Source organism: Melozone crissalis, unplaced genomic scaffold (genome assembly GCF_028551555.1).
Source record: "Melozone crissalis strain CALT ecotype California unplaced genomic scaffold, PUWL_Pcris_2 ptg000016l_1, whole genome shotgun sequence".
Classification (NCBI taxonomy): domain Eukaryota; kingdom Metazoa; phylum Chordata; class Aves; order Passeriformes; family Passerellidae; genus Melozone; species Melozone crissalis.
Genome location: NW_026535794.1, coordinates 6,492,912 through 6,565,000, shown reverse-complemented (window position 1 = coordinate 6,565,000; position 72,089 = coordinate 6,492,912).

Here is a 72,089-nt window from a genome sequence, read left to right as displayed (position 1 = left end):
GTCAGGCCAGATGTTTAGCAACTATTTTTCCTAGTAGGAAATTAGTCCCTATCAGGTAGCAGGTGGCATTTTCTCCCCTTGCTGTACAGTCAGAGGCTTTGGAGAGTGAACATCTTCATCCTCTCTCACCTACATCTATTTTCAAGGGGCAGCAGCATGGAATCGGCACCAGCAAAGCCAATTATTTGGAAGAACAGAGAGGAAATGAAGGTAAGAAAAAGAAGTGTCTCTAATGGACTCAGACCAACAGCAGAACATCCATGAAATTATTATTTACAGAGACTTTGACTTTTATGACTATAGTCTCAAACAATGAGGGGTATCTATTTTCTGTTGGAGGCACTGGAGCATCTCTCTTTAATGTTAAAAAAAGCTGTGCACACCTGGAGAAAGGGCAAACGTGCCAGACAGGCAATGCAGCTTTGTTCTCCCAGCTGCTGCTGCAGAGATGGGTGGGGAGTGGGAGGGCGCATCTTGCAGAGAGGGTTTTGGTTGCAGCTCCAGCGAGCACATGTGAGATCCCGAGGTGCAGCTCCCCACTGATGTGCACCTGGCATCTGCTTTACCTGTGCCAAGCACAGCCCTGCCAGGGCTGGCTCCTGGAGCAGCAGAGGTGTGGCTGAGCAGGGACTAAACCTGCTGCCTCCCACAGGTTTAGGGTGTGAAGGAGAAGAAAACAAGCTTTGAAAGTCTCCCCAGGGAGCAGACTTAGTAGCTGAGGTCTCTGGGGGATGCTAGAGCCTGGATACCTACTTATCCATAGGAGTCTGTGTGCAGGAGGGCTTGCAGTTTTCCCTGGAGATTTGCAACTTCTGCTGGTTTTCCTCAGCATATAATATTGACTTGACAACTGTAGCTAACTTCTGGTTCCACTTGCTTTTCCTGTTAGCTGGGAGTGTTGTGTGCAAAGAGGAGCAGAGCTTGTTTATATCTGCAGAGCTGAGGGAGGTCAAATGCAAGCCAGGAATGGCCCCAGTTGCCACTCAGAGCTTGAGGAGGGAGATTTGGGGAAAGCTCTGTGTGAGTAACCCTCAGTTGGAGAGTGCTGTGGGGATTTCTGTATATGTCACATGTGTATTTATGCCCAGAGCTGCTGTGTTTGCCTGGTGGGAGCGTGGACACATGCATGTATTTGCATAACCCAGCAGGTTATCATGGTAGCTTGCTGATCAGTTCTGCCTTTTAGTGGTTAAATACTTCCCAGATCAGGTCAGACTGTGCAGAAGTGAGCTGTGTTTGAGAGGGTTTTGGGATAGACCAAAGTGTTTGGATGCTCTGGTGGCAGGGACTCTGATGAAAGACAAGCTGAAAGCCTGGCCCCTCATGGTACCCAAATGTCAGGACCCTCACTGGGCTCTCCAGGCACTGCTCCATCTTTATGTCAGATGTCTCCTACCTTCCCTGCAGGGTCAGCATGCAGTCAGTGACTCTACATGATCTTTGGCTCTGCCACAAAATGCCCCCATGGGTCAGAGGGCAACCTCTGAGGCTGCTGGCAGAGCACAGCCCTTGAGGGACCGGGGAGCCCTGGTGTGTCCAGTGATGCTGCAAACCACAGAGACACCCTGGCCCTCACGTGAACTCAAGGGTCTGGTTTCCAGGGGGATGCAGAAACAGATTTTTTAAAGGCATCGATCAGGATATCTCTGTTCTCACAGACTGCCACTCCATGGCTTGTACTGACTGACTCTGGTCACAGCTCTCCTGAAAAATCTTTGGGGTCCCTGAAACCAATTGTGAACTCCTACTGGCTGCACCAATTTGAAGGATTTTGGTAGGGCATTGACAGAAGCACAGTGGAGGTGACAATATGTGGGAGCAGCCCTGGCCCCATGTCTGATTGTCATGTTCTTGTTTTGGGCTGCTGTGGGGGAAGGATGGGGAATGTGCCTGCTGTTGACTTAGGCTGTCAGGTGTGGCTGAGGGCTGTCTTCAGCCTGGGAATCAGCAGAGACCCACAGCACGGCAGCAAGGCCAGGAGAAATGGAGTCTGAAACTCTCTGCTGTGAGACAGCGGCATCAGGACCCACAAGGAGCTAAAACCTTGTGCTTGCATGCTGCCTGCTGGAGGTATAAAATGCAAAACAAGACAAAAAACCCAGCCAAATCCTCACCTGGTGCCAACAGCATCCTGATGTCAGCTGAGGCTCAGCCCAGTGCTGGCACTAGTCTTTGCAGGCAGCTGTGGAAGGGGAGCAGTGCTGGGCAGCAGAGCCGCTCCTCTCTCTCCTTCCTCCCCATCCTTCCCAGCCTCCTTCTTTACGGGGTTAATTTTATTTTTTCCTCCAGGGGTTTAGGAACAGCCAGCTGAAATGCGCAGGCCAGCTGCCTGCCGGTGGCAGCAGGAAAACAGGCAGACAAAGCAGATGGACACAGCAGGGGTGAGGGAAGGAGCGCTGTCTTCAGCGGGCCATGGGCACCACCAAAGAGTAAACAGCTCTCCAAAGGGAGCCGGGAGCCAGCTCCAAACCCCATCCTCTCCCAAGTACTCAATCACAGCACATTAACAAGAACGCCTGGACTGCTGGGGGAGAGTAAACAATAAGAGGCCATGCTGGCAGGAGAGTGGGAAAAAGCAGAGCCCCCTCCAGCTAATATTTATTGAAAAGGGTGTAAAAAGTGGCTTGCGGCTCAGCGTGCTGTCAGCGAGCCGCAGTCTGTGCTGCTGCTCATCTCCTCTCGGGACGACTGCCCTTTCCCTATCTCCGTCCCTATCCCCACATATTCAGAGGATTTATTTGAGAGGAGGAGCAAAGGAAATCCAGAAGCTGGAGGTGAATCCACTGCCCCCTCCTCTTGAACTGGCTGCTGCTCCATGGACGCGGCCTCGATTCCCAAACCCGGGCTGGCATTTGAGGCCTTGACTCCAACACCGCGGCCGTGCTGCCACCCAAGAGCTCTGCTCCCGTGAGGGAAAGGGAATCGTGTTTGGGGGACCAGGGCTATTGTTCAGCAGCAGGAGGGGGTGATTCTTCTCCTGCTTGTGCCAGCGTGACTTCCTTGGTTTTGCTGGAGCAGCTCCTGATTTATGCCTGGGAGCTGGATCCCGCTCGCCAGGCGCTGCTCTTTCATCTGCAACATTGCAGCGAAGTTTGTTTACAAAGCTTTTGGCACGGCCACAGATTCCTTCTCCCCTTCCCCCCCTTCCCCCTAATCAGCTGCAGTTTTCGCTCTCCTTTGAGTCCCACTGAAAAACTGATTGACCTTTGCGAGCCGTGGCTGACACATGAACCGTGCAAAATCCTTTCTGCTCCCTCAGCCCCGTGCTTGTTTGGGAACCCGGCCGCCTGCAGCAGCCCGAATGGGTGGCCTCAGGCAAACGAGCTTGGTGCCTTTTGGGAGCTGCTTTGCTTTTAGTCTTGGGCATCCTTGACATTGGGTGAATGTGTGTTTTGTGGCTGAGCCTCCCCAGTGCTCTTTGCAAATGATGACATTGCTAAAAATGTGCCTCTGACATGCACTCAGTCCCAGGTTGCCTCTGAAATGGATCCATTTAAGCAAAATTGTATTTCAAGGCAGAATAGGAAAACTTCTGGCCCAGTGTCTCCCTTTACCCCAGCAGGGTGTAGCCACATGGAACATGCACAAAGGCAATTTAATCCTTTTCGGGACCAAACTCAGAAAATTCTTCCATGAGAAGCCAGCCTGACCTGCAGCAGCTCTCTGTTTCAGCCATGGGATATGAATTGCCCATGTTTGGCCTGTTGAGCTACTGAAAATCTCCAACTCAGCAAACTCTTCCATGAGAAGCCAGCCTGACCTGCAGCAGCTCTCTGTTTCAGCCATGGGATATGAATTGCCCATGTTTGGCCTGTTGAGCTACTGAAAATCTCCAACTCAGCAAACTCTTCCATGAGAAGCCAGCCTGACCTGCAGCAGCTTTCTGTTTCAGCCATGGGGTATGAATTGCCCATGTTTGGCCTGTTGAGCTACTGAAAATCTAACGAGAGCCATGAATTTGCCATAAACATGCCTAAACTGTTTTTTCTTTCTATATTTCTTGGGGGTAAAGAAGCATGGGAGAAGAGGTGTCCTGGTGGTTTGGCTAAATTATCTTTGCAGTTGTTCCCACAGATTCAATGTCCAGTGATATTGGGACCTAAACACTCTTTTACACCTTCTTGAGCACATGTTGGTCCTTATCCCTTTTATCATATTTCAGTGGTGGTTCAGCTTTCTGTTGTGTTACTTGTCTGTATTGCAAAAGCAAGGTTCAGAAGCAAGGTTCAGAAGCAGCTTTCCACTGCTGGTAGAAATTGAGTTGTTTTTGAGGCAGGCCAGCCTCTGCTAGGGGCCTTTTGCTATCTGCCTTGTGTTTGAAAGGCTGGAATAGGAGGCAGGTGAAAATATAATAGAGATGTTTTCTTGCGGTTGTCTAAAGCAGTTTTTTTGCGCTAGCCCCGGTGTGTTACACACCTTGGTGAAATCTGAGTGTTGCTTACCTTGCCCAACACAAATCAGAAGAAATATAAACAGTAATTTGTAGCACACACAAGGACAGAACTCTGAGAAAAGTGCCAAGGCAACCGGGAATGTGTCAAAGGGTGAAGGCTGCTCTGGCTCTGGAAGCAAGACATAAAGTTTCCATTTCCACAGAAAGACAACAAATTGTCCAAAACCACTCTGCACAGCAATCACACAGGCTGAGCCTCCTCAGACTCCAAATGTAAAGCACAAGGGTCCCATGGGGCACCCAAATGTGTCTGGCCTGTACCCAGCCAGGGGAGCTCTGCTGGGCTGTGATGCATCCCAAATGACCCATACTCAGGTCAGGGGTGCCAGCAGAAGGCTTTTACTGGGCCCCAGGAGAGCACTGGTGTAACTTAACAACACAATCTCCCTTCTTTTTCCAGGGAAAGACATGTCCTCAAATCAAGTAAAAAAAATAAAAGTGTTCTCTTATCACTCCTACAATCAAATTCCTCTGGTGCTGATGGTGGGCTTCTCCTCTCCCTGGGAAATACATCAATTTGATTTTCTCCCTCAAAGGATAAATCAGTGAAATTTGGAACTCCAATTCCAATGGGAATACCATTGTAAGGAGCTCTGCTTTGTTTCAGTCCTTCTATGCATGCTTATTTTATTTCTCACGCTTCCTTCCTCTCTGATATTTTTTGGGGTTTTTAATTGTGTTTTTTTTTCCTCAAAACATCCTTTTCTTCAGCAAGAGCTGGTGCTGCCTAGGCTGTGCCTTAGCAGCTGAGCACACCTCAGTGTCAGTCCTGGGCAATCTGTCCCTGCCTCTCCTCTACCATGCTGATTCCCCCATCAAAATAAAATTATTGAAAGCAGCAGCAGAACCTATGTGCTTAGAGCAGTTGCACTGCATGTAAGTGTCAAAAAATTTGACATCTGCAATTGATGGTGGCAAAGCCCTGACATGGTGAACAGGACCAGTCAGCAATGGGAAGCTTTTATCAAAGGGCAGTAAATATTTAGCCTTCCATCTTCTCTGGGCAGCAATTGAACAAGGTGGGCTCCAAAAATGTCCTGAAGCTTTCAGCACAATGTTCTGGTTTTCATGTGGTACCACTCCATCTCAGCCTGGGGTTTAACCCTTATTATGATGCTTTCTCTTTTACCCTATGACCAAATAAAAGCTCCCAAATTTTGGGGTTTTATCAGACAGAGTCATGTGAGATATGCTGCTCCTTCCCTGCGGGTGTGCAGAAGAAGAGAGGATTCATTATGAAGACACTTCAAGCTTACTTTTCTTTTTTCCTCATGCCAGTGCCTCACCACTTGGATAACTTGGCTGGAAAATCCAAGTGGAGCAATGATCTCAGCCTCTTGAGCTCTGGTCATGGTCTGCAGTCCCCTCCTGAAGCCCTCCATGCTCTCCAGGAACATATTTACCCCAGCCCAAGGGCTGAAGGTGACTTTTGTGTTGCTGACCCTGGGACCTGTGGCTGCTGATGCAGATCCCAGTTGAGGGGAGGAGCTCATGGAAGGGCTTCTAGAAGTGAACTGAGACTCAGTCTGATGCTGCACAGTGCTGCTGCTGTGGAGGCTTTGGCAACTTCCACATGGGACAATGGGGTCCCTTGGAGGACATCAAGGGAGATTTACCTTTGGCCTTAGTGATTTAAGAATGCCTTGTCTCTGTGGCTCTTAATTTCATAGGATTGGATGTTTTATGGATTTAGGGTGTGTCTGTGCCCTCCAGAGGTCTGCCAGGAAGCACCCAAGGCAGATGCACCTTGCTTTTGGGAAAGGGTCTGCTCGCTTCTCTGGGATACAGCCAGTGCTGGATGCCACAGTGGCCCCAAAGAGTTCCAGAGGGCTGAGGATCACACTGTGCCAGTGGTTGTCTTGTTTGTCTGTCAGCCCAAAATAAGCATGGCATCATTTTAAGAGCAAGAGCTTTGCAGCCAGTAGTGAGGGGTATTATGAAGTTTCCTTACTTAAGGGCTGTGCAGTGTTTTGGGGTCCTGGGAAGAGAGACTTTTTCTGCAGTGAGTCCTATACCCCAATGTTTTTCTCAAATGCTGTTTCCAACAAATTACCTGGATTTGAAATTCAGGTGAGATGCTGGAGGAAAAAAATATTCTTCCCCACGTTCTCTGACCTCTGAGGTGGCTGATTTATTTTTTAAAGACATCACTGCTCCCCTTGGGAATGGTGTCTTGTTCTGTTTTTTGCTCTAAGGAGATAGCTCTTTTCATGTTTATCTTTGATTCAAGCATTGTAAGGAGCAATCCCCCTCACTTATGCGCTTCATTGTATTCTGGCCACGAGAGATTCTCCCCTACTGTTTGTAGCTCTCTTTTCAGTGTAGCCAGTAAAATATTTGAACAGAAAATAAAAAAAGGAAAAGTAAAAAAAAAAAAAAAAAGACACTAAACAGCCTCCAGCATTTAGAGGATAAAACAAGATGTAAGTGGAAGGCTTACTGTGGTTAATGCACAGGGCTGGGAGGCCTCAGATGGACCATGGCCTCTCTGTGCTGCTCTTCTTCTGACTTCTTCTGTGACTTTGTCTCATTTATTTGGCCACCTCCTGCTGCAGCTCTGGGGTCTTTAACATACCCCATGTTTTCTGCCGGGAAAACCCATGGAAAAACAGAAGGAAAAGCAGAGATTTGGGTCTGAGGTGGGAGGGAAGATGCTTTTTGTTAGTCCAGCTGATGACAGGTGAAGTATTGGTGGAAGAGCTCAGACAGCATTTTGACAGAGTGTTGGAGCATGTGAGAGGCTGTGCACAAGCAGATGCAGCCTCCAAGGCCAAACAAATGGGGAATTTCCCCCACTTCAGTCTTTTTCCCCCTTCCTGGCCAAGGGAAGACTTGGGAAGCAGTTAGCCTACAGGTAGACATTTTGAAGCATGAGCTGTTGTCAATGTCAGGATCCACACTTGCTGCAAACATTTATGGGAATTGTTTCAATGTGGTAACACATCCATGCATCTGTTGAAGCCCCAGCTAGGCTGAGGTCTCTTCCCCTGCTGATTATTTGGGGCAAAGGCAGTTTTTAAGACATCTCTCTGCCAGGTCTAATGCTGCAGGGAAGCTGTTTTGCACAAGAGGGTTGCAAGCCAATGGCTCATCCACTGAAAAATAAGTTAAATCCCAATGGGCTGTAACAGGCAAACCTGTGTTAAAGGATCTTAAAGTTAATTTTGTCCTTCAAAGACCTGCTGTGAATTCAAAACTGAGACAAAGTGGCATGAAGAGCTGAGTGTTTGGAAAAGTAGAAACTCACTGTGATGGTGATCATGGTGGGGTTTGAGGGAGGCCTCCAGCAGGAGCTGGAGAAGTCCAGGTAATTCCAAGTAATTAAAAAATCCCCAGATTTTGGAGGGTTTTTTTTTAACTTCTGGGGTGTAATGGCATGTTGGAAGACGGAGCAAAAAAAGGGAATATTTAAATAAATAAGCAAGTGTTTCCATGTGGGAGAGAGATCAAGTGAGCCTGGGAATTAATGATCAGTTTTTAATTTGTCCTTTCATTGGTATCAGTGAAAATGACAGAATGACTGAGGGATATGTGCTCACAGGAAAGATGTGAGCCCAAGAGAATGACATCAGGACTATTTTTAATATTTTTTTTCCTTGAAGAAGATACTTCCCTTCACCTCTAACAGCAAAAATGTGATAAGAGAAAACAAAAGAGCAACCTGAAATTTACCCCTCTGTGAGAGCTGCTCTGAAGACATTGATCCCCTGAGAGTAAAGTGATTTATCCTGCACTGCTGTGTTTGCCATGAGTAGATTTCTCAGGAAGCCTGGACAATGCTCATGTCCCATCAGAGTCTTGAAGTCCACCATCCCAGGGCTGGCAGCTGCCCTTGGCAGAGGATTCAGCCTCCTTGGTGCTGTAAGGTGCCATTTTGCTGGCTGCAGACCTGTGCTGATTGCCAGTGTTGGGTGGTTCAGGGGTGGGTGTGTTTCAGGACACCAGGGGGACAATGAGACACTCATGTTTCTGAAGATCCTGATTTGAAAAGGCTGGTGAATGTGAAAAGTTGGAATTAATGTGTTGGAGGCAAAACCAGCCTCCATGGCCAGATTTGAGTTCTGATTATTGGGAGTATTGATGTTTGGTCCCCACAGCCACATCTAGCTGTGGAGTACAGCATTAACCTTGGCTCTGCACAGGGTTGTCACATTTCCCACTGTGAAATCAAAAGGACTAATGAAGTTTTCAGTGTAATGAAGCTTCTTGAGAGTTTTCTTCAAGAGCAAGCAGTTTACCCAACTTCATACTTACAGCCATACATTCACACCTATAACAGGCACCTTGTTTCAGCCAAAATAAAAAAGGTATTTCTGAGTCTTGGCAGGGCTTAGGCTTAAGGAAGCTCTCTTTTTGGGTGCTCACTTGTATTTATTATCTGTAAGTCAGGTTTTTAAGGGAGTGGTCAAGGGTTTAGCTGCCTGGAGGAGTGACCTTGGTGGAAGCAGTGGCCTGAGGTTGCAGATTCCTTTGTGCATCCCTCATTTCCATGGAGGCTCTGGAGCAGCAAGAATGTGTCTGCAAACTGCCAGCCATGCCTTGGCCTAATTAAATATTCATTGTGACAAAATACCACAAACACAGGAGACTTTCCAGCAATTGCTTCACCCCAGGTAATGAACTACTCTGGCTCACTCCATGGGGCTCTCATGAATTTCCTTCCTCCCTCCACCCTCACTGCTCACCTTGCTCAGCCTCCTGTTCCTTGTAATGAACATGGAAAGATCGAGCTGGGCTCTTTTATTTCATGGCTGCCTTGTCTTAGTGCATCCATCCCCAGAAATGCTTCTGTTTTTGTCTCTTGTGGGCCTGATTATTACCTTCCACACTCCCTTCTGTGGCCTCTGGCTTTGAGTTGAGGTCTTTACCTGGTGGGTCAGCTGCTGGATTGGACCTATAGCCTCTCTCTTCCTCCTGCACCTTGGCTCAGGCTGGGTTTTTGTTACAGAAAATTTCTCATTCTCAACACTCCCAGACATGAGCAATGCAACTGTGCTGCTGCCAGCAAACACAGCCCCCAGCAGGAGCTTTTATGACAATATCACCTCAGCTCTTGCCCCGTGGTGCTGTCTCAGGAACTGACCTCATCCTTTCCTGATTCTGAGCTCAAAATTTGGGGCACGGGGCACAAACGTGCACAGCACTGACTTCTGTGAAACCTTGGGAGCCTGGTGAGCTCATCCTGTGTGAAACCTTTCCTCAGCCTGTCCCTGCACTCCCAAACCAAAGTTCTGTGTCAGGGACCATGAGCTTCCCAGCTGGTCTCAGCAATCACAGGTTTTAGCCAAAATAAGGGTCACTCTTACACATACCTGAAAATAGAAATGGAAGGACTGAGGGTCAGGCTCCTGGCTTCAAGCTGCATTTCTTTTCTCTTTTGAGATGAATAGGCTTCTTGTGGAAGGCATCAGGCTGGACTGTCCTCCAGTCCAGCTTAATTCCCATCCCACATCCTGACCAGCTCTTCTTATCCAGGGCAGATGCAAAAAAACCCTGCTGTTACAGAACAACTTAATCACAGAGAAACTTTTCTACAAAATCCTTGTTTTGATTTTTTTGTCATTCCCCCATCCCTCCAAGCAAGGAGTTTTATATCTCTGATGACCTGCTAGGGCTTTTTTGACTCCTTGCTTTTATTACTCCTGTGGCACATAGATCATAGAAGAGTTTGGGCTGTAAGGGACTTTTAAAGGTCATCTGGTCCAACCCCCCTGCAATGAGCAGGGACATCTTCACCTAGATCATTCTTATTATTGGAATGTCCATACCTGCCCTGAGTGTGTGGCTTGTAGAGATGTGCTAGTGCAGTGAAATGCACAGGAAAATTATGCTTTATGTCAATTTGGGGCAGAAATCCTTCAGTGAGCTGATTTTTAGTGACTTTATTTCTTTGGTTTTCCAGATGATTATTTAGCCATTTTCACCAGAAAGTTGTTTCAGTGAAATGAGAACTCACCCACATTCAGGATAAACTCACATTTTATTTTGGTTTTTTTTTTAGGTTTGAAAATGTCGGGTTGTCTCTGGTGGAGGATGTGTGTGCTAGTTTTATTTTGTGTGTGTGGCATCCCTGCATATGTTTTGGATTGGTTCAGGAGATGAAGTAGCAAAACAAGGTTTGCTATATTCAAAAATGGAAATGAAAAGATCAAACAGCTGAGACAAGAGCTATGTGTAAATGCTTTATGTTTTACTGATTATTTAGTAGATATCAATAACAGTAATTATTATTACTGTGACTCTTTCTGCTGTTACTTTCCCCATCACTCCTGAGTTTTTCTAAGTTTGTGAAACATTTTGATAGCTCATTCCTGTTTGTTTTCCACCCATTGAGGGTGTTTTAAACTCTGCTGCAATGTGCCTAAGAGGCTGTGGCAGGCCAAAGACAGTGGTTTGTGCAGTGCACTGGCAAAGCAGGAGTTCCCTGCACAGAGGTGGCACTGGGTATGTTGATTTCTCTTACCGTGCTTCTGTACAAGTGTGCATTTGACTGATGATTAGCTTCCAGGGAGCACCTGAAAGTCCTTTAGGTGAATATCTGGTCACAGAGATGCTCTGATTTTTGGGCTAAGGATGCCATGATTCAGGAATGCAGCCAAGCTTGATTGGCAGGCTCTAGCAGGGGGAAACTGAGGATTGGTTGTTGACCACAGAGGGAAACTTCAGAAAAAGTCCTGCAGGAAAGAAGGTGTGGGTACATAAGGAAAGGGACCTGCACAAATCCATGTCCTTTTGCCTAATTTCAGCCATTAGAAGCTGGGGAAATGCAGGGTGGAAATCATTTTAGGCCACTGGGTTTGTTGCAGCTACACAGCTGAGTGAGTTATGAAAAGGGAAAAAAATGCCAAATCAAAAGTTTTCAGGCTGTATATTTTTGGATGGGGCTTTGCTGAGCTTTTTAGTAGATTTTTTTTCCCCCTGAATTTGGCACAGTTAGCATGACAGAAGCTAAGATGATACATATGTTTTATAACTGTAGCTCACATTGTGAGTTTAAAATCAGTTTGTCAATGTCTCTTCTCCTTTCTCTCTTTTCTTTTTCTCTGTATTTGCTGTTTCTCTTCATGAAGAAGTTCAGCAGCCTCAGCTGAGGAACTGGATGTCATTTTGTTGAGGGAACAGCAATGACATTTTGTTTGGATGGGACTGACAATCTTGCAGTTCGGATGGCCAAGAGAAAATGACAATCAGAGAAGGTTTTTTCCCTCCACATTATTTCTCATATCCTCTCTGTGGTTGTAAGAGTATTTTTAAGAAGAAAATTAAGAGAGAAATTTCTATAGGTAAGTCTAATTAGGCAGAGCAAAATTTCTAGGGTGGCTCATGGCACATTTGGGTGTAACAGAGACTCTGAAAAATAACTTCAGTTTCCCCAGACATGCTGGCCACTGCAGATGTGTTGACTTTATATATCACAGGGCAGAAAAGCCACATGCATTCTAATCTTCCAACATCCCATACCTAAAGGTCCACAATATCCTGTATTTCTGCATTGGACAGCAGTATATATCAGGGTAAAGTCTAACACTGCAGATGTGGGAAGGTTGCCTCACATGTAGGTCTTGTTTATCTTCTCAAAAGTGAACATTTTCCCAGTGAATCCAATGTCTGTACATGAGTTATAAACTTGGGAGTGCACCTCTCTGTTTGGCATACTGGCATGGTCAGGAACAGGACTAAAAAGGGTACAGCCCTGGTTTAGGTGTTTGGTTCATGCTTGCTTTGTGTTGTTCTACTGCCTTCCATGAAGCTAAGCTGAATTACATCTACTGAAACCAAATCCATCTAATTTTCTCCCCTTGCTTCTTACCTTCAGGCTTGATGTATTATGTCTGGAAGCAAACAGTTAGAATAAGATGCATTTGTTAGATTGTGTCTTTTCATTATCCAGACAGAAGGAAGAGGCAGTTGACAAAGTTTCAGCAGACGGTGCATAGTTGTTGTTTATGTTAAACAAAACGAGAATGTGCAGCATTCAGGGGTATAAACAGCATGACAGCAATAAGCATAAAACATAAGATTGGAAGCAGATTTCACTTTCAGGCCTTGGGGAGCAGATGGATCTGAGATCATTGTGCATTTGTGTACAACTCCAAGACCTATATAAGCTCATTTATTCCCCATGTCTATGTGTTTTACAAGAGTCAAATGTAGCACGGCTACAAATGGATGCAGCTTCATTGAACATAATGGGCTGGACCCAAGCACCCAGATCTGTCTCCTAAACTGCTCCAACAACACTAAAAGGATGGAGAGATGCTTTAGTCTTGCAATCAGAGATTGCCTTGTCATCTTAATGTTCAGGTGGCATAAAGATGAGGCAGCCCCTATTTGCATCTCCTCTGTGTGCAGGTTGGAGGGAGCTGAATGCGAGAGGAGTCACAGCTGGTGAGGTTTAGACTTGCTGAACTTGCACAGAAGCTGTTTTCCCCCCCATATCTTATATCTGTATGATATATAGATACAGAAGAAGCCCTAAACTTTTCCCTTGATTGCTGTTTCCTTAACTCTCAACCCCTGAGTTCCCATCCCAGATCTTGCAGCAGGATGAGCACAGCTGGAAGAGGAGATGCAGCTCAAACAATGGAGTTGCATCTGTTGGTACACGTGTGGCTCAGGACTGATGCTGTAAGTTAGAGAGGAAACAAAGCCCACCCTCTGTACATTGGTAGAGATAAAGTCTTAATTTCTCAATTTCAGTGGGCCAACTGGATCAGTTCAAAAGCTGTACTGATTTAGTACTTACAGAGGCAGGACCACACGGGACGCCTATTATTTATGGCCCTGATTCCACGGCAGATCCATGTCATTGAAGTGAAGGACATAATGAGGGATTTCAGGCCCAAGCAGAGACTATCCAAGCAGGTGGGAAAGTGACAGGCCAGCATCCAGCCTTCAGAGCACAGACCAAAGCAAAGCTATTTTAAATAGCAACAATGGCTCTAATCCCCCGGCAGGATGGAGAGATGCAGATTGGTAAAGGGAAGAAAGGGAAAAAAATAGCAACCACATCAAGTGTGTGCATGTGAGAATCCCTTTCAGGATGCATTAATAGGATGCGCTGAATAGGAAGAAGAGACCCTGGAGTGTGTTTAAAACTGATTCCTAGTATAATATGAACCACTGTAAATGAAGCGCTGTACAAAAGAAATAATAAAAATATATCACTGCAGTCAGTACCCCTGTCTGGGTCAGCGTTTAACCACGTCAGGGCTTGTCATTAGCTCAGAGGCAGAATTACACGGGCAAACAAGATGACAGCTGGGAGGGAGAACATGAGGACAGCCACAGGACCCCAGTGAGGTTCTTCTTGTTGCTCTCCAAGTGATGGGAGCCCAGGAGGGAGAGGAAGCACTCGCCAGGCACAGCTCTGCAGACACCTCCAACGGTGGTGTGTATTGGAATATTTACCAATATAGCCAGACAGGACGTGCCTGAGCTTGTCTGGCCCTTGCTGCTTGACCAAAAGTTGGCAACTGTGGTGTTTTACCCCATAGATACTTTTGGCTAGCTGGGTGCTGCAGCTGGGTGCTTGGAAACAAGTCCAGCCATGCAGGAGCTCCGGTGGCTGTGGAATGGAGCTTCCCCTGTAACAGGGTCTGCTCCTTGGGTTTACCTCTGGCAGAGAAGCTTTGAGGTGAAGGAAAGGAGTTGGTTCTGATGATGGCCCTTTTCTGTTTTGGCCTTTAACGGGGATCAATTTGGGCAAGCTTTGGTGCATGTCCCTTCACTTGATGTGGTATGCCATGCTTTTTCATGGCTTTCCCTTCACCAAAGATTTTTCTTTTTTTTTTTTTTTAAGTATGCATGCCATGTCCCTCATATCTTCCCCTCCAAATTGTGTCTTCCTCCTTGATTTTTTTGCCTGCTTTTCAACACCTGTGAAGTTAGTTTTGGCCTCTTTTTGTCCTTTGCACTGCACCTTATTTCCTCCCAGACCACGTTCTTGTAGTCACTAAATCTCTGGATTTTCTGGTTTTTTTTTGGTTTTTTACAATTGCATTTCATTTGATCATATCTACTTTCCAGAGTCTTTCTTTTCTGTTTCACAAGATCCTGTTTCCCTTCCTGACACGAAATGAAATGGGATCTTGTGAAACAGAAAAGAAAGATTCTTGATCAAAAGGAGGGTTTCGATCTAGATCTTTATTCTGGCCCACGGACCTCTGAATTCAGCAACAGCTCCAGCAGAACTCCTGACTGCGTGGTTTGCTCACCCTTTTACCCAGGGGAGAAGGAGAGGGAAGGAACACGAGGACCACCAACCAGGTTTTGGGGATGGAGGTCTCAAGGGACAAAGGACACCTGGATAGCCCAATGTCCCCTCAGAGGTAGAGGGCAACTTTTGAATTCTGCCAATTATCACTCAATGCCCTTCTGGAATGCTCGTCAATCAGGGTGTGGAAAGGAGGGATGATTGACAAACCTGGAGAAGGAATCTGCAGGGGGAAACCCTGGGTATCTGAGGCAAACCGTGCCATCACACTGCAGCAGGTGTGGGTACGCGCTCACCTCCTCCATCACCAGCCCGCCTGGAGCAGCCGCTCGCTCGCCTCCGAGCAGGAGCTTTAATAAATGATCATCACACACAAGCCATGCCTGTGTGAGAGAGGATGGGGATGGGTATTTTTAAACACCAAAACTCCCACCAGCTGCAGTCTGAACATGGACTGCATGATCTGTGGGATAAGGAGAAAAATGCGCTGGTTTCCTCTGGAGCTGGACCATTTGCTGTGAGTTGGGTTGTTGATTTGAGGAGAGTAATGGAAAATGCAGTCCATGGTTCCTAGTGGTTTCAGGGTGGTATTAACTTTAGGATGGTCTGCTAAAGGCTCTGTCCCAGGAGAGGTGTTTTGCGCTTTCTGGAGACCAAAATATCTCTAGATACTTCAGGCTGGATTGCTCTGGCTCCAGCAGTTGAGAAAATAAATCTATATGAACAGGTTTCCAGTGCTGGTTGTAAATAATTTGTACAACCCTTAGAGGAAGGGTGAAATTCTACCTCCACCAGTGTTAATAGTACATGTGCCAATGACTGCAGTGGGGTCAGGACTTTCCTGTGCTGCCTGACTCTGTCCCTTTGTCTGACCATGGTCTTCAGCTGGGATCTGAAGCCATGCCAGATCCAGAGCAGCATACCCAGTGTCTCAAAGTAACAACTCAGGCCAGTCAAATTTATCTACCCTTTGTGTCCTGGGTGTTTCACTCCTCAGTGTTTAGTACCTTGCCTGATGTAAGCTTTAGTCATGCTGAAGAAAACAGCTTTATTGAATTTGGCTCTAAGTTAGCATTGACTGGACAGACTGTATCAATTCAGAATGGACTATTACCATCCCTTTTGGTACTTATCTGGAGCTCAGATATCCTGAATAACATGCTCTGATGATGTCAGTGTCTCAGGGTCAATAACTGGTCATCAATATGAGATCTGCTGTCTCTTCCTTCTTTTCTTTTTGAGCATGGGAGAATATGCAAATATTGTGTGACTTTGATGTTGAAGACCATGCACAGAAGCTGAAGACTTGCACAGAAGTCATTGGGGATGCACTACACCAACCATGACCTGAACCACTGGTTGCCAGGGCTGGCTGGGCTTTTGTTGCCTGACAGCCTCCACCATGAGGCTGCTGCCTTTGGCTCAGCAGCTTTACTTCAAGGGTAGCTAGAGCTGCATTTGGGGTTCTTTGTCTGTGGCTCTTTGAGGAGGTTGGGAAGGTAGAAGGCAAGATGAGGAAATACTTACAATAGTCTGTTAAATTCTCCAGGGGGTGCAGTAGGATGGAGGATAATGGGAGCAGGATGAAGCTCATGGGAAGGAGAGGGGAGAACAGGCAGAAGTACAGCCTTTATGAAAACATGCCATATAGGTTTAACCTAAACACCCACCTGCTGCCCTGGCTTCTCATGCCCTCTGGGGACTTACTATGACAGCTAAAGGGGAGTTGTGCACGACAAGAGGTTTTAAAAATGAGCTGTGGAGAAAGCTTTCCCCATGCCCTTAGCCTGACCTGCCAACCCCAGGCTGGTGATACCCCACATTTCTGCACGTCCCACTGGAATACCTGCATGCCTCCAGCAGCAGACAGAGCCCCAGGCTGTGGAGGCAGGTTTTAAGTCAGCTTCTCAAAGCTACTCATCTGTCATCTGTGTGCATGGTGTTAGAGCAGCATTTCATCCTGATGCTGGAGGGCTGCTCAGAGATGCTGGGTGGCCACCATTTGCAGCTCTAAGCTTCTCCAAATCCGGCCAAATAGAAAGGGAAAGACAAAAAATGGTTCTGCATCATTTCTGCTGAGAAGACATTTTATGACAAGAGCAAATACAGAAGTTGCTTTGACTTCTGGACAGATGTACTCTGGAATCTAAAGGATGTTTGAGGACAGATTTTCAGAGGTTGGAACGTACATAGTGACTGTAAAATGACTTCATTGTGCCTGGCTGTGCATGTTAAGCCCATATTTGCCTGCACAAACAAGGTGCTTATGCATGCAGTTAGTGGTTTTGCAGACATAGGGGCGAAGGTGAGTTCAAACCCTGGATTTCTCCATCTTTATGACTTTACTTAGCAGTACTCTCTCCTTGCCAGAAATGCTTCCCTGGGATCAATGTTTTCAAGGAAGAACTCATGCCATGTCCCCTGATGGAAAATATTTAAGCTCATAGCTTGCATTGATAGACTGTTTTAATTGGGGTGGTTCCCTAAGCAAAGAATAATAAGCCTTGAGTTTTAAATTACCCTGGAGGAAAGTCTGTTTGGCACACGGAGGGAAGGTGCCTTCAGCATTATTTCTCATTCCTCATTTGATGCTGCAGCTTCAGCTCCCAATGTCAGCAGGTAAAAGCTCAGGCTGGCTTTTAGGAGATGCTCAAAATTACCTTCACTTGTGCCCCAGGGTAAAGCTCAGGCCTGATGTCTGCATTGTGAGATGATGCTCAGAGCCATGGGCAGTAAAAGCTGTGACAGCACTCATGTCTCCTCCAACTTCAGACTGTTTCACCAGGGGTAGGTGGCCTAAGCTGGACACTTCCATGGTTTCTAGGGTGAGCTGAACTTGGATTTCCTCATCCAGACTGCATGAATAGGGTTTTGGGTCCACTCTCTTCCCTTGCCAGAACCTCTAGAGCAAAGCTTAGGTGCAGGACTGCATTGAAACCAGACTGATGCCGGGACAACCTGGATGGAAGATGAGCTCAGAGGTGATGGAGATGGACAAGGTGGGGGGAACAGAGTTATATCAGTCATGATATAACGTGCAGAATGTAATTTCTGTTTGATCACATAAAAACTGCCTGGGATTTCTGTGTACGGGCAATTAAAGCTGCAAAAGCAGCTGGTCACACCTCAGTGTCTGGAGGCAGAGAGAAACCGTGCTGCTCTCAGGGAGATAATAAAGGCCTAAACATCCACAGGCTTTGAAAATAATTCTCTAAGTAAAGCTTGCTCCTAATCCTGCCTCTCCCATGACATTCCTGCCTCCCTCAAGATCTTTGTCTCCTGCTTGGTTGTCCGATGCAGCTCAGCCAGAAAACTCGTGGTAGTTAATAATAGCAGCTTGGGGATAGAGATTACAACCAGGGCAACGTAAATAAGACATTTATTTTCAACAAATGGGATAGAGTGTCTGCTCTGCCATGTTTGTATTTGGCACTCATGGAAATTTAAGGCCTGATATTTGGTGTCAGGCGCGTCCATAACAATGTGGATTCATCACGGCCCTAATTATAGCTCCTGGGCAGCTCACATGGGGTAGCATGGCTTATTTATAGGTAATATTTATAAACAGACCCTTAGTCTTCCCAGGAAAAGGTCTCTTAAAGTGAGACACATTATGGTGATTACTCTGAGAGCCATCACAGGGAGCATCACTGCCAAATCCTTTCCCCTTCCCAGTCAGACCATGCAACATCACTCCCCTGCAGCAGGAGAGGGACAGTCTCCCCATCCCACCCCAAATACAACACACAAGTGATTTGCTGCACTTTCAGGTTTCCTGGAGGGAAAAGGGGATGCCTGTGTTAAAATAGTGATTTCCCAATGCCACCGATTGCATGTGACAAGCGTGCAATTGTGTCTCAATAGGCCACTGCAGTGTTCAGCCACAATCATGTGCCTTAATCACCTGACTGTATAAATGAGTTTCCCTTGACAAGATTCGATCCCTTCGGGCCCCTTGACTAATTGCCTGCTATTGTGAGAGGCCCTGCTTGTTGGGAAAAGCAACTTTTGTCCCCCAGCAATAGCAAAATAGAGAAATAAACACAGAAGTCTGGAGATCAGAAGGTGCTCATTTACTCTCCATATTTAGTGAGACATAAAAGGGATGTTAATTATGTTCCTCTTTGATGACAAAAGTAGCTTTTGCAAACAGTTTTGCTTGTTTGTTCCCTTTTTTTAAACAAAGGTACCTGTACTTTTGTCTCCCTAATCACTCTATAGCACACAGCAGCCTTGTGAAGAGAAATTGGCTAGTAATCATGCCACCCAACTCTGCATGCAGGGGTTTCTCAATGCCCTGAGCAACAGAAAGTGGAGTTTCCTGTCCCTTGTGCATCCCCTGGATAAGAGCTGAAGGTGCTCCAGAGAGAGGAGCTGCCTGGCAACTTTCCTGCAAGTGCCCAGAGGCAAGAGCTGGCCAGAGAGTGCAGGGCAGGTAGGGGTCAGGCCAAAGAAATGTTGCAATACCTGAGCTCTGGAGGGAAAGCTCCCTGCTCCCAACTGTGCGTGCTCAGAGGCATCATTTTTCATGCATATGGGTGACAACGATGTGCAAAAAGCATTTGAGAAGGTAATTTGAGTTGCCCAAGAAGAGAGTTGGCATCTCTTCTCAAGAAGGCATCAAGTCTGTTGAACACGTTGAGACCTCTCATTTATTCTGCCAGGCTTGCCCCATTCACTGCTGGGTATGTGGATCTGGAAGTGGAAGGTGACAGAGCACATGGCTCTTTCATCCTGCTGAGTGGTGGAGAGGGTGTTGAGATGCCAGAACTTTCCACACCCTGCACTTGGGTGCTGGCTGATTTACAGTCCCTGCCAGAACAAAACTACCTGCAAACTTTAACAGACCGGGTTCAACTTTTTTATTTTAAATTTTTTCCTTTCTTTTTTTCTGAATATGCAGAACTCCACCCCAAATTCTCCTAAATCAACCTCTCTTCTGACATGCTGTCTCACACCTCATTGGTGTCAAATTCTTTTTTAGACAGTGCTAGAAATCAGAAAGATGAAAAGAGGGGAGACGTCTGACCTGTGCCTTTTCTTAGAGCATCACATGGTTGTGGCTCACAAGCTGCTATAATCCAGCTCCAGTGCTGCCAGTCACCCTGCACCAACCTGGAACTGCCCTGGGCTGAGCAGAAAGTCTTCCTCTGCCCTTCTTGGGGAGAAGGGGCATCTTTGGTATTTCCTAGCAGGGATGGTCTATATATAGCTGATAATCTCCTGAGAAAATGATCAGAACAGCCTAAGGTAATTTTCTATTCTTATGGTTTTTGCTGCTTTAAGCTCCACATAGGGCAATGGAGCTGCTGTAGGCTTAGGAAGCAAAGCTGAAGTCCAGCTGGAATGACCCTTGGAATATACATTGGCCCAAGGTTTTTGTCCTGGATCACTTTCTCCAGTGAAAACTCTGGAGAAAATTCTGTCTTCCAGGGCTCTTTCTGAAAGCATACAGTGGGTCTGTGCTTTGACAATGCAGTTTCTTCTCTACTTCTGTTACAATTTGGTCTTCATGGGAATCTTCCAAAGAAATTACCACTCAGGAAACACCCATGATTCAAAAGAAATTTCTTCCCTGAAACCAATATACTTCAGTGAGACTTTTGAAGGGTCAGTTTCTTAAAGTAATGATGATAGAAAATAAGAAAAGGATGTGTAGATACTGACTCCTGCCAACTAAGAAATCATACATGTGAAACACTTGGCTTAGAAGTGCAAGGGTTACATTCCAGACCCTGTACTGAGCTGTGAGGTGTCACAAGCCCAGTATCCTCACCTCTGGCTTTTTCAATAGTTTGATGAAGCAGAGCAAGTCAGTCAGCATTTCTTTGGTCTGTCTGACTTTTAAACAACCTCCTGCCTCATCATTCAGTGCAGACAGTTGTTTCCCAAGTCAAATGTTTATATATTCACTAGCCTGAGCATGGGGCTTTCACTGTGTCTGCTCATCAGTGAGTTCCACTTGGTGTGACTTGTACCTTGACCATCTTGCCGCAGCTCTGCTTCCAAGCAATCTTGTGTAGCCATGCCACACAATGGAGGTGTTATTCCACATCATTATTCCACAAAATGAAGACCTCTCCTGCCCCTGAGTTCTCATACCCCTGCAGCTGGTGTGGTATCAGCATCTTCCTCTTGGAGCCTTTTTGACTGACTTCAAGTTTTCTTTCTTTGTGTGTTTAATTTCTTGCTGCCCAAATTAATTTCCCTACTTGTAATTTTTTTCTACTGACTTCAGTGAAGCTTTCCCAAGACTCCTAATCTTGATGACCTTTCAAAGAAGAAACACAAGTCAGCTTGTTTCCCCAGGCAGTTTTTCCTAATTTCTTACAGCTCTGTTGGCAACATATTGCCACCTCTCTCTAATTTCCTCTGGATATGTTGATGCCTCTCCTAGCTCTAGAGAGACTAATCAATGTCAGGAGGAAAACCAGCCTTTTTGGCTGCTTGCAGGGGAAGCAGTTTGTCTGTTTAAGGAAACTCTGGAGAGGGTCTGTGAGACACAAACCAGAGTGAATTACCACCTCTTATGAGCTGACAACTTACATGTCTACAGTTTTTTCTTACACTGATTCTTTCAAAGGCTGTGTGGGCTATGAGCATCCCCACTGGGGTTACTTCTCACTTGGCTGCTGAGTTTCCCGTGAAGGACCACCACATGACTTTTTTTTTTTTTTTTTTGCACTGGATTGTAGCTTTTTTACAGCCAGATGAATTAGAAGGCATATTTGGAGATGACCAGCTGAGACAAGATCTGAAGCTCAGGTCTCCAGGCATGTCCTCCTGTTGAAATCAGCTTTAAAAAACCAGCCTAAACAACTTGCCAAAGATTACCCAGGATATCTATGACAGTGACAACTGAAGTCTGCTCTCCCTGTTCCAAGCCTGTGCCCTAAACAGTGGTCTATCATTAGTCTTTTCTGGAGGACGTGGAGAGAGAAGATGTAGAGATTTCCAAGAAAAAAAAAAAAAAACAACCCCTCTCTATTCTTGAAACCTCTTTAAAGGCTGGAAAGCTGTATATTTCTTTTTCTGCAATGGGACCAATATAAGCAGGACAAAAATAATATTAACCTTCAGCCCAAGTTGGTCTGCAATCAGAACAGCCTTTCCCAGCTTGTCCCCTTTCCTTTCCCCCTTCCATACTGAGGACATTTAAAGAACAACAAAGACTCAATGACTAGTCACAGGGTCTGGATTTCTGGCACAGCCTGAGCTACTGCAGAGGAGCAACATTTTGTATTCAGATGACTCTCTGACTCTGTCATAGGCCTGATAAAACATCATTTAAACCTGTTATTTCTGATGACATATTCCAGTGCAGTGGAGATTCCTGTGTACACTAATTTGCCTCAAGGATTGCATCACCCCGACGGAAGTGCAGCCAGAGAGATTTAAAACAAAAGCAGTCTGTCTCCAGGCTGGGCTGTGCTACTTGGCAGAAATACTGCTCTCCACAGAGCCCAGAGTGCTGTTTTAGCACACTGCTCCCCTCTCTGTAATGTCACACTGGACCAATGGCATCTCTGGTGTCCCAATCCCTAAAGGATCCTGGACGAGCTATTCAAGCTACCAGTGCCCTTGCATGAGGTTGTTGGTCCACACAGGGCCTTGTGCTGTTAGCATGACCAGGATTTCAGGGGAGATATTCAGGAAGCAAATTGTTGAAATGGAGCCTCTCATTTTCAAAGCACAAGCCATGGAAAGCTGCTGATGAATTGATTAAAGGGCTGGCATATTTATCCCTGTTGATTTCTCAGTAGTATATTAGTTAGGATCATAAGTTGAGGTGAATTGACAGGGTTGGATGTCCAGGATGGGGGAAGGATTTTCTTGCCCACCTCAAGGATTCACACAGTGGAAACAATCCCATGGCACCCATTTTCAACCCCAAAAGCTGACATATATCCCTTGCTGCCTGGCAGGATGGCTCTGGGTATTGACCTTAGGATGGGTAGAGCTGGTGAAATTACAGGTGGTGTCTTCTGGGTGTCTGTGGAAGAGCAGAAAGAGAAAAAAAAAGAGAAAGAGAGAGGGAAGTGAAGAAGGAAGTGAAGAAGGTAGGAAGGAAGGAAGGAAGGAAGGAAGGAAGGAAGGAAGGAAGGAAGGAAGGAAGGAAGGAAGGAAGGAAGGAAGAAAAAGAAAGAAAGAAAGAAAGAAAGAAAGAAAGAAAGAAAGAAAGAAAGAAAGAAAGAAAGAAAGAAAGAGAGAAAGTAAGAAAGAAAGAAAGAAAGAAAGAAAGAAAGAAAGAAAGAAAAAGAAATCTTGGCTTTTGTCATCCATTTATTGACAAACTCACCATAAAAATGTGTGGTTTGTGGTGAAAATTAGTAAGACCTCAATAAAGAAAGAAGAAACTTGGCTTGAGGAATTTTACCCTTTTGTAGGACTGACACATGGGTATTTGTTATGGTCCACTCCTGATATTACTGGTCATGTAATGGGATGTGAAAGGGTAAAATGCTCCCAGAATTTGTTAGCAAAACCTTCTTAATTTGCAAGAAGGGGAACTCCTAGAAACCTGTCCAGAAAACAGGTGACAAGATGTCCTGTAATAGACAACCTCCCTTGATTTCCCTGGTGCATCCCTGCTTGCTGTCCTAGCATGAGTAAGAGTGTAAAAAAAGTGATTTTTAATCAATCTCTGCTGAAATGTAAGGCTGTTGCAATTATATTACATCTTCCCTCCCACCCTACAAAGTGATTAATTAAATTGCATACAAATTCTGCCTGGTACTTAAATGTTGTGCATGTATTATCTTCATAGTTCATTATCCATTCCTACAGAGATCAAAAAGCATGGCTCTGACTCTGAGGAATATCTCCATTAAAAAATGTAATTTTTTTATTGTGCTGCTCTGCTGACTACCTGTCATCAGAGTTTCACCTGCCCCTCCCTCAGCTGGGGGCAGCTGCTGCCTCTGCAGCTCAGCATTGCATGGGAGCTGCCTGGTGGATTTAGGCTCAGGTTCAAAGGACTTCCCTGAAATAATCAATCCATTAAAAGCTGGAGCCATTTTATCTGCTCTAGGTACACCTTCAATGGCAGAGTTTAGTGGTGCTGAAGTTTAAAGTTGGCAATTGTGGGTGTTTTTTATATTCACTGGAAAAATCACTCCAGGATCCTTTTACATTTTCTCGGTGGAGAAAAATGACCCTTTCTAAAGGATGGTTCTTCTGACCTCTCTTAGATACTTATTTTAGGATGAGATCACTTCCCTTCTCACTGTTGGCTGTAAATGAGGCCAAGGGTGAGTATGTCTCAGTTGGACATTTGGATACTTAAATTAGGGTGGATGGACTGCTCCCTGCTGTGTTCCTTCAGGTCACTTGGGCCATGGGACTCCTCTGCCCCCACGTGAAGGGCAAGCAGCCTCTTGGCCAGTGCCAGCCTCTTCAGCAGATTTGTTTCCTGAGCTCAAGCTCTGGACAATTTCTTGTTCAAAGAATCCTAAAATCACAGAATGGTGTGGGTTGGAAAGGACCTTAAAGATAATCTTGTTCCAACCCCCTTGCCATGAGCAGGGTCACCTCCCACCAGACAAGGTTGCTCAGAGCCCCCCATCCAACCTGGCCTAGTTTGTCAGTACATGAGTCATAGAAAATCCAGACCTGAGGATGAATTTGAAAAGTAGGTAACAGGGTGGAGGGGAGACCCTTCCTTATCCATTTATTTGGAAATGGAGCACACTTGGTGTAACCTTGTTGGAGGACAATAGCATGGAGTTCATGGAGGTACCCCAACAATCTGCAGAGGGACATGGAAGAAAAACCGACTCACTCCCACACCCACCCTACAAGAGCCTGGCTGAGCTGGGAGCACAGCCTGGGAGGCTTCAGTGTCTCTCCTGCTCTGTAGTACACACACTTCAAGCAGAAGGGATCGTGCTCTTCACCTGCCAGAGTGAGAGGAGCCGAGGGGAAGGCAGGAGCTCAGCACAGTAACGAGCCACATGCCTTTGTTACTGAGAGAATAAAAACTCTTTGCACCAGCTATTCCTTTCTGTGCCTATTTATAAGTGTTTCCACAATACAGGCAGTGTTCAGAGTTCGCTGCATTTGACTTTTGTTTTTTAAATCTCTGTTGTATTATTATCTGGAGCATATTAACCCCTAGGTGCTTAGGTTTTTAAATGGATAAGAGATGCCACAGGGAGGAAGAAGGAAAAAGAAAATATCTAATCCTGCTTAAAAAAGGACCAGAAGGTGAAATAGAAGACTAATCACTCTTTAACACAGTTTGCTGTCACCTTCACCACAAGGTCCCTATGTTCTCATACCCAAAATTAAGAGACAAACTCAACTAAGTTGCTGCAATTCAAAAAAACTCAGACACACACACACAAATAAATCTAAACCATTCCCTGTGGTACAATCGTTGGAAGCACAAACCATTTTTAAAGTGATACCAGAAATGAAGTTTTATTTTCAATCATATTTACTGTAAATTAGAAATTACTCAGTAAAATGCAATCTGTTAGGCAAAATGCATCCTGTCACTTTCAATTAACCAGCTAAAAGGTTGTTAATGAATAAATATTGACTTCTAGAGGAAATGCTTCTTAACCAGCTGCAGATACATGTGCATGATATTTGACAAGTGATCAATACAGAGCTGGTATGCTCCTGCTAACCTGGAGGGAGCTGTTCCAAACGCCTTGGCAAAGCTTTAGATGATGAGTTGCACGGTGCCACAGGTTAGGGGCAGGCAAAGAGGTGCTGGGATATTACAAAAGTGCCATATGTTGGTGAATCCTGCTCTACACCTGCTTCTAAAACTAAGCACCCTGGAGTGTAAACTTGGAGGCAGAAATCAGCCATTCAAGCATCCCTCCAACTTGATTTTTCAAAGACTTAAACACTGATGAGTGCTGAGACAGCACAGCTCCCTTTTTATTAGTACCAAAATTGTGCACATAGGTGCTGTCCACATTGACTCTTTGGTCTTTTAATAGTTTGTCTGACAACTGTGTCTTAAAAAAATACCCAAGTCTGACACTCCATGTCTGTACTGGTTTCTGTGTGTGATCACCCACACTCAGCTCTTTGCTAATCCACAAAACTGAATCCTTCAGCCAAATGCTGTTGTGGGACATCGAGTCTCACAGTCCAGCAGAGATAGCTGGGTTGTAGCATCTATGAATAAAGGAGAGCCAGGCAGAGAGAAGGATCCTGTGGTGAAGGAGCACGGCTGGGATTTTAATCCTGGACTCAGGCTTCAGTCTCAGGGATAGCCACCCAGTTGCCTTAGTTCTTATTTGTGTGTAGAAGAGTGGGCATGTTTAGATGAAGGTTGGTGGCTGGAGGGGTTCCTGGCAAGTCAGAATCCTCTGGATCCCAAGTACGGAGCTAATTGAGTTTCCAGAAACTTCAGTCACTTTGTAGTAATGGCTGATGTGCCATGCTGTAAGTAATCCACAGCATGGAATACAAAACATGGTGTGGTTTCACATGAATTTTCTGCAAGACTAAAGCTGTTCCCACCTCACAACATTGTTGGGCACATGATCTGACGAGAGGTGGGGACATGGAAGAAAAATTTCGATATCATGGGAAGTTATTTGAACTTTTTAAATTGACTATGAAATGACCACTGTTACAGTCTGTTTTTCTTCCACGTCCTGTATGCATGACAATAAAGGTTTCTTGTTTCAGTACTTCAGCACTTCCAGTTGTTCCTACAGTAAAAAGTACTTTTCAACCTATCATTTCTAAAAATAGAGAGTTAAAAACATGACAGCTGCCACTGGGCATTGTCTGGGAGTTTAAGGAGTTAAGTGTTTTTCCCCATGTTGGTGCTTCAAGTGTTTTTCTTGCTTGAATGGAAACAGTTGTCTCTGGCTCCCTGGGCTGAAGCTGATCAAGATTATGAAGTTCATAGATGCTCTTCTGTTTTGGCATCTAAATGGAAATGAGTCCATCAGCTGGGACTCCTCAGGAGACCATTGCAAGATTACTGTTTGAACAATGCCAATTGCTGCAGAGGTTAAAAAAGTGCCTTGTGGAGATGTGTTAGCCCTGTGTCAGATGGGCAGGATTGTCTTTATCCTAAATATCCTGTTCATCCTGCTGATGTTGTGGGTTTAATTGGTTTTGTTATTTCAGTCACCCCTGTGATACTTGTGTCCCTTCAGGAACAGAGGGCTTTACCATGTTGCCATTGCAGATATATTTGCTCCTTTCTTCCTGCCTGTCCCATTTACCTGGTTTAGTTTTTCCTTTGAGCAGAACAGCATGGTCTGATATGTGCAAGTTGATTCAATAATTGGAGCACCTTTGGGGTCTGACTGGCATCCAAGGGAATTTTGGTGTGGTGCTGTGCCCAATCTAACAAATCCCATTTCTCATCAGCATTATTTTACACACTCCTGATGGTACAGCTTTGGCTTCTGGCTCTGAGAAAAAAAAGTCAGAATCAAGGGACTCTGCCTTCCAGGTAAGCATATCACTAGATTTTTCTCCAGCTCTAATGCACAGCAAGGGCTTGCACACAGTGATGCTCTCTCTCCATCTGCCTTAATTCCTGTGCCTCAGGTGCACCTAAATTCCTCTCATGTTCTCATTTGAGTGATACAGCACAAATTATGAGAATGGACATTGGATGTATCAACAACAGTAAAAGCTAACAGCATTACACAGGGACCAATAAAGCTGAGATAAGAACTGCTGGGCTTTTCTCTTCTTCATTGGCAGTTAAATGTGATTTCTATTATCTCACTGTTTGCTTTAATGTTATATGGAACCTGTCAAGGCCCCAGAGTTTTGCCACTTACTGTTCCACTAGAAGGAAAAGACTCCGTAAATTACAGAACCTTTTGCTCCTGAAAGGTGTGTAAAACTATTCCATCTAATTCATGGTCCCCTTTATCATAAGTGATAGGGGAAATGCAGAAGATTAGCAAGGTCAGATGAGTTTGGGATATCAGGCCAAATCTATAAATCTTCTGAGCTTGCTCCATTCTCACCATTATCCCTAGACCTGCCAAAACGTGTATGGGCTTCTGGTGTGGTCTACCTTCAGTTCAGCTTTTCCCCTAAAGTCACCAATTTCGGCATCCTGCTGGCCAAAAATACCAAAACTTCAATGAACCAATGTATGCCATAGAGGATGTGATTTATGGGGTTGTAAATCTTATGAATCTCTGCACTCAGACTGTTTCCTCATGTCCCTGTATAGACAACAATGGGAGTCAAATATGTTGAAGAAAGAGAAAATCATTACCTGTGTCTCAGCTAATGAACTCAGGCACAGTCTCATGCTTAGCTCACTACACTGTTCTTCTTCCAGGGATTGTTCTTGAACATGTGCATAAATCTGCCTTGCATCTTCTGTAGGACCTAAGATACACCTCAAGGCACTTCAGCACCTTTATGTGTCTTTGTACAATTTGTGGGGAGGATCTTTGTTCTTAATCTTTGCACAGTAACATCACCCACTAACCAAGATGGACTATTACTCTCCTGTCCCTACTGTTCTCATCCCAATCCAGCCCCTCCTGGTGAGATTATACCCAGCAGCACTGACTTAGGTTGGCTTTGACAGCCCAGTTGAGTCCTTGCTGTGGGGCTGAAGTTCCCTCCCTGGAGCTGTGCCAGTGGTGCCTGCAAAACAGCCAGAGCAGGACATGAGTGTATAAAGTATGTGTGATAGAGAAGGAGTTGTTTCTTTGATAAGAGTCTAGGCCTTCAAAATGATCAGATTTCTTCAGCTGGCCTTTTGTAGAGTGATTTAAATATCAAGGGTATAATGAAAATCTCCCTGGACACATTGCTCATCCTGTGCCAAAATCCTCATCACCCTGGTGTTGTTATCAGCTAAAGGTCATAACATCACTACTTAATATTTATGTTGCAGAATAAATCAGGAACAATTGGACCATGTTGGGCTATATACTGCACAAATAAGTGGAAGCACATCTCCAGCCCCAGGGGAATTAATAAAATGTGTAGGGTGTGGAAGGCATGGCAAAATTTGCTGGCTTGGGAGGGAAAACCTGCATGGCAAACTAGGACATTTTACAATCTTTGGGCTCTTTCCTCTGCTCCCTACAAGGAAAGAACAACCTAAAGACATTTTTGAGCAATTTTTAAGGGAATAAGAGTTACTTTATGGGAATTGGTGTGGGCAATGAGAAGGAGCCAATATGTCATCTCTGGTTCCAGACCAAAACAGAAGGATCCTTTCAGATAAGATGAGTTAAAGACCATTGAAAGAAAATGTCAATGGGGTGAGGGATAAAGCACCCTGTGATTGCTCCAAAATGGTGCATGCTTTTTTCTAACCTACTCCTGCCTTGAGTATTACTCTCCTACCATTGCAAACTCACCTGAGCCAAGAGCTGATCCCTTGGGTCTTTGGATGAAGATCACTGATGTCCTACAAACTCTGGTGATGCCCAAATCTACAAGCAGATTGGCTAGCCAGGATCTAGTGGCTCCTCTGAGCTAGGAAGGAGGCAGTGACTTGCACCCTGGACTCCCAGCTCTGGGAGTTGAAGAGGAAAAATGGGAGATATGTGTTGAGTTGGGTCCTACTGGAACCAGGTTGAGATCTGTGCAGTCCTGCTTAGTCCTTCTTAGTCCTGCTTAGTTAACATCTTTTTGTGTGGGGAAGAAACATGAAGAGAGTCTGATTTCAGACTGGAAGAAAAAGTAATTTTTGAGCTGGCAGACCTGCGGAAGGAGAAAGAGGCTGAGATTCACGTTCACATTTCCCTGTGCACCTGGTGGAGAGCACAGTGCAGGAATGAGGATTAGAGAGAATCCACTCCTTGTGCTCACAGCAGGAAAGAATAGAAACCTTGTCATCCTCTCAGGAGTTTTTTTTTTCTTACATGCTCTTAAGTAAGACAGTGATGAAATTCCTTCCCTGGGAGCTTGCCTTTCTGGGGCAAATGAAACAAGGAAAGGAAACATGTAAACAAATATTAAACAGACAGAGCAGCCTCCCAGATTTCAGCAGGCTTCAGGCTGTTGCTTGGCTTGCCTTCTGAAGGAGGTGTTTGTGCCTGTGTTCCTGGGCTAACTCCCACTTTCCCTCCCTCCATCCTTATCTCTGTACCATCACTGCTTCTCCTTGTGCTGGAACAGAAAATTGAAAATTTTGGAGTGGGACTTTTGCTGTTAAGAGTTCACCTCCAAATGGATTTGGAGATGATGTTTGATTATTCAGAGCAGCTTTGGGGTCACGCAGAGGCTGGGCAGTGAGTGTGCTGCAATGGACACGAGGCAGAGATCTGCTAGGAGGTGTTTTGGCACCCAAACCCAGCCCACGGTGCAGGCAGTGCTGTGCCTGTTAGGTGTTACGGATCTGCATCTTCCTGCATCGAGCTGCACGCCCAAAGAATGTTACATTATGTCAGGAGCTGCCATAACATGAGGTAATTGGCTTTGATATGACATAATCCACCCATAACACAACATGTGATAGAGGAAAGGACTTTCCCTGAGGCAAGAAGAAAGCAGCTGGTAGTGTACAACACCTGAAAAGAATGGGAGGTTTTTAATCATCTCCTCCTGCCTTGCTGGGGTGGCGAGTTGTTCAGTCTATGCACATCCTTAATTGAAAACTCAAGATGATTAATTGTTTTTTTAAAATACCACAGCATGTCTTATTGCGTTTGAAACAAATTAAACTTTCCATGAATTTGTATCAGCCATCCACATAAAAAGAAGGAAAAAGACGAACCAAGCTCAGGTGAACATCTACAATATACAAGATGCAATCAGTTTTCTTCAAGCCCTTCTGATCTGAAGTACCTTCTGCTCATCCTTGGCATGGGCCCATGTTTAATCTCAGATTTGCTGCTCAGGGAAACAGTGATGGGCTGATATCGCTTCAGATCTGATCCTGAGCAGAGCTTCTTGTGCTGCTTCCTGCTGGTCAGAGTTAGCTGCAGAGGAGGTGAAACTCGGAAATGGCACAGCTGAACTTGAACTGAACTGAACATTTGATCATCTTTTCCACAGGGACATCCCAACCTGTGATGTCCCATGAGTGGAAAGGGAAAGCCACGAACAGATGATTGTTCATGTCTTAGGAAAGTGTTCTGGAACCTTCATTTCTGAATGAAGACATCCTGTGAAAAGACCTTGATGGAATGGAGGGAGACTTGCTTCAGATAAATTAAAAGGGATCTGATCCTAAAGGGACCTGTCCCCGATCTGATTTGATTCAGGTTACTATCATTCAGCTGTTTTACAAGTTTCCCTTTCAACATTACTTCCTGGAATTCTGTCACCTCTTCACTCACTGCAAATGTCTCAGGAAGGTTTAAAAAAAAGTAGTAGTATGAAATCCTGACAATTATAAGGATGGGAAGAAGAGGGTGTCATTTTCAATGTACATGTCCTAATTCCTCTTGGCTTTGATGTATAGCTCGTGTCTTAAGGAGTTTAGCATAGACTGTCTTGTGCATGTTGCACTCACACTTTCATGACCACATTCCTTAATTTTTGAGGTGCAGCATGTGAAGTTTCATGTTGTATCACTTGTCTGTCAAAGAGATGAAATACTCCTTTTTGTCACATTTCAAAGCCAACCCTGCCTTGCTAGTTTTGTCCTAGCGAAAATCAAACAAAAATTGCAGATGATAAGACAAGAGTGTTTTCCACTGTCCAAGAATCTGGCTCACTTAGGGGGAGGAGGACTCTTTTCCATCCCTGCTACCATCTCCCTTGCAGTCCCAGAGATTTCCCTCTCCTCTTTTCTGGCCCTGCAGTGTCCAGGCTGGGCTCTCCTGAACTTCTTGAGCTCTTTTGTAAGCAAAAGCAGCTTGACTACAAAAATGAGACACATGACATGCTATGATGATCTGGGAAAAAGAGGTAATTTTATATTCCTGTCCAAGGCTCTGCTGCCATTTTCTCTTGCTGGTGTTTCCAACTGCTCCTGCCAATTGTTGCCATCCCACTGGATGCCCTAGTGAGCAAAGGCAAACTGTGTTTCAGTGCTGGCCTTGAATGTCCTTCGAGGGGTTGATAGAGATGCTGAATGTTGTTCTAAGCTGTTTCTTTTGTGGTGCCTTTAGTATAAATCTCTGCCCTCTTTCTTAAAAGCCAGCTCAGCCACATGAACGAGGCTTTATTTTATGAGGCTCATTATTTTTATATTGATGTTCATTTTCTGAAAATAGTGTGAAAGCTAAATGCATACAGCCCCCTAGATGTTTTAACAAAATCATATTTCAGTTGCAGTATTGATTGTCTATCTATAAAGCAATATATGGCCAGGAGTTAATGTTAACAGTGCACTATGTTAACTGAAGTAATGTAGTGAAAAACAAAAATGAGAGTTGGGCTGCCTTTACTTTTTGCTGCAGTGTGACACCTCCAGCTGAGCTTTATTGCTTCTCCTGAGTGTTAGGTAATCACAGAGATGACCTATAGCTCTTTCCTTTAATGGATGATAAGCAAAATCAGCCAGAGTTCATGGTTGCTACTATGGGGCTGGCACATAAACAATACTCCTTTCATTGTGTTTACTCATTTTTTTCCTGTCCTTTGTGCAAGAAACAGTCGGGTGCAGGTTCAATGTTACAGTGGTTCCTAACCTTGGTGGCTGCTCTGCACTCCTGTGGTCTTGAACCTGTTCTTGCTTTGCTGCAAATGGGTGGGATTGTTATAGGAATTGTATTTGTTCAACAATTTTCTCTGAGGAATTGAGGCTTTAAGGTGAAATCCAGACAACTCTTTAGACTGCAAAACCTTCCTTCTCTCATTACTGCAGATGTACAAAATGAGTGCAGGACCCTAATCTGTACTATCACTATCCATAGTAGGGTGGATCAGCTCCTGTTTTAGGAAGTCAGCTCCATCCTGGCAGATCCATGAGCAGACAAATATTCTAAGTGTGTTACTTTCCTTGTTTTCCTGGAAATGGATGGGAATTTTGTTTCTGTATATTTATAGAATATATGGAAACATTGATAAGTAGAGGAATGCAGTGATCTGACCAAAGTCACATTGTCCCACCAAAATGGGAGCAAACCTAAAAACTCTTGGTGTAAAAAGACTGTGAGGGACCAAACCATGATCAAATCAGTTCCTCAATCTGTATGTTTCTTCAATTCAAACAAAAGCTTTTGTAAATAATTTTTTAAACACTCCAGTTATAATAATTTCAAATACTACCAGGTGCTACTTTTCCATGTTCTGTTCTCTGGTCTTCCCTATTCTTGTTCTACACAAATCATATCTATCTTTCTTGTAATGGATTGGATTTTGTTTTCTTTTCTTTTCAATTCTGTTTTTTTTTACATTTAAAATTTGTATCTCCTCTCTCTCTCATTAATCCAAATTCTCCTGACATACAGCGGCCGAAACAAGAAAAAGTTCTCCAGTGAAGCCTTTACCAGCAGCAAACAGAGCAGAAGGCTTTCTTCACACATCTCAAACATGATGGTGCTCTTTGCCTGCCTCAGCATGGTGTTTGCTGTTTTCAGCACAACCCTGTTGATTCACATCTAGCTGCTGATCCACTCCAGCCCTCCAGCCCTTCTCTGCAGATCTCCCCCCTCCCAGTATGTTGTTGCTGTCATGCAGTTGTTGCTCCTCTCTGATCCTGATATTTATTGAGGACAAGAGCTCATTTGCATCCTGGTTTTTCAGACCCCTTCTATCATTTGTCAGGATGATTTTGAACTTTAGCCCTGTGTGTTCTGGTGTGCTGGTGGCCCCTCCCTCTGTGCTGTTGTGTGTGAATATGCAAACATTAAGATTATGTTGTTAAGGAAAATATTGCATAGTGTGACATCCCAGTCAGAACCTTGAAGACTTTTTCTTGATATACACCTCCTTCTTGCAAATGAGCTGCTGATTACTATTATACTAATTTATCATTTTTCCCATATAGTTTTGCATGCTCTAATAGCAGCTTCACCTACAGCATATTTCTGTACCTTGATATAAAACCTTATAAGTAGGTGAAGCTGAGGTATGATTTCTACTGCTCTTCTTCCATTCACTCTGCCAAAGTGAATCAGATTGCTTTAGAAATTATTTGATCTAAACAGCAAAATAATCCAAATATGAGTGTTGCTTAGTGTTCCTGGGTGTTCCATAGATATATAGAAATATCTTCAACTCTTGCGCTTGTATATTTTTGGAAATTGAAGTTAAATTGTTTTTCCACTCTCTCTCTTGTGCTTCTTTCTACATTTGCTGTTTTTCAGTTCCCTGTAGTCACTGCCATTCTACAGGAGCTCTGGATAGGCACTGCCAAAGGTTTGGAGATCTTCTAGCCCACTTCTGAAATGCTGTGGTTTCTTTGTCTCTTCTCAGTCCTTCAGCACTGAGCTGCTGGGTGCTCTTCTGTGTCAATCCTCAGGAGAAGCATAGGGCAGAAATTCACAGTCTGTATCCTAAACAGGGAATTCATTCTCAGCATCCAGGAGACTGATCCATCACATGTCCAGAGAATTGTCTCACAGTCATGACAAAGAGCAGGGAAAAGAAGTTGACCTTCTCTGTTCCAGCTGCTCAAAGGCTTCCACTCTTCCTGTTTAATGAGGAGCTATCCCAAACCAAGGAGAAGGCATTTGACTGTTATCCAGTGGTCTTTTCTGGGAGAAAGAGCCCCAGCTTTCACTCCCTTCTGCTCTAGGGACTGGTTTTGTCATTTAATGTGTTATTTTATGCATTTTTTGATATGTAAAGTGGATAATTAAACAACATTAAGTCTCTTCATCGACCCTCATTCAAGTTTAACATAGCATAATTTGGCTGAGCTTAATTTACTTTGTAAACTGAATTAGTGGCACTCTAATTCTGAATGAGAGTGTGCATAAAGGAGCCTAATGTGGATTAAATAATCCAAATTAATTTAAAGTGTGAGCAGAAAATGAATTAATTTCCCTGGATGCCCCAGTGTTGGTTCAATGCTTCAATCATCCTCTGCTGTGACAGCTCATCCCACGCAGGTGAGGATTCATCTCCAATGGTTCTCTCTCTCTTTGCTACATGGGTCTCTTGTTTCTCCATGACCAGATCCTCTTGGAGCACTGATGGTGAGCTGGATGGGCAGCAAGGGAACAGGGGAGTGGTTTTTCAACAGAAAAGGGTGTGAGTGCTCAGAGCAAACCTCAACCAATGGTTCAATGAACAAGAAACAGCCTTGAGGAGCAAGGAACAGCCTGTCCTGGCCATAAAAAGGGAAGTAAAAAAGCTCTTCCTCTGCTCTCAACTTTGTTCCCCTTTGCCTTAACCACCACTCCTCATTTACACTGAAAAGAAGGGCTGGGCTCATGGCTCTTGAATGTAAAGTATTCCACCCTGGGTAAGCTCTGATAATTCCATTGAGTGTTCTTTCACTTGTGCCTTGAAGCTAATGCCTTGCACACCATCTTTCTCATGCCTCCCCTTTCACTGGGAGCTCTGGGGAGAAAACTGAGATCAACCACAGGTGACTCAGACGTGCCAAGTGTGTTCTGCAGAGCAGAGAGCACATTCTCAGCACATTGCCTGTGCATAACTCCTGCTCACATTAATGGGAGTTATGTGCTAACATCCACAGGAGGCTATTCCCTGATGCCTGACATCTTCTTTTTATCATTTATGATACTGAAATGACCTGTAGGGGATGTAGTGATTGCAGCAAATTCCAGGACATTGGGAGTGGTGCCATGGTTACATGGACTGGAGATCCCCTCTCCCTTACACAACAACATTGCCTGGCCCAGGACATCTCTGTTCTCTCACTGCTAGTAGGGCAACTTCTGGATAGTTTTGCAATGTTTTCCCCATGAAATTGGAATAAGACAACACCTCTCAAACTCTTTGACACCCCTATAGAATAGATTTATGCCAACCTTATATGAAAGGGAATTGGCCCTATGGCAGCAATCAGCAATCATACATGCCAGGGAAGGAGAGTAATTTCTGCGAAGGGGTTTGATTTGGAGTAATGTGATAAAATCAATGTGGAGGACGGAGTTTGGTTTGGATATTAGGTCCTCTGTCACTGTCATATTTTCTGGAAAAATCCCTTTGCCAGGATTTCTTCTCCTGGGAAGCTGAGAAGCCTCAGAGAAAAAGGAAAACAATATTATCTCATTTGCTTCTCCTGTGTTTTGCTGCTTTGGAATGTTGTTGGCGATTGTTTATCCAACATGTGAATTGTTTTGACTTAATGACCAATCACAGACTGTGTTGGGGCTCTGGAGAGAGCCATGAGTTTTTAATTATTTTTTAGCCTCCTGTCTGTATTCTTTCTCTATTCTTTAGTATAGTTTTAGTATAGCATTCTTTAATTTAATATAATAACATAAAATAATAGATTAGCCTTCTGAAAACATGGAGTCAGATTCATTCCTTCCTGCCACAGGGGACCCCAGAAAATACCACAGGTCCTCCTTTATACTGTTGCATTTCTCAGCCCATGGAACAGTCTCTAATCTTGCCACTTTGGAGATTCAAGTGTGCACAGAGCTGGAAGCCTCTGAAGGGACTTTACTTGCCTCAGCAGTAGTAGGATAGGATCTGAAAAGGATGGGAGATTTCTCATGATGAATCAGCCCTCTGTAATCTCTGTGTGCCCTCCTCCTTGCTGAAAGAGTCATGGGTTGTGGATAATGGAACTGCCCCACCAAGAAGGTATGAATATGTCCATGCTATGAGCAAGAAAACAAATCAGAGAGCAATGTTTTCCTTTCCTCCAGGAGTGCTGAGGTCTTGTAGCTTCATTGACTCTGGACAGGCAGATGGACAGAAGCAAAACAATCTTCATGACCACAGGGGGAAAAAATGAGGTGCCACTGGGCAGGAGATTGCTGTCTGCAGGCCCTGAGACGCAGTGTAAGAGGAGGACTTGGTGAATCTGCTCTCACATTGCTCCTGAAACCATAATTGCATGGCTCTGCAGCTGGAATTGAGTTGGGCCCCAGAGCATTTACATGTGATTTTTATTTTGCCTGGAGTCTAGACCATCCTGCTGTTACCTGGGAGAAACACATCCATGATGGAGACTTGCACATTGTCCTATAAAGAGTGTCCCCCACAAAGCAGGGGGCAGAGCAAGCCTTGGCCCGGCCTCAGTCAGGCTGGTGGTGTGGATGTACCCAATATTTCTCCTATTGGGCATATGAAAGTGTTCAATTATAACTGTGCAATAGTTCAGTTTTTAGACAGAACCCACTTTGTATCCTTTCAACATCATCACTACAACTCTAGACAGAGGCCTGAACAATCTGCTATTCTAACAGTGGACAATGTTGGTGAAAATAGGGTGATTTCTTGTCATTCTTAAGTGCTGTTCCTCAAACATTTTTGGATCTATTTTTTTTTTTTTTTGGTGTTCTCCTGAGTTCATTTTTGTCCCTGGAAAACTCACTTGGGTCACTAGGCTCATGGATGTGTCTCTTTAAGCCTGAGTATGTCCATGAATTTTATGTTTGTATTGCCATGGTATGTTACACCATATATGCTGGCATGCACCATCCAAATTGCCTTGGGCTGGAATTTGTTAGTTCTCTAGTGATAGCAGGTGGTAAGAACACTCATTTTCTCTATTCAAAACCATGAAGACTGTAGGAGTAATGATCAAGCCTGGTCTGATCCTCAGAGGTCCTGTCTTGCAGAAAGCTTCTAGAGCAGGAAAACATCATCCTGCACTAGTTGTACCCTGTAGATCTCTCCCTCTGCTCCCAGCCTTCCCTCCCATTCACACTGACATGTCTTCAAGGAGTGACAGCTGCTCAACATTACACTTTCAGCCAGGTGAAGGTTTGCCCAAACCATGATGGTGCTGTGCCTTCAAACTGGCATTTATTTATAGTAAGTGGCATCTTTGACCTTCCCCATCTCCTTACTGCTCTTTTAAGTCTGCTTTAATCTCATTACATAAGAAAGTAAGAGCCTTAGAGGGAGATCTGTGCCCCAGCAGGCCAGCTCAGATAAAGCTCTAAGCACAGTGGGGTGAAAACCCCCAGGATCTGGTTATTGGCTACGTGGGAATCTACAGGAGTGAAGATGTGACCTGGCAGCCAAGTGACAAAAAGACTTAGAATGAGGCTGATTCTTCCCTCTGCCTCCCTTTTGGTTTAATGAGACTTTTCCCCAATTCAGCTGGGTAAAGAAAACGAGTAGAACAATGAGACTCTCACTCCTGGGCTTTTTCCTGAGCTTTGAGAAGCAAATTTATCCTTGTCCTGGTGGAACACCAGAGAGGAGGTGGCCTCCTTTTTTCTGTTGGGGAACTGCTGAAGGCTGGTTTGGCCTCTGGCAAAATTTGCAGCAGGTCTGGCTTTTTCTTCTGTTACAGGAGGAATGGAAGCTCTGCTTGGCCAGGCAACTTTCCATTCCCACCCTGCCCTGAGACAGGGGACCACCCATCTCCATGCGACCAGTAGAGGTGGCTGGGAAGCATTGGGAATGCAGGAGAGAGAAGTTTGTGCTGTGCACAAACTCTGTACAGACCTGAGTGCTCTGGAAAGAGTTTGGGGTTGTGTCATTGGGGCTGTGGGAGTTTCTCTGTGGGTGTAAGCAGAAGTCTCAGTATCTCCATCTGAGCTTTTTTTTTTCAGAGGTAAAAAGGGATTCCTAGTATCAGAATGGTGGGAAAATTTGAGATGAGTGCAATAAATGTTCTTCTCTTGCATAATTCCCCAGTTAAGGTATTTTTCCTCTATTCCTGCAGGCTTTCCGGGTACTGTCGCCTCTGATCTTAAATTTGGCCTCTCAGCAGCACTCAGTAAAAGCAGAAGCATTTAATCTCCCCTCCTGTGTCCAGGCCGATGCTTCACTTTTTATTGTCTACATATATCTGCAATTATTATTTTAGAGCAACATTTCATTGGCCAATAAATGTTAGTTATGGTATATTTGGTAGCTTTATGAAATGTAATTAGTGCTGGAATAGTGTGAGATACTCAGGAGCTTCTGTGCTGGTAGATGAACCTTTTATCAGCTGTGGGCATTTAATTCACTTGAACAGAAAAGCTGTAAACAAATAACAATATTGCATCCTTGGACTGGCCTAGTTTCATCTTGTTTGCCTGCCTGGCTGCTGTGTTTCTACAGTTTCCCTATATGAATTTTAGCTCCCACAGGCTTGTAGTAAATTGATCATCATTGTTAGTTCTGGATTCAAATTTCCCTTTATACCAGCCACAGTCTATTTATTACTGCTTATCATATTTCACTGGAACCTAGGAGGCCTCTGCCAGTTTTGGAGGATCTTGTTCAAGTTTTTAAGAAGTGTGGGACAGAAAAAATTGGAAAAATGCTATTACCAAAGCTTTGAAAGGATGTAGCTTGGCAATCAAAATAACATATAGCGCTTGGATGAAGCTAAATTATGTTATCTGGACAGAATAAACAACTCCAAATTTTAGGATCATAGAATTGTTTAGATTGGAAAAAACCGTCTAAAATCATTGAGCCCAACAATTAACCCAATATTTACTACTAAACCATCACCCAAATGCCATATCTATGTTTTTTGAACACTTCCAGGAATGGAGATCCCACCACTTCCCTGGGCAGCTGTTCCAATGCTTCAGAACCCTTCTGATGAAATAAGTTTTCCTAATTCCCAATCTAAACCTCCCCTGGTGCAACTTGAGGCCATTTCCTCTTGTCCTATTTCTTGTTACTAGGGAAAAGAGAATAACCTCCACCCGGATAAAGCCTATTTTCAGGGGTTATAGAGGATGAGAAGGTTTCCCCTGAGTCTCCTTTTCCCCAGAGAAAACTCCCCCAGCCTCAGCCACCTCTCACAAGACTCCAGACCCTTCACCAATTTCACTGCTCTTCTCTGGACATACTCCAGCACCTCAAAGCCTCTCTTCTTGATAAAGCTTTGCTGATCACACACAGTGGTCTCCTCAGCAAGAGGAATGTATCAGGGGAAGAGTATTTCTACTGCCCTTACTCTCAGGGACTTGGAGCACTGTTAGCTGAAATCCACAGGTGTGTGTGAATCTAGTGGAAAAGGGAAAATAAAATGCCTTTAATCTGATTTTATTTACCTGGGGGTGGTACAGGGTTATCAGCAGGTTGTGGGGCTGGTCTCAGTGCAGGCTGGCAGGGCTGGCAGGAGGGGGATTCTCTTGTCACCCACTGGATTATACCTGATTTATGGCTTCACTCATTGACTTCAGAAATCTCACGGTGGCAAGCTGCATTGTCTTAACTTTGCATTTGTAGATTATCCTCACTGCAGAGTTATAAATCCTTCTGAGCACAGCATGCTTCTAAGGTCTAATTATATTGTCAGTGATAGGGTCTGGAGCAGGAGTGGATGCACAACAATGCTCTGCCAGCCCCAAGTTCAGGAGGCATTCATAGAGGCATTTTATCAGTCAATTTCATGAGACATTAATTAATGAGATACTTCAATTAGATCATTTCTGTCACCAGGAAGGAATTATTCTTCATGGTCAAGATTACATCATCTTAATTAGTCCCTCTCCAAGTAATTTGCTTCTTTTCAAGCCCCGAAGAAGGGTACATTCATTATAGATAATTAATATTCAAGTTAATTGACTGTACCCTACAATTCACGGAGCCCCTTTGAAACAGATTTTCTAGTTAGGCATCAGGAAGGGCTGTTAAAGTTGCACTGTGCAGTCCTCTGTAAGGCTTCTCAATCATCCAAACTATAATTATCAGCCCTGGGCCTGCCTTAGCCACTCCAGTTAATACACACAATAGAATGCCCATTCTGAGCAGCCACTGGAGAGATACCAAAGTTGAGACCAGAAGGTTAAGCTAAAATCTCTTGTATTTATGTATACACTATGTAGGGAATTTTTTTTTGTTTTTTTTTTTTGTTTTGTTAACACACATTCTTCATAGCAAAATTGCTTTGATTTGTCTATTTCAGTTTTAAAAGGGAATTTTTATTACAAGCCAATCAGGAATAACAGATACTTGCAGCTTGTATGCTCTGTTTGTTTATTCTCTCCAAAGAAAGGTTATGCAATATTAATGTTATGTCTTTTAATGTTGCAAATAATCCACAGGAGCCACCGTATCCCACTCAAAGTAGCAAATTTAAGGCAGCTGGCTGATGTCATCCAAAACCTCTCTGGACAATTTTTGAGTGGTCTTGGGAATCTGGAGAGGTCCCAGCTGACTGGAAGCTGGTGAATGTTGTCCTGATTTTCAAGAAGAGCAAGAAGGAGGATGCTGGTAACTCTACAGGCCTGTCAGTCTCACTTCTGTGCCTGGTAAAGTTATGGAGAAGATTTTCCTGGGGGTATTGAAAAACACCTTGGGGACAGCACAGTTATTGTTCACAGCCAGCACAGCTTCGTGAGAGGAAAGTCCTGCCTATCAAACCTGATTGCCTTTTATATCAAAGTGACAAACCTAGTCACCTAGGGAAGCCAGTTGGTGTAATCTTTCTGGATTTCAGTAAAGTGTTCAGTTCTGTCTCTCACGGGATCCTCCTGGACACAATGTCCAGGTAACACTGGATAAACCTCTCATGGGATGGGTGACAGGTGGGGCACAAAGTGTCTGGGGTGACATCAGGCTGGAGACCTGTCTTTAGTGAGGTTCCATAGGGTCCATCCTCAGCCCTGTGCTCTGTGGAATTTGCAGGCAACCCCAACAAGGGAAGAGATGAGAATCTTGACTCCATGTTTTCAGAAGGCTGATTTATTATTTTATTATATATATTGTATTAAAAGAAAAGGTTATACTAAAACTATACTAAAAGAATAGAAGAAAGGATTTCAGCAGAAGGCTAGAAAAGGAAGGAATGATAATAAAATCTTGTGACTGATCAGAGTCCTGACACAGCTGGACCTGTGATTGGTCATCAATTAAAAACAATTCACATGCAACCAATCAAAGATGCACCTATTGGTAAACCATCTCCAGACCACATTCCACAGCCATCAGATAGTTATTGTTTACTTTTCTGAGGCTTCTCAGGAGAAAAATCCTAGCGAAAGGATTTTCATAAAATATGTCAGTGACAGTGCTCTTCAACTTCCTCATAAATAACTTGGGTGCAGGACAGGAGGAGATACTAAGCAAGTATCTGAAATGGGAAAGTACCAGATTCTGCACCTGGGATGGGGCAACCCGGGATGTAGGGACAAACTGGGGAATGAGAGGTTGGAGAGCAGGGCTTTGGAAAGGGACCTGGGGGAAAGGGCTGGGGACTGGGGAAATGAGAGGTTGGAGGGCTTTGGAAAGGGACAGAGCTCGGAAAATGCAAAAGGTTCAAGTCCTTTAACTCAGAGGTTCAAATCCTCTCCCTAGCTTAGCTCAAATCATCTCCCATGACTAACTACCCTCTGTTAATCAACCTCATCATAGCCCTCTCCTATGCCCTTCCAATCTTAATTGCAGTAGCCTTTCTCATGCTAGTAGAGTGCAAAATCCTAAGCTACACACAAGGCCGAAAGGACCCAAACATGTTGGCCCATTTGAGCTCCTACAATCTCTAGCAGATGGAGTAAAACTATTTATCAAAGAACCTATTCGACCATCAACAGATGGTTGACAGAAAGTTCAATATGATCAGCAGTGCCCTGGAGTCAGGAGGGCCAACACATCATGGGGGCATCAGGCCCAGCATTGCCAGCTGGGCAGGGAGGGATTGTCCTGCTCTGCTCTGGGATGGGGCAGCCTCACTTCGAGTCCTGGGGGCAATTTTGGGTGCCACAATATAAAAAAGATTATAAGTTATTAGAGAATGTCCAAAGGAGGGCCATGAGGATGGTGAAGGGCCTTGAGGAGAAGCCCTGTGAGGAGTGGCTGAGGGCACTTGGTCTGTTCGGCCTGGAGGAGACTGAGGGGAGATCTCACTGCAACTACAAATTCCTTGTGAGGGGGAGAGGAGGGGCAGGCACTGATCTCTGCTCTGTGTGACAGTGACAGAACCTGAGGGAATGGACTGAAGCTGTGTTAGGGAAGGTTTAGGTTGGATATTAAAAAAGGTTCTTCACCCACAGGGTGGTTGGGCACTGAACAGGCTCCCCAGGGCAGTGGTCACAGCACCAAACCTGACAGAGCTCAAGAAGTGTTTGTCCCTTACAACTCAGCTTTTTCTGTGATTCTGTATCATGTATGACCACTGGTAAATTCTCTTTTCTAGTATTTCTGCTGTCATTTTTACATTTGACTTAAGTCAAAACTTGAGCTTGTTCTGTGTCATATTAATGTGGTGATTTTATATTTGAAAATGCTGCTTGCCTAAAACCTCGGAGTCTGGAAACTTCAAATGCAAGTCAGTGTTTCCATAGGCAGCTGTTAAAAAAGAAAATAAATTGATAACACAGGCTAGCAAAGTTACAAGCATCTTCAAATCTGGAACCACTCCCACTGAAGCTGGGAAATTGTGTTGTCTGTCCTTGGATCAGGGCTAAATCTGCCTAATTGCAAGTGCAATATTGCTGCTCTTTGTTTTTATGCAGATTGCTGATCCTGCCTGATCCAGGCAGAGCTTCCAAGGAAAAGAGATTCGGTCCATACGTGTGCAAGTCTTTGTTTTTTAAAACAAAACTTCCCCTTTGACTTGAACTTTAAATAACAGAGCCAGGCAAATAATGTGGATAACATCACTGAATGTGTTCTCAGATTTCAGTGGTTTATAGTTCTTCCTGTCTTCACACCACTTATTAGTTTCCTCTGAATAGTCTTCCAAACAAATTAAACGGCAGGAATGTTAGTGGAAGCAGTGAGATATAAACAAACACTGAATATTCAGAGCCACTGAATTTTTATTCCCAGCAGATAATTAGTTTTAGGATCAGACTTTCTCCAACTGTGGAGAAGAAATATTAGTGTGAGTGCAGCAGTGTTTGTGTGCTGTGGTTTTACAGGAGCACTGCTAGAAGCATGCCAGGAGCAGGATGCTGTTGAGTGAGTACACACGGAGTGAGACTTGGGAAAAATCCCTATGTGAGAGGGTTTTTGGCCAGTATGATGAATCCACTGCCTTCATGGCATGGACTGCACAGAGAAAGGAGTTTGCTATCACACTATTCCCACACTAGATCCCACACTATTCCAGGATCTGCTGGAATAGGTTTGCAGCAGGGATAAATACATTGGATATTTGAATTTAGTAATATTTATGAGGAGCTGTTCTGCTTGCACTGCTCTTTCTGCAGAACTCCCAACCTCCTTCAGCCACACTGTGAACCTCACTGCAGGAGGTGAGCACCAGACCTGACAGCAGATGTCCTTGCTGAAATGTTACCTGTCCTGAATATGAGACAAAAGAAATGCAGAATCCCTAGTATGGGATAATTTTGGAGATTAGTATATTCTGCATTTGGCCATGTGGCAAGAAAAGGCCTAGAAAAATAGAAAAGTACATAAACTTCAGCAAGAAAATGCGTTGTTGAGAGTTATTCATGGAAGGCTGTTAAAAATCTAGCTTGAATTAACATCCTGTCACTTGCTTGGCGCCTCTGCTTAATTCTGTTATCTCTGATTGATTGTCCAAGACCAATTCTTGGGATCAGGCCCAATTTTTATTTTTTTTTAATTGCTAGTTAGGCCAATGAAAAGCAATAGTCTAAAACTTCTTGTTGTTTGTCCCTCCACCCTCTTCATTCACATTCATTTTCTCTGGAGAACTCCCAGCCCTGCCTGTGCACCATTGCTGCATTTGACATGCTGATACTTTTTCCCAATTTTTCCTGCCCCACAGGAAACTGCAGAATCCTTTTGCTGCTGGTTCTAGAACCCTCTAGGTTTGACATTTTGTGGCTCAAATCAAATCTGTGTTGTTCTGTCAGCTGCTTGTGGGAAATGCAGGCTCTGCCTCCACTGGCACAGAGAGCTGTGAGTGCACAGAGGCAGAGCAATGGCCTGAGCCTCTCCAACTGTAATATTAAAATTTATTTTGGGGTAAAACAGTGCTAAAAAAGCTTTTCTGCTTGTGTTACCAGCTCAGATTCCAGGCTGCCTGTCTCCATGGCTGTGGACACCTTTTCTCTCCCAGCTCTGGGGCTGGCAGCACTCCCTGCATGATGACAATCACAGGTTTTTTTTAGGAGGGTCACTGCAATATATTTGTACCTCTGGAACAGCCAATTTGAAGATCTCAAATTGCTCTGCAAACAAAAGTGCAAAATCCACCACAGGTCAGTAGCATTAACCCTATCTTGACACTGACTAATTTAATGTCCAGAGAGACAGAAGGTCCACACTGTGGAGATGCTGAACAAGTGCACTTTGAATTGAAGTGTGGAGGAGTTGTGGGTGTTTGATGTCTGTGTACAGCAGAAATCCCACCAGGGATTTGTTTAAAGGTAAAAGGAAGAAGAAATGGGGAAGTCTTGACTCCCAGTCCTCTCCTCTGGTCAATGAATCATTCTAAAAGGTAATTACTAATCGTCTATGTCTGCACAATACCAGCCTGAAGCTTGTAAAAGGTGTTTTGTATTTTCAGGGCTTTTTTTTAAGTGCTGTGAAAAATACTTGCTCTTTAAAAATGTTCCTAGTGTCTGTGCAGTCCTGGTGTTCAAACTGGGCACATTTAGGTCATTCGCTGCTCCCATGTGAACACTGGAAGGTGCTGATGGAGATTTTTGCAATATTGCATCATCATCCTCGGTAGCCCAGAAGTTTGTCTTGCACTAAATTTTCGAATACCCTGGTTTCTGTCCCCAGACTTTTATTGATATCTTCAGGCCCTGACTGACTCCAAATTAGGAAGGAAATGTCCTGAGACAGAAAGCAGTCATCAGCACATCCTGCATACTGAATAATTACAGTGAAAAACCATGTCCATTAGCAGAGGTGAGCAAAATCATGGGAAAAAGATAATGGAGTCCATTGGAGCAAAAAATCCATTTCAGCAGAGACCTCTGAGAGCTGGGGGAGCTGTTTTCAATGAGAAAATAACAAATTGCACATTTTTAGCTACATTTTTCCTAGCAGAAAAGTTGGAGAACCAGGTAGATATTGTCTGTGGACATACTGGATCCAGGGTCCTAAAATCTTGGGAGGAATTTTCAAATCCTGGAGATTTGAAAGCTGTTTGGGATGGGAACAGCCTCCTAACATGACACTTTACCAGACGCAGGGCAAGAGGCAGAAATCAGATTTCTTCTGGAGTGACTGATAGCCTCTGACAACGTGAAGCAACTTAATCACAAATTATGCTGTAACTTGCCATTAGGCAACTTAAAAGAACTTCTGCATGTCTTAAGGGTGCAGTGCAGTACACTCAGCACAGCAGCATGGAGGGTTTTTTCCCAGCTAAGCATTTCTCTTTTTAAATAACCACCAGCTTTTCATGAGAAAATGTCTTTTAATCAGTGTTGTCTTATGTACTTGCACATTTGCCCGCAGTTGCAGCATCTGCTGTTTGCTTTGTAGGTAGGGGCCTGCTGGCACTCACAGGAAGAAGCTTTCTGCAGGTCTCTGAAGAGGCTCAGGGAAGTGTGGTCGTGGCCCAAATCTGTGGCCAGAGCAACCTGAGTCATTTCCATATGGTGCTTTGAGTCTGACAGGCTGCAAACAAAGGGAAAAAGGGAAGAGCTCCCAGAGCACAGCCATGGGGGCTGAGATGACAACCTGATGGGACCTTTCCAAAGAGCACTGAAAATACCCATGATCTGCATTCTGGAGAAAGTCTTTTCAAGCTTTCCCCCTCTCCCTTCCTTTCTCCTTTTGCTTCTTCTCTCTTTCATCCTATCCTTTTCATTTTCAATTTCAGCTGCTTGATCTCCAGGTATTTTTGAAATAGCTGGGTAAAAGGGAGACAAAAATGAAGCTGACATAAGGGAAATGGAAGTGTGGAGAGAAACCACAGCAGTTTATTCCAGACCTTGTTTAATGAAAATTAATTAGAAGATTTCAAAACACTTTGCAAACTGCAATCCCATTTTCTGTTCATTCATGATGGACCAAAGCCTCAAAGCTTTGGTTTCTTATGATAAAAGCAAGGAATACTTACTTTTTAAAATCTTTTTCCTTTTTTCTTCATTTAATAACTTGAAGGGATTTTTCATCTGAAGCAGACAATATTCAGAGCTGTGCATTCTTTCTAATTCTTCTTATCCTGCTCCCCCAGCCTGGTTGACATTTACCTTCATGACCTCCATCCTCCCTGGGTGTGCTCAGAACTAAATCCAGTGCTTGAAGTTGCTGGTGAAACAGATCTGGATGATGGAAGGAAATGACAACTCCTGCGTGTGCCCTGTTCTCTCTCACAAGGAAGAGTAGGTGGGATAAGCCAGACTTTTCAGCTTGGGAAGCAGATGAGGGAAAATATTAGAAGGCATCAAAATCAGGACTGGAAAGGAGGAAGCAATAAACAAACAATTATTCACTTTTTCTCAAAATGCAAGACCCACCTTGATCTAATTAAATAATCTGGTGGTGCACCTGAAACAAACAAAAGCCAATATTTTTCATCTAAGGAAACCTGTGAAACTTGTTGCCTCTGGGTGCTATAGAGACCAAATGTTTAAGCATTCCTAAAATAGACTGCACAGTAATGAAAAATGTCATTACTGATGACTGTTAGACATGATGGTTCACACCCAACTTCCAGCTCAGGAAGACCTGAGCTGCCAGCTGACAGAAGGTGAGGGATGGGCCAGGTTACATCTGTTTTGTACAACCTTTTTCCTCCTCCTACCTTTATTTTCACTGATAAGGATGGACCTTTTCCATGTTGGAGCTTGGTGGGTCTTTTGTACCAACATACCATTCCCCTGCCCAGCTGGACTTAGAATTTGTTAATTAAAAATTGCTGTTCAATTAGCTGAATCAGTAGGTAAATTTAAAATTTAAACTGCTGATCAAAGACAAAGACTTCCTTCACAATTATCCACCCCGTGAGTGCACGAAGTGCTGTGGCAGAAAGAGTGATTTTATTTTTGACTTCTCTAAGCTCTTGGATTAAATTGTTTCTTCTCTGATAACTTTCTCTGGTTACTTTCTTTTCTCACCTATGTTGCAGGTGAAAAGTTTTCTTACCTGGACTGTTTGGAGCAGAACCTCTTAAAAATTCTAGATGTCTTCAACTGTTAGTACCAAGACTAGTACAAGAGAGCTTTAACCTTCTAAAGGTTTCTAGGTTCTTCTTTAAGACAAGTAAATAATTCTAATTTCTATAAACTACGGCATCTTCAGTTAAGTCTTCATAAATATCTTCTAGTAAAACAGGGCTTGTAATAAAACTACTCTTTGATCTTACTGAGCCACGAGAAAATTTCTCTCTTTGATGCTATTTCTCTGCTTTCTCCTTTGAATAAAGTGGGAAATGTACAAGGGCTGCTTCCTGTGCTGGTTTATTGTTTTGCAGGTGGTAGAGTGTTTTCAAAGACATCTGACTTGAGAACCAAAATGTGTCACACATTGAAGGGAAGGGATGCCATCATCCAGTGGGACCTGGGCAGGCTGGAGAGGCTGTGGGGACCTCACCAAATCCAGTAAGGCCAAATGCAAGGTCTTGCACCCAGACTGGGGCAATTCCAAGCACAAGGAAAGGCTGTGTGGAGAACGGGTTGAGAGCAGCCTTGCGGGGAAGGACTTAGAGGTGTTTGTTGATGAGAAGGTCAAAAAAGATGGAGAGAGTTTTTAGCAGGGGCTGTTGTAATAGGACAAAGGGTGAACTGAAAGACAGTGAGTGTTGCAAAGAAATTCTTCACTATGAGGGTGGGGAGCCCCTGGCACAGGTTGCCCAGAGAAGCTGTGGCTGCCCCATCCCTGGAAATGTCCAAGGCCAGGTTGGATTTGACTTGGAACAACCTGGGATAGTGTGAAGTGTCGCTGCCCCAGTGGGGGCTGGAACTGGGTGATCTTAAAAGTCCCTTCCAACCCCAAACACTCAATGATTCTGTGATTCTATGAACCCCAGGAGTGCATTGATTGAATTGAACTAAACATACTAATACCCATGGCAGAGCAGGGGTGTTGTTTTGCTGCAGGAGATCACAGGCAGAAAGGATAGTGGAAGCTTTTCACATAATGGTGCTTGATCATATGTGTAAAAGAAGTTAAAAATTACCTCTCATAAAGTTTTTCCTAAGTATAAGTAATCTCCAAGTGCTTTTGTGATTGTCTCTCCTCAGCTATGGTTATTATTTGGCAGCACCAAGTTGTGTTTGGTTGTACATTACCATGTGGAAGACATTTGACTTTTCAGGGTGTGATATTTTTGGGGTTGCTGGTGCAGCAATGGGAAGATGACTTTCTGTAAATTTAAACAATGAGGGATGAGCACAGATTTTTCTTCTGATGAGCATGTCACTCACACAATATGAAGTTTTTTAAAAAAGTGGCTGGAAGACAATTTGGATTCAAATAATGTTTTCCAGGAGGAGCTGCCTGCTGGCATTGTGTCTCAGTCCACTGTGTGTTGACAAGCCCCAAAGCAGAGTTAAGAGGCCCTCTAAAGCTGACTGAAGTCACTGTCAACAAAGCTGGGATTCCTTCCAACCAAAAGCTGTGCAACCAGTGTGAAATGTTTGTCAGGCTGTAGAGAGGAGCAGCCAGAGGAGCTACCAAAATATTTAACTGGGGCTTTCCGAGAGACATTGGGTTTCTGCTAAAAGATCCTGAAGAGGCATTCAGCACTGAGTAGGGTTTAATGCAGAAATTTCCTTGAGTTTCCCCTTTGGAAAGATGTCACTGGGAGGGATCACACAGACATCACATCTTTCCTAACTGCCCCAGAGCTCTTGGTGTCAACTGCTTGCCAGTAAATGGATTCTTCTGTAACTCCCCCACTATCCTCATGTTTAGGATGATTCCCAAAATGGGGCTACTGCACAAAAGGCTGTTGACTAACCATGAATCCAGGACTCAGTGCTGGAGCACAGCAGCTCTGGTGAGCACACAGGCAGTGATGTGTCCTGGCCTTGAGGTGGGGCTTTGGCTGATGGCTGTGGAGCAGCACAGGTGACAGCCACCTGAAAAGCTGAGAAGAGCTCAGTGCCAGCAGGTTGGTGAGGACACTAAAGACAGCTGTCCTGCTCTTGAGAGGCTGTTCTGCTGTGCTCACTGTTGCTCACAGTCTCAGCTTTATGTCCCATCCAAAGCTTGGGAGCCAGTTTCTTGCTCTGTAAAACTGAATCCAATGCCCACTGAGGCCACGGCAGGGAATATTTGCAATGGCCTTAGTGGTGTTTAATTGAAAATTGGACATGATATAAATTTTAAAGAGGTAACATTCCTTAGAACAAGGGGCTTATATGAAGCCATTTCTTCTTGCTTTGCCACCTTACTAGAAGATTTGTGGCAGATTAAAGTGCTTGCTTCCTCAGCGTCTGAGACAGTGATCCACTGGGGCTTCAATGATGATTATCTGCAGAGCTTAACCATGAAGCCAGCATAGTTGATGGACTCATGATACCAGAGATTGGTAGGATACAAGGCTAGAAGTGACAATTAGATTATTATGTTTTTTTCTCATGAACATACAAAGTAGAAAAAGTAATCTGGTGATGCCTGCACCAAGCCCAAGGTCTTATGCTTGATTAGACCATCTGTGTTGATTCAAAATCCCCATCACCCCTGTTTGTGGACTGATTTAACTAGAAATCCCACCTTGCCTGCGAATTACTGGAGTGAAAAAGGAACGAATGAGTCTGCAAACAGACCAGCATTCTATCAAATATTATTTTGTGATAATATTGATTGAAACCTTTGCCCCTTGGCATAAGAAGAAGAAGAAAGGCAGTATTTACATTGACTGGAGGAAGCATAAATTCTGGATTCTCACAGGCTAATTTATAGGACCCTGTGGAGTGCTGAGGAGTGGAATGACCATGTTGACCTGGCAGGGTTGAAGCCAGTTCTGTTCAATACACTACAATGAAAATGTTTTTGAAGGATTGTCCTTGCTATAGTTTGGTGCTAAATGAAAGAAAAAGGAAAAGAGACAGAGTAAAATCAAGAATAGAAAAAAAGATCAGAGAAAAACATTGGCGTGGAGCTCACCATTTTTGGTGTGAGGAGAGCAGGGGGGAAATAATCCCTTTCCTCAAAGATTTTGGGGAGGAAAAAAACCCTGCTGTGCTTGCTAAAATTCCCTTCCAGTTCCCATTGTCAGTGTTAATTGGTGATAGCCCCCATCACACAGAAGCACTGTGGAGGTAAAATGAAAGGAAGTATGTAAGGGTGTGTGTGTAAGAGGCTGCTGTATCATGTGAATGAGGAGCACAACAATGGCCCAGAATAAGCTAATATATATAAATGAAAATATCAGCTTGATCCTTCGCTGGACTTTTTGATGCTTTGAAAGTTCCTGTTAGTTCCAGCTGCGTGGGTCCCTTTATTAATTAAATGGTCAAGGCAAGCTCCATGTGCAGCACCAGCTCCACTAGCAAACGATGAAAGCACCATGTTGACATCCTTATTCTGAGCTCCACAGTCACCTTCAGGGCCTGCATTCAGGGTGAATTACTTTGGCTTCAGTGAACTTAAAGAATCCCAGGCTTCTCTCAATAGGTTTTAAATCCCTCAGTGTTGTTCACCTAAGAAATGAGAAGGTCTTTTTGCTGACACCTTTCTTGTTGTTCCTGATAGTAAAAAAACTTTGGAGCCAAGTAGGTAGATCTAATTATTTCAAAGGGTTCCCAGCTGCACTGTTTCTTAGCTTTCCCTTTCATAATTTATTTAATCAGAAAAGGGCTTTGTTTTACTTATTTTTACATGGTATGTGGTTGAACTTTATTTTAGACTCCTGATAGTTCATGGACAGAACAAGACAGAGCAATCTGCACCATCATGGATGACTTTGGTCACATAAGATGATTTGCTTTGTGCCTGACCTGAGGAGCTGCATGGAGCAGTTACCTGTGCTCTCTGTGCACAGGTAGGACCTAAATATAAAAGCTGATGGTCTTTGCTATTATACTCCAGTCCAAAGGACATCTCTGATGAATATGCAGCCTTTGCTCTCTATCACTTCATTGTGTGGTGTCTCTGGGTGGCTCTGCAAAAACATGCTGGATGCCAACATCAAAGGTGTGCTGAGCAGGAGGAGGGATTGGTGTATGCTTAAGAAAAATATATATAATATAATACAGGGGCCTGTGCCTCTGTTTCATGGAGAAAACAGTGTAAGGATTGTCCTCCCTCACCCTTCTCTGCCTGTTCAGATCTTGTGACTTTTCCTCTTCATCTTTTCTGCAGTCCTGAAATTCTGCAGGAACCAATTCTCTCAGTAGGTGAAGTGGTGCAATGTGCAGGTGTTGGCCTTCTTCGGAAATAACAAAGGATTTAGCTGCCCTCACTAGAAGAACAGGAAAAGTCAATGTCTAAGCTAATCTAAATTTGTGACCCTCTGAGTTGAAGGAAGGACTTCCTAACAGCTCTTCTTGACCCCTGTCTAGATTTTGTGCTCTCCTGGAAACCTTTTGTAGCAATGCCAAATTGAACACTAAATTAAGACTGTGAAAATAAGGGCAATGGCAATGACATTTGTGAGGGAGGAACACAATTCCAGCCCTGGTGGGAGCCACAAGCAAAGATTCCTTGGGGACAGGCTCTAACATTGGTCCCTCTGCCCTGGCAGTGCTTGGGCTGGCAGAGCCAGCTCTTTCCCCTTGGAGTATCTCCTCAGCACCAGTGTCCAGATTTGGGTGATGTGTGTTGAGCTTTTAAAGAATCACAGAAGCATAAAGTTGGAAAAAGATTATCTAGTCCAATTCCTGATCCAGCACTGCCAGGTCCACCACTAAACAGTGTGCTTAAACACAAAACATCTACATGTTTTTTAAATATCTTCAGAGACAGTGATTCCACCACTTTCCTGGGTAGTTTATTCCACTGTGAAGAAACTTTTACTAATATCCAAAATAAACCTCTCCTGGTGCAACTTGAAGCCATTTTTCTCTTGTACTAACACTTGTTACCTGGGAGAAACAGCACATTTTCCTGCTCATTATGGCAGGTTTTGACCCTTAAGTGTCAGAAAATAAAATCTGACCTGATTTGGAGATGGATATAATTATCCTACAATGATAATATATTGCATGAGCTTTCCCTGATTTAATTCACTTTTATTTTACTCTGTCCTATCATGGTTCATCATCTGCACTTTGAAACAGTAATGTACAACTTCTTCAGCAGTCGAGTCATTTGTTCCTCCTGGAATTTTTTCCTTTCTCTTCTCATCTCAATAACAGTGGGGGAGATGGAGGCAGTGCATTAGCAGTTGGGCTGGGTGGCTGTCCAAAGTGGGGATGGCTTTTTCCCAAGCCAGCACATGCCACTTGCCACATGGTTAACGTGCCAGGTGTCCAGAGGGCAGAGCCAGCTCTTAAGCTACTTGTCCTCCCTGGGTGGCATCATTAGTGCATCATATGTTTGGGAAAGAGAGATCCTGGTGAGAGCCCAGTGCCACAGAGCAGAAGCTGGAATGCTGGAGCCTTGCCCTTCTGCTGAGGGGAGAACTTTGCAGGGAATGGTTGGGTGGGTTTGGTGTGTGGGAGCATCTCTCCCATGCTGTGCACAATGGAGCACAGTCCCACTTCTCTCCACACAGCAGAGGAGGGAAGAAATGCACCCAGAAAAGGATTTTGCTTTAATTTTCAGTGTTGCTTTTGTCTTTCTCCCTCTTTTCGCATGTGCTTGTGCACACACATTCACAGACATGCACCCTGCTCTTCCTTGGGTGCCTTTGTGCATTTACCTCCTCCTACAACAGTGGGAAAAGCTCTACAGCAACTCAGTCTGTATTAGAGCATGGACTCAAGCTGCAACACTCGTGTCTTGGCTGTTTGATGCCTTCCTTTGACTATGGGGTATTGTATTTGTGGGGTCCTCTGTTGCAGGAAGGAATGATGAATCTGACTCCATGTTCTCAGAAGGCTAATTTATTATTTTAAGATACTGTATTCTATTAAAAAATACTATACTAAACTATATTAAAGAAGACAGAAAGGATACTTACAGAAGGCTAAAAAGATAATAATGAAAACTCATGACCCTGGAAAGAGTCTCGACACAGCTTGGCCCTGATTGGCCAATGAGTCAAAACAATTCACATGAAACCAATTAAACAATCACCTGTTGGATAAATAATCTCCAACCACATTCCAAAGCAGCAAAAAACAGGAGAAGCAAATCAGATAACGATTGTTTTCCTTTTTCTCTGAGGCTTCTCAGCTTCCCAAGAGCAAAATCCTGGGTGAAGGGATTTTTCCAGAAAATGTGAATGTGACAATGGGGTTCAGAATGTGGCCCAGGTGTGTCCACAGCCTCCTGTCACCAAGCATTGTACCAGGCTTGGTCCATGCCAATGAAGTTGCTCCCCATGACATCTCCTGTCTCATTCCACAGTGAGGACAGAGTCAAGGCAGCTCAATGGGAAAAGTAATTGGCATTAATTAGGGGTCTTGTGAGCTGTTGTGTTCCTCAGTGGCAGCCACATGGCCTTCACAAATGCATAAAATTCTTTGGGTTTTGAAAACATAAAAAAATGCTTAATACAAACCTGCAATGAACCCCACTGTGCAAGTGTCTTTGGGATATTAATAGGGCATTTGTGTTGGCCAAACATTATGAGGAATCAGGAAATAAAAAAAAAACAAATAACAAACGCAGGAGAGGTTTTTTTTGCATTAAGAGTTTTGGGAGGATCTGTGGTTATTTCCCTGTGAAGTTTTCTGTTAGTCCAGTGACAGGGGTCACCTTCATGTGGGTTTGTAACAACACTGATGTGTTTGCAATGGGAAAATCCTTAATACAATCACCTGCACCTCTACTGGAGCTTTGCCAGCATAGAATCATAGAGTGGTTTGTGTTGGAAGGGACCTCAAAGATTATTTAGTTCCAACAATGAAGCTGTGTGAGTGGAAGAACTCAGTGTAGCCCCACCAAAATGACCATTGCTCCACACTTTCCCAACTCTGTGCCTCAGTGTCCCCATATCTAAAATGATGGCACTCCTCAAGAATTACAGCACAAAAAAAAATCTCGGTGGGAATTGAGTGCTAACTTAAGATAGGAAAGGCCACTGCCCTGGCTCTGGGGAGTCTGGAGGCTCTTTCTTTCTTGTGTCTTTTCTTTTTTCTTTTTTTTCTTTTCTTTTTTCCTTTCTTTTCCCCTTCCCTTCCCTTCCCTTCCCTTCCCTTCCCTTCCCTTCCCTTCCCTTCCCTTCCCTTCCCTTCCCTTCCCTTCCCCTTTTTTCTTTGTTGTTGTTTTTGGGTTTTTTGTTGTTGGTGGTGGGGTGTTTTTGTGGGTTTTTTTTGGTTTTGGTTTTTTTTGGTTTTTTTTTTTTGTTTGTTTGTTTGCTTTTTTTGTTTTGTTGGTTCTTTTGATGTGTTTTTTTTTTGGTTTTTTTTTTTTTTTTTTTTTTTTGTTTTTTTTGTGAAGAAAAAGGGCTTTGTGAGTGCTTGAGAACAGCCAGTGCAGGAACACAGGTGCTTGGAAGAGGCAGTAGATGTGTGGATTTCTGTTGGTGTTGCCCAGCCCTGCCTGAGCCTGGATGGTGTAGAGGCAGAGGGTTCCTGTGCAGTGAGGATGCAGCTCAGAGGATGCAGGGCTCCATCCTGCTCCTTCCACCCTGCTTGGGGGGGGGGGAGCATCACAACTTGACTGCAGTTTTTGTTATTCTCAGGGAAAACAGCTGAAATGAGATTTATTCCTAAATACACTCTGTGTTCTCTAGAAGGAAAAGCCATGTGGAAGGAAATACTTTTAATAAGTAACATACAAAATTAGATGCTTCCAAAATGTGTTTGTTATCTAATAGCTTAATAATGAAATATACTGTCATCGGAGCTCTTTGCAGTGTTTGCAGAATTAAAATAAGCATTACCATGTTGGTTTTTTTTAAGATTTGTTTGGTTTTAAGATTTTTCTTCTGCTCCTGGAGCACAAGGCCTGATCCAGGCTCAGGCCCCTTTGTATCTGTGCACAAGGACAAACCTAAATGCCTAAAGGGTGGGTGAAACCAGGTGGGTAAATGCTGATAGGACCCTTGGCTACTTCCCATTTTTGGGATTCCAGCCCCTCTGGTGTCATGGGGTGAGGAGGGGAGGCAGAGTGTGTGCACAGAGGGCTCCTGAGCATGCAACATGTGTTCACTCTGCCATTACAGCTTATTCCACCTCTCTGAAGGGACTCATTGTGGTTTCCCACTTTGCCACCAATAATAATTATCTCAGCAACAGCCTGTGATGGGACTTGCCCTGAGGAGGCTGCTCTGGCTGCAGGAGGTGCAGCAAGATGCTCCTAATGATGCTCTGTGCTGTTTTGGCCACGCACTCCTTGCACCAAGGGAATCAGCATATAGCAAGGGGCAAGAACCTGGTGCATTTAACCATCAGGACATTTTTGGAGTGGTACAGGTGCTTGTAGGCTTCCCTTTGTGCTCTACCTGCTCTCTGCACCTGCCCAGGTGGAGCAGCCTTCCAGTTTAAGTGTTTTTCTGACCTCAGAGAATGCAGCAGCCTCTTGATAAGCATTAACCTCACACTCTGGCACTGCTGGTTTGCTTTCTGTCCCAATGAGTTCCTTACCATTGAAACAACCATTCATCATTCCCCATGTACAATAATCCAGGAAACTGTATTTTATTTGGTTCCAGCCCCAGGCATCTGAAGCAGGTATGAATCTTTTAAATGCAAGTTCATCTTTAACTTTTCCCAAACGTGCCATGAATTACTTACATGGTTTGCTATCTGTCTGTAAAACAATCCTGAAATTGTAAATGGTGTTGTAGCCCAGGCAGCTCTCTAATACTTACAGACGTAAGTTTTGTTCTACTGTTGGACAGAACTACCTTTGAGACAAGATTTCTAGAGGGCTGGAAAAAGTGCTAATAATTGTGGTTTGTGCCATCCCAACATGATTTGGCTGGTGTAAAACCAGTCCCTGGAGTTTTGACCATGTATGTTACAAAATGCTCAAACAGAAGATTAAGGAATTAGGAAAATTGCAATTTACTGTCTTTGTGGTGTTTAATGACCACAAGAGGTCAGGGCTTCTGTTTTCACATCTCATATGAGAGAACAGCCCCGTCAGAATGCAGCACCTTTAAAGGTCCCATTCCATGAGCAGTCTGAAGCTGAAGATTGTTCCATCAGCTGGAAGAGGCATCTGCACCCTTTCTCCATCCTGGGACTTGTGGCTTGGCCTCCTCCTTGACCCTGACAGCTGGGATTGCACTGCCAGGGGAAGGCAAGCCCCAGTTCATGATCTGGCTGAGAGCACAGGGCTGAACCTCATGCTTGCAGTGGGTAGAGCAGAGGAAGAGGATGGTTGGGCAAGGAGACAAGGGGACTGTGGGTGGTGCTGCTTTTGGTACCAATAAAGCCCTTAATGGGCTCATGCTCAATATGAAACCATGTCCTTGCATCTGAAACATTCTCTGGAGCTTTGGTAGGCCTTAATATTTTGAAATATTGACCAAAATTGGCTGTGGGAAGCATGGGAAGTCTGAATGGCAGCTGTCCAAGCAGCCTGGGGTACCTGAGATGACCAGCTTTGATGGGAACTAAAGGACAGGATGGGAAGTTTAAATACGTCGATTCTCATGGGCAACTGAGAATATGTTTCACTCATCAAATATTCAGCAAGGAACGCAAATTCTTCAGTGGAATGGATTATGGATTATCTTGGAAGCATGCAGGTTATTTGCCCCTCTATTCCTATTTGAATTCTGTCATCTCTCTCTTGAGAGGTGTAGACACTGACACACTTCTGATTTCTGGACAGGTCAGGCACTGTATGCCTTTAACCACAGAGAAAGGAGGTAGAGAAAGGAGAGAAAGGAGGTAGACAGAGCAGTTTAGAGAAGTCTTTGTACTGATCACTTGGGTATTGAGGGGGACTACATGGTCCTGAGTTTCACCTGAAACTGCATTGAAAAAATCGAAACTCAGATGACCTCACATGGTAGTAAGCCCAACCTCAGAAAGGAAAGCATACTCAGGGGAAGGCTCTTGAGAGGAAAAGCACTTAGGGCACTTTATAATCTGGGATCGAAGTGCTCCCAGTATCTCAGACCAGTGAGGATCTGAAGCAAAGCACAATGCATAGAGCAAGGGGCCCTTACAGCAGCTATTCCTCTTCTCCTGTGCTGTCCTACAGGTTTATCCCTCCAATTTCTATTCCACAGTATTTTCTATGTCACTACTGATGGCATTAAAGGATTTTCTATTCACAATTCCACTAGAGCACACCCTCCCTAGGAGGCAGCCTCAGCAGCACCCTGTACCAGCCCTGTCCTGACTTTGGACTGTGGGGTCTGTATAACTGCTGATGAATTCATTAACTTGGTGTTTCTGAGATGGAGACTGAAGGAATGTGTACATTTTAATGTGTATCAGGAATAAAATGCCTGGCCATGGCTGTACTAGGAACTTTGCCATGAGTGAATTCATGTTATGCCAGAAAAGTCATTTGCTACCAGGCTCCTGCTTCCAGAGCACCACAATGTAACACCTATTGGGTTTCTGGTTTTGCTTTAAAGTGTCTGTCAGGCCCCAGGGACATGATTGTTTTGTAAAGATGAAACTTGCTGCCTGCCCTCCTGAGACAGAGCCAGAAGTGTGAATTTTAAAGGACCTGGTAAAGTCCTAAGTGGCTGAAATGGATAAAATACCAGCACTGGGTACTTTAGCATGCTATGCTAACAGCAAAGAGGAGCTTCAGAGGCACAAGGGCCTCCTAAATACTTATGGTAATGTCTAACAAGAATAGAAGATGTCAGACAAAACAGCAACTACACATCTTGAGGAAAAGCCTTGATGTTTCCTTAGCTCATTGGACATTTATCAAAGCATAACCTGTAGGTTAGCCTACAAAGTACCCGAAAACAAAGGCTCTGTGTTCAGATCTTTCAAGGGGGGAGGTTAAACAAAGGACATTGAAATATGCTATGTCAGAAGATCTTTGTTTCTAGACATCAGTGGAATAGAGGATTTGGAATAGCCTTCTCACTTCCTTCATTGTCCTTGCCCATGGGTCTTTTATTTTTAAAGAATAAAACAGATGAAGAAGTGAAAACAATTGAGTTGTTTGAATAGCCATATGTGCATCACCTGGAACATGAACTACTCATTTTCCAGAAAGTAAATTTGACCCATTCTGCTCAGATCTCCAGAGTATTCTGCTGCCATAGATGTAGGAATTTCAAGATAAACTCATTTCCTCGGGGAGTAATAGATTAAAAAAATGAGTAAAATTAATCTATGAGCAAGTTCCACAAATGGGACACACGTTATGTATATTAGAGGGATTCATGCTGCTTTTTCTAGGATGGGTAAATCAGTTGTACCTCCCATGGCACATTTTGGATGCCATAAAACACAACCACGGCCAAGAACCAGCCTGTTGTAAAAAGATTGTTGTAAAGATTGTAAAAAGATATTTTAAAAAGTCTTTGTTTCACAGGAAAACCATCTTCTGGGATTGATTATTACTTCTTCTCTGGGTCCTTCTCTAATGCATTCAATGGCTAATACCTTCCTGTTACCTCAGTGGTCAGAGCAAACAGACCTTCCCAAATTCCTTCCAAAGCTCCCAACTCTGCACTATCAAGATGAAATGTCTTTTCTTTCTCTGCACTCCCTGCTCTGGAGCACAGGCACCACTTTTCACAGCATCCTGACACACAACTTTATCCTGTGAGTAGTGGCTGCTGCATGTAAAGGTTAAAAGACTCGTGTGGATGCCAGGTAATAGGTCTGGGCTGGCATCAGCCCATTCCTCCAGTTGATGCCAATGCCAGATGCTCTGCAGTGTAATTTGTTGGCATGCAGTCTCACCTAAACTGTCTCTGAACATTTCATAGAATGAGCAGCTCAAAGAATAAGAAGGAATGCTTTGAAAGCAGGAAAGCTGAGAACAAGAAGGTAACCTTTACATCCAAGTGAGATGCCTGGTCTTATAGAAACTTGGTGAGGCTGCTTCTGCATGAGGAGAGGTGCCCATGCAGAGGGATTCAGGGACGCTGGCAGTGCCCTGCTCGTACAGGCTGAGCTGGCATTGGTTGGATATCTCAGACTGATTCCTTTCTCCAAAGCAGCTGCAGTGGGAGATCATACCTTAGACTGGATATTTCCCTGGGATGCTTCAATGCCTGCTTTGTGTCTATTCAAAACCATACAGTTCATCTCCCATTGCCTTTCAGACTGAGAATGTGCTGTTCCCTGATGTCAGTAAAATCTGCCTATTGATGCTACAGGTTTAAAAACCAGGGAAGTTAAAAATTGGCCTTTTTCAAATAGGGAAGGTTGCTTCCTGTGTTGCCTGCAGGTTTCACATTTTGAGAAGCAAGTTTCCCTCTCTAATGGCTAATTCTTAGGAGGTGATCACACAACCTGGTGATGATTACAGCTATTGTAATGCCTGCAATGTAAAATTGAATGGGTCATTCTGAGTATTTCAATGATAGACATAAAATATCATAAAAGTTGGGCAACTGCAGCTGGAAATTATGTTTTTTACCTTTTTCCACTGAAGTGAGTATAATCAATGTACAACAGAGTATAAAAGGGTTTAGCATGTTCGTTCTGATCATGGGGCCAACGCCGCTGAACGAAGTTAAGATGCTTAACTTTTAATGTGAGTGCTTGAAAAAAGCCTCTCCAGGGGAGTTTTCCATTCCCTGGAAATATGGCCAGGATAAATGCGCCATAAATAAAGGAGGGGACACTTAGTGGAACTTGAAGTGATCAGAAGAGACGTGAGAGATGGCCCTGGGTTTCAGGTACTGCATTTCAACTCCAAATAGCTGGCTTCACTAGCTGGAAGGCTTCACTTCCCACAGGCTTCCTGTGACTGAGAGCAGTTACCTGGGGCTGCACTTCCCATTTTTAAACCAAAGGAACAAAGCAGCTTTAATGCACTTTTACAAGCCCTTGTTTACTACAATCTCTGCAGCAAAAGACCATTTTCTTCTCTCTGCTATTGGAGAAATTCTGCCTGAAGAGTGACCTGGATACAGCAGCTGTATTTTATCTCATTTTAAAAAATGCATTCCGTATTTAACATGCAGGTTTTTTGGCATTTTGCTAATTTATTTTAAAATTGCAATTTAAATATTGACTAAATGAGGTTATTTCTATCTCCACTAGTCCTTCACAGACAACAAGGGAACCCAACAGCCAAAATCACACCATGGCCCAAACCAGTGAACTTCTGTCACACCTGGTCACATTGATGGCTCTGGGATGAACCTCATCTACATATTAATATAAAGCACATTAATGCAAGATTCAGCATGTGGAAAGGCTTTTCCCTAAAGTCTGCAATTCCTAGACAGGAAGGAGAGCTTTACCTTTAAAACAGCAACCTTTGGGTTTTGATGAGTCAGTTCAGCTCCTGTGGGCTTTTTTTGTGAGGAGGGGGACTTTGGTGGCCCTGGTGGGATGTTCAGTGTAAGCAAGGAATATGATGTCCTGAGGACATCTGACCTTGAAAAAACACTAAATAAATTGGGATAGTGTTATCCTCATGGGGAATCCAGCCTGGGCCAGGGGATATATATTAGGGGTATATTTACATCCTGTCAGCAGACTGGGGAGCAGGGCAGCCTTTTGACCCTGGCCTAGCAAAGTACTCACTTGGCAACAGCTCAGATCAGCCTGTTTTCTTTACTTTCCCTTACCTGTGACTTCAGCAGCTGCTGCAGGCAGCATAAACTGTGGATGTTTTTGCAGTTCCAGAGGAGCAGAGCTGCAAAAGAAAGCATTTGATGAGAAGGGCAAATAATCCTCACTGTGGTTGTGAATTTTACTCCAGGATGGCTCCTAAATATCCATTAATGGTAGGACTTTACTAGATGTGCTCCCAAAGAGCACCTTCCAGGGCCCTTTAGTTGAGAAGCAATCCCCTTCCAGTGCTTTGTGCCTATGCCATGATGCCAATGAAAGTGTGATAAGCAAGGACTGTAAGAGGGTTCACATCCAAAGTGCTCATCTGCTCCAGAATCAAAGGCTGCTGTCAATGTGCCTCCAGGCACCTTGATGGAGAATGCAGTGATCCTTAAACCTTTGGTGCTGGTCCTTCCCTTAGAGGGGAATTCAAATGCTTAAATATAACAAAGATGCAGGATTTAGGGTAGGAGCAGGAGGTCAGGCAGCAGCACCTCAAATGACATTAGGGGCCTGTGCTGAAGCAGCTGTAGTCCATCCTCTGTGGCCAGTGTACCAGCACAGCTCCAGGCCACCCAGAGGGGACCAGATTGCATTTCTGCTCATGCTGCCACATCCCATGGGAGCTGCTGGGTCAGGCTGCTGTAGCTAGCTGGCTTGGGAGGCAGCTGTGGGGATTTGGGGAGGGCTTCTAATTGTGTGCCATGATGGCATCTAATGCAGATGGGAAGGTCCTTCACACATCTGAGGCAGTGACTCGCTAAAAGTTTATTGTGGTGGAAATCCTGTAACTGTGAGCATTTATCCAAGTCCCTTGGGGGTTTGCTATATAGGGAAATTAGATTGCAGTCTCCTTTTTCCTATCATCTATTCAGACTGCATATGGTTTGTGGAGCATGTACCAGCTTTTCCTCTGTGCTCAGAGCTGTGAGAATCAGGTCTCTGCTGAGCCCTTGCTATGATTGTGATTAAAGAAGTTTGGAGCAAAGGGTGGTTTGTGGTGTTTAGCCAGAGACCACAAACAATACAAACAAGATGCAAAGTGAGGTCTGGTTGGAATTCTTGGATAATGCTTCCTCATGGCTAATTTAGAAGGGCTTAGAATTTCTGCGGTCAATTCTGCCACTGTGATCTGGTAACAAATCTGTCCTTGAAGAGGCAGAAAGAAATAAAAGTCACATCAGCATGTCCTCTTCCACAACCCAGCTCCTGGGGTGCTTATTTAGAAAAGCCTCCCGTCGACTCTCGCAGTATGAGCACACCACATCCTCAGGAGCACAGCCCAAAAATGTGACCCAATAAATGCTGTGTCTTCAGCCATCAATCTGGTTTGCATCATGTTGCTCTCTCAACTGTTAATCCAGATGTTATTTACATCAGTACAGTAACATTAAATGCTTGTACAAGCAGTATTAATAGCATCAATAACAATACTAAACATAAATAGAGGCAGCACTGATAGTAATACTTCCAAAGCAGCTTGTAATTGTAACAACCTGTCATTCCTTTGCTAACTCGTGCTGACTCAAGATTAAATTGCTCTATGTGTGGAAAGCAACATGCAAAAGAGCCCATCTGTGCCAAGGCTGTTTTCCTCCCTTTGTATTTTTGTTTGTTTGCTTACACTGACTTAGCTGAGAAAATGTCACCACGCTTCACCCTCCTTTCTTGTGGCCACGTTTTTGACTGGCACCATTCACAGGCTGTTAGTCCTTGGAAATGGGGTACAGAAATGGAGTAGCCATGGGTCCTGAGCAAAGTCTGGCTGCTGGTAAAGCTGCACTGACTTTGGGTTGTTGGATCATGATTTATGGTGCTGTAATCTGATATCCCTGGCCAACTATTAAAAAAGAAAACCAAAAAAACCCTAACTCTAAATGTTGTGAAAATATCCTCTGGATATGTTTCCTGCTGTTTTGGTTTTGAGCTGTTTCTAGTAACTTCAAAATATCCAAAGCAGCCAAATTTCCCTAAAATTTCTCTTGTGTAGAACAAACATGACCCATTTCTTGTTCTGGGTGCGAATGGAGTCTCATAGGAAAAGATTTGAGACTTCTGATGTGCAACACACCAAAAGCATCTGTGAATTTTATAAATTCCTCAGCTTTGTAAAAAGATTGTGTCCTAAAAGAAGAAAAGTAGGCTTTCAGCTCCTAAAATTATAATTCAGGTTTTTTTCCTTCCATGCAGCATGACATTGATTCTCATTCTTAATTAAATGGCTGTTATGTGTTAAAAACATGCAGAATACAGGGGTTTATTGTGTTGCTTGTAGAATTTCCTTCACAGCCCCACTCACTATGAAGCCAGTAAGGAATAATTCCTATAAGATGGGAATTTGATATGCCTCTTTCTGGTACATGGCTTATCACAGATCAGGGAATAGATCTGCATGCCTTCATTAAACCAGGGATCAAGCCCTAGCTCATTAAGTTTTTGAAAATTTCCCACTCTGAGATGTAACTAAGATAACAGAAGGATTGAGGTGTAAGATGTATAGAGGAAGATCTGAGAAAACTTTCTCAGTTTAATGCAGATGGAACCAAGGTATTTTATGGGATTCTTTTAAATCACTGCTATTTAAATTTATTGGCTTGGAATAACTGTGCTCCACTGGATTCCTTGCCCCATGTAGCTTATAATCTCTTCTCCCATGGACTTCCAAGGGAGCTAAACACCTTGGTACCCATACCCACAGCATCAGTTTTGGGCTGGTTTCCTTCTACACTTGCAGCCATGAGGTGATGAATGGAGCCAGGGGATGGTCACTGTAGAAGCTGTGCACTGTGGTCATCTGTCCTGCTCCTCATAAAATGGAGACAACAGTGCTTAGCTGCAGAAAAGGGAAGTTGTGAAACATGGAGCACTGACAGCTGGTCCCTGGCAGACCCTGTAGCTGCAATTTTGGATGTCATCATGCTTGAGTATCTCTCTCATCTAGGAAAAGTGGGTTTGTGCTGAGATGTAAACCAAAGCAGCTGAAGGAACATCATCAGTCTTGGACTGGGAGAGTCAAAATTGAGGCAGCAACACTTTGAGTCATCACAATAGAATTCATTGGGAAATATCACCCATTGTCCTCCACTATAAAATATTAAGTGCCTAAGTCTATCTACAGAAAGTAACTAAGTAGGGGAGAAGTTGTATTTGCACATCCCTTTTCTGACAGCCTCACCTTGAAAACCACCATGGAAGTCACTGTTATCTCCTGTCTTTTGAGTTTTCCATTTGATTATGTCATATAAGTTATAAACAGAATTGTAAAATGAACAATAAAAAGCTGAGCCTAGGACACCTTCCTTAAAGAGCTTAAACTATTGCAGTTTCATGGGCCCTGGTGAAGCTGAGTTTAAATTGGTGGCTGGATCATTGACAGTTTGCCAAGGGACTGGTTGTCCCATCCTGTTTCTGCTCCCTACCACCATCTTAGCAGGATTTCAGGCAGCTGGTGGAGAATTGTGGTTCTCCATATGTGTCAGACCAAAAGAACAATTTTCTAAGTGGATCCTGCTTTGAGTGTTGGAGTCAAAGGTGTTCATCTGGCCTGGGTTATGAAAGAAGCCAAATGAAAGGATCATTGTAATGATCTCCTGGCCATTAAAAGAGAAGTGTTAGTATCTGGATTTTGGACATCTTGGAAGATTTTCTACAATGTTTGCTCATAATAAGAACTGTAATAAAACTTCACTTTGAACTTTAATAACCTTAAAACCCCACAAATTCAAAAGTCAAAAACTTAACTGTAGTCTTGGCATGAGATTTACCTTTGTACCTCACAGTTCTTGTTTGATGTAAATGAAGATCTGGAAATCTTTTTCTAAAGAAACAAATTGACTGGGATTGGGAGGTCTCTTCAGAATATGGAACAGGAGTTTCAAGAGGCAGGGGGAAACTCTCCTTTGTGTCATGAACTGTTTTTTAACTGTACTAGAACAGTACAGCTCTGTTATGTAGCCAAAAATTAGTATGTTTACTGAAATCCTATCTCACCTACAGAAATCTTTGAGAATGCAAAATTAGGCAACAACTTTTTGATAACAAGGTTTTTCAGGAAAATTACAGTATTTCTGCTGGGTCCCAAAATAACAGCAGCATAATTTGCTGCAACGTATTCAGCCCACTCTCTCCTGATCACGAAGGGATTGCAGAAGAAAAGTATGGAAATAGAAAATGTGGATAATCTTGACTTTTTTTTTCCCTCTCAAAAAATATCTCCAGCTGTGACAAATATTGTATTTCACTTGTCAGTTCCAGAGGGTTCCGCTTCCCTCCTGGCAGTTGTGGCCAATTTCCGCTCACATCATGGTGGTGCCAGACTCTCTTTTCCCAAGAAGTCAGCCCATCCAAATTGCTTTGTGTTTGCTGCGGGATGAAAGTACAAGCATGAGCTCACATGTCACCTGTGATGTGCCTGCCTTACCCGCTATCTGATCCCTAAATCCCAGTGGTGTGGAGTTTTGGGAGCATCTAGCAGTTCCAATATGCAATTTGGCACCGAAAGTATTTCTGAAAATATGTCTGATCAATTTGGTGTGTAATTGTCATTGAAACTGAACTCTGCTACCTAAGCCCCTCTTCCAAAATGGGATGCAGGTGGCTGTAGCCTCTGAGACTTGTACCCCATGGCCCTGCACCTCACATTCCCAAGAGAGCAATGCCCTTCCCCACCAAACACCAGCAAAAAGCAGTGACACTGTCCCCACCAGGGCAGTTGATGCAGAAGGCTTTTCCTCATCTTCCTGCAGGAATGGGAGCTGAGCAAAATTTTGCTTTTTGCTGGTCACACAAAGGATGCTCTGGGGGCAGGGACCACGTTACCTCTGATGTTTCTGTACTGCCTGCAGCAGCCACAGAGTCCTTTGGTCTCCAAATCATTCAAAATACTGCTTTTTTGGGTAACTTCATCCAACAGCATGGCTGTGGGGCTGAGTAAACCCCCAGTTAACCCCAGTTAATTTTTCCAGCCTCTTTTCTTGAGTCTCAAATGAGAAGCTCCCCAAGCACAGCAAGCTCTTTGAGTGCACACACAGCCTGTGCCAGAGCACTGCTGGAATTTCAAATGCTCTGATTAGATTGGAGAACCAAACACCAGTCACTTGGTAGCACTTGGGTGTTGCTCTGCCTTCAGAATCTCCTGAAAAATGCCCCTCTCTGGAAACATCATCCCCATAGTGCTCCACAAGTGTTGCAGTGTTTGGAACTCATTTCATCCCTAATGTAAACAGCACAAACCCTGAGCTGGAATTTGAATGCTCACGTTGCACAGAAGTAAACAGGTTTTCTTTGTTACTGCTGGGAAATGAAATGCCACTTTGCCTGGCCCCATGAGAAGAGGGTTTTGCTGTACATGCTCCAGGGAAATTCCTCTTGGCTGGCAGTCAGGAGAATGGCAGCATCTTGAGCTCTGCCACAAGATGCTGCAATTATTGTACTTGTGTTTCTCCACATCTCAAGCCTCTGCCTTAAAGTCAGCCTGTGCACATTAAACATGACAGTTCTCTGTGATACCACTGTATCCCTGACAAAAATGGATTCCAGGAACATGGCTAGTGGGGAGGTTTTTGCTTCTTCTGCCTCTGTCATTTCTGCTTGTGGGACTGGTGGCAATTCAGGCATGAATCTGGAGCTGCTTTTAAATGTGCCAGAAACCTGAGTGTAGCTATGCAAAACACTGAACAAAACACAGGAAGGAATTGTGTGTGCTGCAGTTTCTTTATTAGATTAAAGAACTAGAAAAAAGCAGTGTGGTTCAAAGTGGTCACACAACAACAACAACAACAACAATAATAATAAATAATAAATAAAAGCTGCTCTGAAATCTTTTAATTGGAAATAAAAATCAGCTTTTGCTAAGCAACCTGGAGAGAGGGTACAAAGGGAGGGGAGGGAGGGTGGATTTGGAGCCCCTTTGAATGATCTATTATGCTGAAACTGCTTTTATCTTTTGTTTGGTGCAGTTGTTGAATGCAAAGTTGGCTTCATCTGTGTGACATGTGTGGCAGACGCCTCTTTGGTCTGTGCATCCTACAGGGTGCAAAAGACCAGCTGGCTCAGCAAATTCCTCCCAGCATTATTTGCTTCTTATCTTAATACCATGCACAGGGATCTGCTGACATCCTTGGGAAAGATGAACTTGCACAAGAAGAGGGAGGCTGGGAAGGAGGGCACAGGGGCAGGGAGATGAGGTGCATGGAAGCAGCTGTCTCCCAGCATCCCAAGTAGATTCCAGCAGTTCTCACATCCTGGCATAGGCATGTAGAATCTTTCCCTGCCTCTCCCCTGTCCTCAGTCGATCAGCAGTTTGTCCCATTTGATGAATGCACAAACCTGAAGCCACAGGTAGAATAAGTGCTTTGGTTAGGCAAACTTTGCTAAAATCACTTCCCACAGCCTCTCTCCAGGCTGCTTAGAAGGAGCAGAGCCTTTTCTCTTCCTACACACTTTTCAAAAACTCCTTCTTATTCACAGTCATTATTGCTTGGTCACTTTGGACCCCTTGTGCCACTTAAAGGCTGCACAAGCAGAAGGCAGCAGCAGAGGTATTTACCAACCATGTGATGGTAACCAACCTCCTGATAAATATCTGACCTAGTACTTGTGCTAATGCTAACTTGGGCTATGAGTGATAAACATTCTCTTCCCCTCCTTTTATGACTCCATTTGAAATAGGGGAAAATTCTGGCAGCTTCTCACTGAAGCCACCCTGCAACCCAAACCTTGCCATGCAAACCCAATACAGGAGGTGGTAAATGTGAAGGTTGTTGCAACCAAGCTGATAAAAACCCCACTTATTTGTATAGAATCACCTTGGAAAACTCTGAAAGTGATTCTGCTTCAGGAGGGGTCTGTCATGGGACATCTGCTGACAGCACATGGTGGATTTTTCATTTCCGACCTGCGCCTGTAATAACCTTTATGGCTGAAAGAAAAGTCGACAACTTGCAATAAAGGTGCTATAGCCAGAAAAAAGAAATTCTAATTTATGGTGATTTAAACACACTGTACCTGCACTGCCATTTGAAAACCATGATTGTAAAAGAACTATAACATGAAAAACGTGGGGAGGAATTTATTAAAGGCCAGGCCACTTTAGCAGAGCCAAGATCTGAGCTGTCTGAGATGTAATGTGGTGCTTATAAACTAAAGGCATAAGTTATTAACTTAACCTAAATGATTTCAGATTTGTGTTCAATGGACTTGGTAATTATACCAAGGAATTTAAGCTGACCTCATCAAGCCTGCTTTCTCTTTTAAAATGTATTTCTGTGTCAATTAAAATGCCTGAGTATAAAAAGCAAAGTTTTTATAGGCCCAGCCATACAAATTCATTATCGCGCTATTATATACTTGGCAGTCTACAAATATGCCAGTGATTAACTTAGTGTGCATTAGCTGCCAGTATTGCAGCATTTCAGATAAGTGTGGCTATTGTCTAAATTCAGCTGACTGAAATTGCCATGGATATAGACCTTGGATCTCCTGGTGAAAGTAGGTCCTTTCTGTCTGATGGTGGCTGTCTGCTAGATGAGGCTTGTATTGGATATGGCAGCACCTCAGTCAATAGACTGATAACTGCTCCTGGAAAATGGATGTTGGAGAGGTTTTCTGCAGGGTGCTGGGCAAGGGTGGTGAATTCCCAGGCTGGGATCACTTCTTGCCTCTGACCACGCATGGCTGGATAGTTTTAGTCAACAGCTTCCCTACTCCATGTGTTTCCATCATCATACTATTCCCTTTTTGTTCCATTTATATGTCTGCTTTACATTGTAAATTTTATGGGGCAGGGACTGTTTTATGAGTGGCTGTTATTGCATTACTGTAAAATATTATCGGCTAAACTGAATTTTCTCTAACACTTGTTTCTGCTTCTCTGTTTTAGCACTGTGATGGCAGTGGTGGTGGGGAGATGAAGCAGATCCCCACTGGACACCAAAACCCAGGGGAAAATGCCCCCTCCCTCTCCATTTCATTATTAAAGTGATGAATCAGTCCAGGAAAGGCTGAATATCATGCCCTGGGGATATCCAGGAGGGCAGAAGCAGAGCAGGGTACATCCCAGTGCCCCAGCATTGCAATTGGGTGCCATGGCTCTAGATGGACCCTTTCCCTCTGTGCCTTCAACATTATTTAGTTAAAAAATACAATAATAGCTAACCCTGCTGGTAAATATTTCAGAATACCTAATATAAAATTCAATAAAGTTATAATGTCAATAGGGGAGCAAACTATTTCCTTGGAGTAACAGGCTCTTTGCATGAAATAAATGCTGGGGCAAAGGCTTGAACTGTAATGGTAAGAGACATCAAGGAAGGCCCAGGGGAGAACTGTTTGATGCTGTGACTGGGGAATTTTTTGCTGGTGCTTTATGCGTTGGCATCTAAGAGCTTCTCTCCTGTAGGTGCTGAGCAGCCACATTCCCTATGGGAGATGGTGGTGCTCAGCACTCCCAAAAATCAGCCCTCCAAAGATGAATCCTGCTATTTTGGTTGTTTCTGGAGGTGAGTGAGAGCCGCTCAGTGAAGCCATCTTTTGGAGTAAATCTCTGAAGGAGACAATACAGCAATACAGGGCTTTTCCTCTGCTGTTTTCCACCCTTGGGAAGAGCTCTGTGCTTCTGGCTTCCAGCTGGAGCAAGTCCCAGGAGATGCAGCTGGACAGGCAAATCTTAACCTCAGTTGATCAAGAGGCCAACCTGCTCTTCCACCACTTTTGCCTGCATCAACGAACTCCTAAAATGTGGGCACAGTAATCTGGATTCCCAATATTGGCCCTCTTTTCCTCCATCAGTGCCAGCTCTTGGCTCTGCAGATCCCCTGGGATGAATGGATCTCTCATCCTGCATGTACTGCAGCTGGGAAGCCTCTCCTAGAGAAGCCATTTAGGTTTCAGATCCATGTCTGGGCTTCCTGTCAGTGTCTGATCTGCCAGACATCATTCAGGTGAGATCAGGTCCCTCTTCAGTCAAAAGTGAGGCAGGTACAACAACAAAACCTCCAGCTTAGACACTAGCTTTTGGCTGCCTGTCCTCAGGAGGTGCACAGACATACAGGAGAGAAGTCCAGGCTGCTTGCTGACATTGGAAATTCAATTTCTCTGAATGGAAAAGGTAAATTCCACCCTGGACTGGATTAGGTGATCAGCAATATGCATTACCTCTCAAAGACCACCAAAATATGAGCAGGGTGGTCTCCAGGTGTGTGACCTGAAACTGAGACCTGTAACTGATAACCCCTCCAGGCACAGAGGAATAGCCCAGGACTAAGAAATATCAATGAAATCATGTTTATGTCTATGAAATGATCAGTTCTGTCATAGACTATAAACAAAATCAGGCAATGTAAAATGAGCTGTGCTCTTTTTCTTCTTGTTGTTGTTTGAAAAGTACTTGATGAATTTATCTGCATATGAAGTCTCGCTATGATTAGACTAGACCAGCTTGGAAGGAACCTAGAGATTTCCTTACCAAGTGTTCCAATTTTTTTAGTAGATCTTGCCTTATCTTTCATGTAATGATGGAGCCAGAAGATTCTGTTTTTACCACTTAGTAAAGTGCTGCAATTTGCAACCACATGAAGCTCACACTTGTAGGCCATGGTGGGTTTTATAATCTCGCAGTTTTTTAGCCAGTCTGCAAAGAGTCTCTTTCTGGAAAGACTTATTGCTAATGGTAAACTGAAGACAAGAGAGAGCTCTGAAGGATATATGTGCATTATTATTTATTTTCAGCTAGAGAAATAAGAAATAGAGGACCCGTTTGTGGCAAAGACTAAATGCAAATTTCCAATTTTGTTTCAAAGCACAAGATGAACATCTCTGGGAAGGAGACCAGTCCCACTTGGGAGAAAAATTCTTTGGGATTACAAATATCTTTGTGGGTTCCTGCAGACAACATCTTGTAGCCTAGGTGGGGCAAATTCCAAGGCATGAGTGGAAGGGGATATGTTGCAGATTCTGATGTATATTTTACTCCTAGGCAAATAAAACTCAATACTTGAAGTTTTTGGAATGAAGGAGGACAATTATGCATGCAGGAGAATGCTTAACCCAGCTAGACATGTCAAAAAATGAGACTCTCACTGATGCATTATTATTTAATGAGTATTGCTCCGTTTAAGCAAGGCCATTTGTACTTGTACGTAGCACAAGCCCTCAATACAATCCATTCAGGCACAAAAGTGGTGTAGAAACAAACATTTTTTTAAAAAAGTATCTTTTGTAAGTGGAATAGTAAAAATTCTGCTCTGGGTCCAGGAAGATCCCTATCTCTCAGAAGGGGAATTTAGCAGTTTCCATTAAACACACTTTCAGATGTGTATAAGGTGCATCTGATGGTGTCCCTACTGCAGTGCTCTCAGAATGAGGTCACATCTATTCAAGGCACTTCTGGCACCATCTCTGCTCTCCTCTATTCCCAAATAACTCTCTGTTGGACATAGCAGAGGGAAAAAATGGGGATATGACCCCAGGCCACTGTCTTGAGAGATCTGCAGGTCTGGTGGAAGCAGCTCTTGAATGAGGGGTTTCCAGCTGTGTTACAACCCAAAAGGTGCCAACCTGTTCATGTACATTAGTCCTGTGTAGGTGTGCTTAAGTGAACTTGGACCTACCTTTGTCTGGATTTTAAAATGCTAGAATTTCATTTTGTACCGAAAATAAACAAGAATAGTCTAGTCTTTATCACTGTTGCTCTTACCAGACATGGATGTGCAGTGCTGCTTGCCTAAGTCTGAAGACAACCTGCAGATATCTCCAGGGAAATAAAGTCAATCCTCAATTTGATGTTATTGCTGCAATGCCATGGCACTCATTTTGATCTTTATATTAAGGACTATGTAACTCATCAAATTGTCTACAAAAAGAAAATGCAGCTGACCCTCTATTTGGAGGGGAAGTGATCAAAATCCCTTCCAGTGCTTTTTTCTATGATTTTTATATGAAGACT